This window comes from Thamnophis sirtalis, unplaced genomic scaffold, assembly GCF_051295495.1.
Source record: "Thamnophis sirtalis isolate CommonGarterSnake01/CBP01778 unplaced genomic scaffold, rThaSir2_p1.2 scaffold_1, whole genome shotgun sequence".
Lineage (NCBI taxonomy): Eukaryota > Metazoa > Chordata > Lepidosauria > Squamata > Natricidae > Thamnophis > Thamnophis sirtalis.
The window spans coordinates 65,101,580-65,173,668 of NW_028261381.1; the positions used below are offsets into that span (position 1 = coordinate 65,101,580).

Genomic DNA, 72,089 nt, shown 5'->3' on the forward strand with positions numbered 1-72,089 from the left:
AAGAACTAAGAGCACAAGGCAACCGCTAAATAGACAACTACTACTTGGAGATATATTGACATAAATACAGGCCAGATCATGGGAAGCCATGATCTAACTTGAATGGACCCCACTGAGAATATTTTGTGGCTTTACAGTCTAAAAAGGCCTTCAACAGCTGGAGCAAGTTCAGATAGCAAGAGAACTGATAACCAACTTCTGGTAGGAGTAAATAAGAGAGTTGGGTATGTTTAGCCTGCATAAGAGACCACTGAGGGGGAGAAATGAGAATAACCCAACCTTCAGACTTTGATTAGATTGTTTTATAGAAAAGGGAGTGAACTTGTTCCCGGTCATGCAGTGAGTTGAAACTGTGGGTAACTAGAGTAGCTATCAGGAGGAATGTACTGAAGGTCTTCCACCCAGTAGAATATATCTATCTACACCAACATTTTTTTGTTGCTCATACATGCAACTCTACATTTGCTCATTAAATGGTATGTTCTTCTTTAATGGAGATCTTCAGCGGCTTGATAACCATGTGTTGAAAATGTAGTGAATCTATACTAAACTGAGTAATTTCCACATTTTTGCTATGAGGCTGAAGTTACAAATCCCAATTTCTTATTGATATGAATGTGTGAATTGCTCAGTTAGTAAAGAGAAAGAGAGAGATTTGAATATACTTCAATAAAAATATTGGCCTAAATATATCATGAATAATATAGACACTGCCCACTTCAAGATCCAATAATGGTATCAACCATTTTTTTTCATAATTAACTTGAATTATTACAGTTTTAACTGAAAAAAATGCAGGGAGTAGGAAAATTAACCATAAATCAACATTTGTCACATAAAACATACAATCTCACTAGAATATCCTTTGCTAGAAAATCCAAAATTGTAAGTAGTCTAATAGTTCATTTTGCTCAATATATAGCTGCAAGAATGGCCAGTCTATGCATGCTGTTTCCATTCTGATTTTAGTTCCCTGTTATTATCTTAAATTTTCAGGAAAGAAAGTTTTATCAATGTAAACTATGGTATATTGTCACCTGGAGCATCTTCATCTTAAATTCGATATTACCCACCTTTTACTAATATGTAGTGATCACGTGGCCATTACTTTTGAGTAAATATGTTTTTTCTTGTCTTGCTGCCTTCCAGATGCAGTAGACTGTGAACCTCTTGAGGATTGTAGAAATTGAAATCCAGGACAATTGAAGTTCATCAGGTAGAGGAAGAGTGTGATAGACAGCTGTGATTCAGCCCAGTCTCCTGCAGACTGTGGATTTTTCAACTGTATGGGTCCATTATTGTGTCCATTACTTTACTTGAACTGAGATATGAAACGGAGTCAACAGATCCAATGTATTGTATTACTTGTATCACTCTATATTGTGCATGTATGTATACACAAACCTGGAAAAGTGCTTCACTATCATATTTTAAGGTTGAAGATTCAGCTTTCCTAAGAAAGTCTAACTTTAGTATCCCTTGTTTTCTCTAGTGAAAGTGGAATTAATGTCGTGCAGCACATTTTCCCAGGAAACCCTTAAGCCCTCACCCTTATCAATTCAGTTTTACAACATTTATTTTATTTATCTTGCAACCATGATAGCTCTGGAAAGAAATTTGCCTTGATCTTGCAATTCAGGGTTTGAAACATTTGTGTTACATTTAGGAGACACTACTACAACACGGTTGAGCTGCTTTGATCTTTTTTGCCAATTGCACTGTTTACAAAACTCCAAGAAGAAATTAACATTTTGCAACATGTGATGTGAAAACTAAACAGAACAAAGGTAGAGAGATTGAATTTCAGAGTAGTGGGGAAGTAAATCAGCTATCAGGGTTGGGGGGGGGGTGTTAGTTTGTAATCTTATCAAACTGAAGAGTCAGCTCTTCTTGTGCATCTCAGAAAAGCTTGGCTGCAATTTGTACCTATTAAGATTTTTGAAGACAACAAAGATATACCACCTATTTCAGTGCAACTAGAGGCGGTGTACCTAAGACCAAATTGTTTTTGTATTTATGAACCTGGGGAAGTACAGCTGAACCAGTGGTGGGTTGCAGACGGTACGCCCTGGTATCGGCATGCCGAAGCCTGCCCGGAGCACCGGATACCATTCCGGTATGGTGCTCCGGAGGATCCACCCGCTTCTGTGCACGTGCACGGCGTATACAGCAGTTGGAGGCATTAAGATGCATGCATGTACCGGTTGGAACAGGATCAGGAAACCACCACTGAGCTGAACCATTAATCTAAGTAACACCAAATGTAATTAAACTCAATAAAACCTGTGACTTATTCTCATCCCAACACTGACTTTAAACCTCAGACTGTAGCACCTGATCTAATTTTGGGACTCTTTTTTTTTACCACCTGCTTTTTATATCATCTTCCCAATATAGTGTTTGTGCTACTTGATTTGCCTTAATAAAACGCCATTGTCTTGTTACAGATGTTGAATTCTTTGTCATGTTCTCATACTATCTTTTAAGGTTATCCAAAAGGGATTCCATTGTATGTATAAAGTAAAGATAAAGGTTCCCCTCACACATATGTGCTAATCGTTCCTGACTCTAGGGGGTGGTGCTCATCTCCGTTTCAAAGCCGAAGAGCCAGCTCTGTCTCCATGATCATATGGCCAGCATGACTCAATGCCAAAGGTGCATGGAACACTGTTACCTTCCTATCCCTATTTTTCTACTTGCATTTTACATGCTTTCAAACTGCTAGGTTGGCAGAAGCTGGGACAGGTAACAGGAGCTCATTCCGTTATGCTGTGTTAGGGATTCGAACTGCTGAACTGCCAACCTTTCTGATCAACAAGCTCAGCGTCTTAGCCACTGAGCCACCGCGTCCCTCACTGTATGTATACCAATGGATAATATTTCTCCAGTACCCTTGGCAACGTTTAGCTTTTGTAAGCTTTGGTAAATAAGGATTTCCTCAAATCTCTCTTCAGCCAATATTTATGTATTCCAAACAACGGATAGGTTGCCTTCTGGGTCTTATTCAAATGTCCATCTTAGCATAGTTAAAACTAAATTGATTAGGAAATACACATTACAAGAACATATGAGACATGGCAATACATATTTAAAATAAGGAACACATCCAGGGAAAAGCTACTGGAGTGCCTCAAGATCTATTAGCCACAACAAATTCTGTCTTTCTACTTCCTTAAAAAATGTGCAACAGCCATCAAATTGTTGCCTGGTCCTCTTTAGATTGTCAGCATAACTCTTGTGACCTGAAGGAATTGTTTGTTATTTTCATTTATTCAATATCATGGTCAGATTACGATCAAGTTGAAAGAAGCCAGTGAAAGCTATCAGATCAATATCAGATTTCAGATATCTCAGAGATTCTTACAGATAGATCCTACTGAAGGAAATAGCTTCTGATAGGACTTTTCCCAAGGAAGAAACTAACCCCGCCACCACAAAAAAAAATACTTCAGAGGGTTGATTTTGAGGTTGGGAAGCTTCTTTGATGTGATTTTCACTGATCCTATCCCATGAAAGAAAGGAATAAACTTGCAAAGGAGATGAAATTAGTTTTCTTTTCTCAGCTCTACCTCCAGATTTCCCACAACCACAGTTGGCTTAACACAATCCCACCACTTAAATGAACCAGGAGGTTGGCACCTGGTTCACCATTTGTCCCTCTTAATTTTCAAAATTGTCACAGTGGGGAGACTAGAGAGAAAAGCTCATTAGGAACCTCCCAGAAAATAAAGGGACAAGACATGGTACATTTGGGTGAAACATTTATTTACTAAAAACAAAGCCTTTGGAAATCTAATAATGCAGGAATATATTTAAAGGCCAAAATCACTTAATGATTCATACCAGTGGTGAATTGCCAATTTTTTTAATACCAGTTCAGGCACTCTCCCCCGCATGCTCACACATTCAGGTGGGTGGGTGGAACCTTCCATTGCGTCTACTACTGGTTTGCCCAATCCGGGCTGAACTGAGAGCAGCCCACCTCTGATTGAGACTATCTAAGCCTAACTTGATCCCACATTTTCTGGCAACTACCATACCTGCATAGCAGTGGTGTGATTAAAAATGTTTACTACCAGTTCTGTGGGCATGGCTTGGTGGAGGTGGCTTGCCTTGGTGAGGGTGGCATGGCGGCCATGGCGTGGTGGGCATGGCAGGGGAAAGATACTATAAAATCTCCATTCCCTCCTGATCAGCTGAGACTCGGGAGGCAGAGAATAGATGGGGGCAGGGCCAGTCAGAGGTGGTATTTACTGATTCTCCTAACTACTCAAAATTTCTGCTACCGGTTCTCCAGAACTAGTCAGAATCTGCTGAATAGCACCTCTGCTGCATAGGTAGATTTTCCTGAGTTGCTCCTTTCCTGGTCTTATAACTCTGAGTTAACTTCCAAGAAGGTCTTTACTTTCACACAAGTCCCACCCTCAATCATCTTAAAGATACCTCCTGGCCTCTGAATTTACTTTTCCTCCATGCTTCCGCAGTTATGACCAATCTCAACCCATTTCATTGCCTCCACAATACTAACCCCACCATAATCCAATGCTGCCATAAATTTGGGGTCAAACCCAACCAGATTATTTTGAAAATGAGATTAATGCGTTTGAGAAGCAAAAAAAAATCTTGAGAGTATGCTTCTATATTGCCCAGCTACAACCTTCAATGTACATGCTTTAATTGCAGCAAGAAAAGCAACCTTAAGAAAAATAAAGAGAAATGATTGGAAACAAAATAAGCTTTCATAACCTCTAGACTTTATTCCTACTCAGTGTTGCGATGTGTTATCAAACCCTGTGGCCTGAATCTTTCCCAGTCTGGCTACATCTGCCTCCCTTACTGTAAATCTGGCTAAGCAGGCAGGAGACCATGCAGAGTTAGATGAATTTGTTTGTGAAAACACTAACAGAGTAGAGCAGGAATAGCTAACTTTGGACCTTTTACAATCTGTGGACTTCAACTCCCAGAATTCCTGACCCAGTATGGCTACTTCAGGTATTCTGGGAGTTGAAGTTCACAGGTCGTGAAGGGGCCATAATTGCCCACCTCTGGAGTAGAGGTTGTTTGCAGTCAACTTCACACACCTTTCTATGTGTAATGGATGAATTGCAGGACACACAGTGATAACCCTCCCCTTAGAAAAATGATAAACCTGCCCCATTGCCAAACCAAAAAAAATCAACAATATTACACCAGTGTGCTTATTCTTATGGTTGTAAGCATTAGTGTCTCTTTGGGGGAAAAATTCAAATCCATTTCTTCAAGAAAGAAAGAAATCTTCTGGAGTATTACAAAAAGGAGTTTGCATTATGACATAGAACAATATTTGTCATTTCATCTTTGACATTATAAAATTTCCTCTGCGCTTAATGATTCTTTTGGCTTCCCCATTTTCTAATCCATTCAGCCCATATGTATATATCTCTTCCAGGTATTTTCCTTATCTCATTATCCTTGATAAGATGCATAATTCAAATTTTCAGTATTAGCATATTTTCAGGATAGTTCACCTATAAAAAATACCACTAAACATATTTTGTGCATTCACTGTATACAATTCCAATCAATCACAGAGGTTTCTTTTTTCACCTACCAAGGAATATTTATTTCAGCTAAGGACAAACATGGTTCTAACAGCTGGATTTTATATTTTTCAAATGGGGGAAGATAAACATCATTGTTTATTAGCTTCTTCTCAGCCACCCATGGAAGAATTTCAGGTACAATCTGAAAGCTGAACAGCAATGTATCTAATTTGAACATCTGCAATGTATCTCCCCTGTTTTAGCTCAGAAATAATCATATGTACCTCTGCCTTGAACCTTAACTACATTTTTCTTCTTCATCCTCTTTATTTCCCTTTTTTCATTTTGACAAAACATTTTGGGAAATTCCAAAGCTTGCATGTTGGTTTCTAACTTTGGGGCACTAATGTGGAATCAGAATGGTTCCCTGAGTTATGTTCATGACAGGTCAATGGGCATCATAAATAGACCGGGCCTTATGAACCTGGGACATTTCTGGTATTATAACCAGTATTGCAGAAGTGCTGACAACCCCCTCCATCTCCTTCTTCCCCTCCCAAGACTATTTTATATATGCATAATAATGTATGTCAGTTTTTCTTCTGCCTCACAGAATAGACAGGGAAGGAAGGAAAACATTCAAACCATAATCTTTTCAATAAAAACTCTTGAGGTACACGTTCATTGAGGTTTTATTTAATTCTCCAGTTAAACGCTCCATATTTCTTTTGTCCATCTTCAGATGTTAGGTGAGAGATTGTAGCTCAGTAGCAGAAGATACGTTTTGCATACAAGAGGTCCCAGTTTGAGCCTACAACATCTCCAACTAGGGCTGAAAAGAGTCACAGCTGTAATCTTTCACGGTTGCCACCACTCAATACAGTGCAATATTGTCCTAGATGGATCCACATTCTGAATCAGTATCAGTCAATTTCCTGGGATTCACCCCAGCTGTTCTGCTCCCATCACAATTGAAAATGAAGCCCATGTATATTAATCAAAAGAATAAAAACACTACCCAGCTTTTTGTTTTGCATCATCCATATTCATACCTGTACATAAAAGAGGAGTTCAAAGACAATTATCTGACAACTCACCTCCTTCAGTGAGGACACTATACTCTCTGTTCCTACTCTGGTACTTTTAGGCCCTGTCAATAGCCATTCAGCATACTGTATAAGGAATCTCAAAATCTATCATTTTATATTATGCTGAAAGCTAAAAAAATATGGTAAGATAACCCGCCCAAGGTCATTCTATATATTCAACAGAATCAAGAAGGGGTTTGGGGTTTTTTTTGGTTGGGCTATATCACTTCTGGTTGTAGTTGCTTGCATTTAAAATCTACTATATGCCTACAAAGCTGACATGACAGGGAAAATATTTTTCTGAAATGTGATTTTCTAAATTTGGACAGGCAGTGTTTACTCTCAAGGGTATATTTAAAATTTAAACTTTCTATTTTTACCCTAAAATGGAACAGTCCAGGGCAAACTTATCTCTTCATTCTTTTACATGTATGTGTCACAGTGATGAGTAATAACATGCCCAGCCATGTTTTACTAAGTGATAAGAATGTTTTGTTTTATCCTGTATAAAGAAAACTGGTAAATACATTATAAACATTTTAAATGTATAATTCTATCCCAGCAATTCAGATTCAGAATAAACTGTAGAATCTTTAAAAAAAAACTATATATGGAATAATAATAGGATAATATGAACACTTGAATATCTTAATTGCTTATTTTTTAATTCAGAAAGAATATTTTAATGTTCAAAACCACTTTTCAGTTTGAAGCACTTCCTTGCAAATTTAATTGCAACAAAACATTTTACAGTAAAAAAGATTTGATTTTTTTAAAAAATCATTGTTTATATAAATGTACAACTTCTTGTCCAGTTTTACATTGCCCCTTAGTTATTAATAATAAAGGATGCACCTTTAAAAGCTTTATATAAAAATTCTTAATCAACAGATCAATTCAATGAAATCTTTAAGAGTCTCAAAGCATTTTTCTGCATGACCTAAAACTTTATTCAGTACTTTTATGGCATAGAATTCAAAACTTAGAAAGAAAATGTTTTTATCAATGCAAGCATGATACTATTTCCCAACCTCTGTTAAGATTGTGTATTAAGCAGCAAGAATTTTACATTTTATTCTGGGAGAAGGAAGGGAGGGAGGGAGGGAGGGAGGGAGGGAGGGAGGGAGGGAGGAAAGAAAGAAAGAAAGAAAGAAAGAAAGAAAGAAAGAAAGAAAGAAAGAAAGAGGAAAGAAAGAAAGAAAGAAAGAAGGAAGGAAAGAAAGAAAAAGAGAGAAAGAAAGAAAGAAAGAAAGAAAGAAAGAAAGAAAGAAAGAAAGAAAGAAAGAAAGAAAGAAAGAAAGAAAGAAAGAAAGAAAGAAAATGGAGGGAAATTTTGCTGATGAACCATTCATGTATTTAAAAAAAATAGTTTTCAATTGAGAGCCTTTACTTGACAGGACAGGCATGGAGCAAAGAACAAACTACAATTGCTATCTGTTTGAAGAAGCTGCCTTCATACATAGAAAGAAATAGGTTTGCAGACTGAAGTTTTCTGTCCATGGTGCCAGTTCTCTGTTGTGGTGAATATTAAAACTCGAAATTTCAGGGGCTGCAATAATTTCTTCCAATAGAAGAAGGGAAATCAAGGAATTAGAAGTTGCCAAGAAACCATGCTTCAAAGTGGCATGATAAGGAAAAGTAAGAAAATCTGGGGTGTAGGGTCGAAGCATAACAGGAGCTGGCTTGAAACATCAAAGCATGACTATAGACAGACTGGATATGCAGCAACCTCCCAAGTGCATTCCCTTAAAAATGAACCCCCTGATTTCATGCAACTTGTGCACAGTTCTATTGTTTCATTGAACATTTCAAAAACCTATTGCGAGTTTTCAGAACATTTCAAAGCTCAGGTCTGCAGATAACCAGCCCAAGCCTCTATGAGTCCATTTAAAAGTCCATGTAAATTTCATTAAAAGAACCACCAGCTGTGTATGCAGGATTGTGTTTTAGAATAGAAGGAAATGCCTTTTTTCCCCTTTCCTAGCATCATCCCTGTATAACATAGAAATTGCTACAGCAGATAACCAAGCAGAACACAGAAGGAAGGGATGAATATTATGTCAGTTAAAACAGACTTACCAATTTAAAAAAATTAAAAATGCAACTTTAAGAATAGAAACAGAATCCCATGGTAGAATGATGCAAGGGAAAAGAATTGAAAGGAGAAGGGGTGAGGAGAGACTCATTGTATGCAAAGTTTCTCAGGGCTTCTGGGTATTATTCCATTTTTACTCATGAAGCAAAGTCTCTTGGCTGTCAGGACAGTGTTTCTCCTGCCCTGTTTCCATGTTCTTCCCTAGATGGTTCTGGCTATGACCAGACGAATAGCTGGCTGACTTGTCTCCAGCAGCTCCAGGCAAATGCCCTGACGTGCAGCAGAGGACAGCCGTACAAGCTTGTCGGAAACGGGGATCAAAGAAGGCATAGAGAAAAGGATTGAGGCAGCTGTTGACATAGGCCAAGCAGCTGCAGTACGGGTGGAGATTGCTCAGAAAGGCATGGAAGCTGCAGGACAAGGGCATCACCTCCCAGTCCATTAGCATGTAGATGGTTTTCACCAAGTGGAAGGGGAGCCAGCAGATTGCAAAAGTGGTCACAAGGACAATGATAATGGTTAGCAGGCGCTTCCGTTTCCTCAACCCTTCACTGCGCTCCTTTCGGAAGTGACCTGCAATCGTACGGGCAATGAAGAAGTAGCAAATCAGCATGATGGCGAAGGGGATTACAAATCCCATCAGGGTAGAGGACAAGCCAAGCCCTGCTTCCCAGGCTGCCTCAGTCTTGTTGGTTGCCACACTTGAATAATCCATGAAACATGTCACTTTGTCACTCCCAAGGAATACTCCAGTCCTCCGGAAAATCATGGCTGGCAAGGCCAAGAGAGCCGCCATAGTCCAGAGCACAATGGTCATTAGAAGTCCACTAGCTTTGGACCTCAGCTTGGCATTGGCTATGGGGCGAACGATAGCCAAGTAGCGGTCAAAGCTGAGCCCTGTGAGGCAGAAGACACTGGCGTACATATTGACAAAGACCAGGTAGCTGCTGAGCTTGCAGGCAAAAGAGCCAAAAGACCAATGGTAGTCCAGGACCACATAGGTGGCCCATAGGGGCAAAGTGACCACAAAAGTCAGGTCAGCTATTGCCAGGTTTGCAATGAATGTATCTGCTGAGCGTCGCTTTTCTTGTCCTCCTCGGAAAATGGTCCACAGCACCAAACCGTTGCCAGTGGTGCCCAGGAAAAAAACAAGCAAATAGATTGAAGGAATTAGGATTTTGGAAGACCTCCAGTCATCGTAGTCACATTCGTAGCTGCTGGAGTTATTGTCAGTATCGTTGCCAAATTCCATTTCTGCTGGAAGAAGAAGTTCTCCCTCTTTTTTTATTTTTTGCTCTTTGGTTTCCAGATCACTCAGCAGGATAAATCTTGGCAGAGTTCTTGTGTAGAAGGAAGACCAAAAAAAAAAAAATGTTGCAGGGTCTCTCAGCTCATGTGTGTTCTTTCTGTTGCCTCCTTCCTTTCAAAGCTTTAGACAGATCTGGCCAGTGCCTCTCACAGTCTGGGTCATCTCTCTCACACACCCACTCATTCCTACTGTAGTAGTAGCTTCCTTTTGAGTTGTCTTAAAACCTTTGTATCCCAGCCCCCTTCCCCCCCCCCAGTCCTCCCCTTGCTTTCACTCAACATCCTTATGTGAATTGGATGAATTGACCCCTGTGGTGCTGGGCAGCTCCATCTGCCATTTGGATCCTCCCCTTCACAAACACTCTCTACATGTGCTCTCACCCTAAGCTTCTCAGAGCAAGGAAAGGAATGTGGCTTAAGACAACCAGAGATGCTGGGTGGGTGGCATGGAGCGATAATCCAAATAGCAGGGTTCCCAGATGCCCTGCTAACCCGATCAACCCTTTGCCTAAAGACTCGGTTTCCCAATTATCAGTTCTTCTCAGTTTCAGCTGCAAAGTGATCTAAGTGTTTTTTTTCCCCCCTTCAAAACTAAGCATCCTTGACTTTAGGACATTGTGTGATCACATTAGGATAGCACATTAAGAAAAGTCTGTCAATGCAAAGGAATGGTGTGTTCATACATATATGTAAATAAGCTTTTACTAAGGAAGTTGAAAATTATTCTGCTTGGCTCCCTGAAAGGCTTTGAAAACTAAGGTGGTGGGGGCAGAGCTGGGAAGAATGAGAGACTCCCAGCAAACATCTCAGAGAGAAGCATATGAGTGGGGGAAAAGTGTGTGTATAGGGAGGTACTTAAGTCATGCTTTGGTCTGCAGAGATCATTGGTGGTGAATTGTTCAAACTTTAGACACATGGGGCATTTCTAGAAGATCCACGTATTTGAAAAATATTTCTTGAGTTTTAAATATTTGATAATTTATAATGATAATGATACAATGTATGTATACTAAAACACAGGTAGTCCTCGACTTACAACCAGAAATTATGTCATTAAGTGAAAAATTTGTTATGTGAGTTATGTCCCCTTTTATGACTTTTCTCCCCTTATTTGTTAGGTGAATCACTGCAGTTGTTAAATTAGTAACACGGTTGTTAAGTGGATCTAGCAATAGGTCCTATCTGGCTTCCCCATTGACTCTGCTTATCAGAAGATTGCAAAAGTTGTTACATTTCAACCGTCATAAATATGAACCAGTTGTTAAGCATCCAAATGTAAATCACATGACCCATGGGGATACTGCAATGGTCATAAAAGGGGAAAATGGTCATAAATCACTTTTTTCAGTACCATTGTAACTCTGAATGATCACTAAATGAACTGTTGTAAGTTGAGGACTACTTGTAGATATTTTTTTCTAAAAGGAGCAAACCTGAATTAAAGTCTATCAACTTAAAAAAAAGAGAGAGAGAGAGATTATTAGCAATTCATTGTAACTGATCTAAACCTCTGCATTGCATCTAAAATGCTCAAATTTCAGTTTTCAGTTTATTCCCAGTCCCAAAAGAAATGTCTTTGGGCAGTTCCCACAGAAAACACACAGTCTTTATATGAAGCACATAATAATAAGAGTAAAGTAGTTTACAAATTAAATAAGAAAAGCTTTTCAGCTGTACAACGTGTAATAAGACTGCATATTCACTAATGAAAAATTGAGACTGTCTTTATATGTTAATTTACTACTTGCGGTTTTAGGATACGACGTTTAGACAATTAAATCTGACATGGCCAAAACATCAGACACAGAAACAGTATGAAAGAACAACTTGGAACCAGGCAACATCTGATATTCTAGTCTCTCCTGGACAGGACCAGAGCATATTTGCTATCTGTCCGTAGAAGATATCTCCAGCTCCTTTGAAGTACCTGTAGCGATGGAACTGCTAGCCATCTATCTTGCCTTTTGATGGGTTTTATCTGCCTTCCCAGGAAATATCTGGCCTGCTGGATTAGAAAATGGCTTCGTGTTGACCATAGCACCACTCTTACAAGCCATTTAGGGCTTTGGTGTTCAATCTTCCCTTTGTGCTTTACTGATCAGCCTGATAATTTCCATCAGCTGTCCTGGTCATCCTCCATGTGCCTTTGTTTATAACACAAGGAGTTCTGTGTTGCACTATCATCAGAATAACAAAGCAACTAGCAAGTAATTCAGGCCTGTCCCAACTCTTTGAAATGTCAGAATTCTCCCTTGGTTAAAACTAGGAAAAACAAAACATTCCAGAACAACTTCAAAATCCCTGTGACTTGCATCCTTCAGAGGCCCCAAAAATGACCTTTATAACTCCCTCATTTAATATATGCAACTTCCCCGTAAGGCCGATTAGGCTAAAATTAAATGACAGGCAGTCACCCAGTGAATGAAGGGGGATTTGAACCCAGACCTTTCAAATCCAGTTAAACCCCACTCTTCTCACTGGAATTAGTTTACAAATTAGAGTAAGTATGTCTGGTTTAAACCAGGTCACAATTTGCTCAAATCATACAAATATCTATTGTTAAGTAGTAAATAGCAGTTTAAATCCTTGGAGAACATATGTTCAATCAAAATTCTCAGTGGGACCAACCAAAATGTCAAGTTAATCAGCAAGCTTTTTAATTTTCTAAGAGTCCTTGTCAGAATAAACAGAATGCAAAATGCTGGCCTGGAAAAAACTGGAATAGTGTAGAAGCCATAAAAACCTACTTTGGTCACCATCTTCAGATGGAGTCCAGGAAAAGGTGACAAGTTCATTGAGTTATGCTTTCCTGCCAGATGCTGTGTGGGTTTCAGGTTACCAGCAGTGATGCTTGAACAAAGATACACAGTAGGTGATTTGATCACCCGTGTTTGGAAAAAAAATCTAAAACTTACCTAGATCTGTCTCAGATCTTAAATGAAACATATAAACTGGATTTAGACTGTTGTACAAGGTCTGGATTTCTTAACCGTAGCTTGAACCAGTCAGATTGGCTGGCTTGTTCACACATTGCACTAAACCATAAACGATGTTACAAATGGTGACTGGATTTGCCCAACCCTCTAAGGCTAAAACCAAACAGCCTAAATTGGCTTTAGAACAATATGTGAACCCGGTCAAGCTTTAAGTAACAGCCTTTTTTATTCAGCGTCACTGAACAGAAGCTGGAAAAAGCTTCTGCTGCTGCATTAATGAAGTATAGAGAGATTATATGCTTGTCTTTTGAGGTTCAAAGCACATCATCCAAATACTTTTTCAAGAGTGCCTAGCTGTACTGTCACATTTTGGATGGATGATCTCAAATAACTATAATTTAACATTTTGGTGCTGCTTTAAATATTCAGAATATTCCACCCTTTATTTCAGTAGTCCATAACAACCATATAATGTAAATCAGTGAGCAAAATATTGAATACACAAATAGTTTTTTTATAAAGCAGCCTAGCTGTCAAGAATAGGACAACAGAGGCAATGACAAATCTTCATGTTTTGGTATGCCCTGCCCCAAAGCATTTGGTATATCGCCCCGGTAGACACAGCTAAATAAATGGAATCCAGCTTTCATTTCCTCCACCGAAGAAAAACTCCCCCATATAATTCAATTTGTAATATAGCCCCCAACAGGTGAAAATGAGATCATATCTTTATTGCTGCACAAAGGGTTAGTAGGTTGATATAGTCAACTACTGCGGGGACAACTCAGTGGCTAAGCTTACCTATCAGAAAGTTCGGCAGTTTAAATCCCTAGTGCCACATAACAGAATGAGCTCCCGTTATTTGTCCCAGCTTCTGCCAACCTAGCAGTTCAAAAACAGGTAAAAATGCAAGTAGAAAAATAGGAACCACCGTTGGTGGGAAGGTAACAGTGTTCCATGCACCTTCAGCATTTAGTCATGAGACGTCTTCGGACAGTGGTGGCTCTTCGGCTTTAAAACGGAGATGAGCACTGCCCCCTAGAGTCAGGAATGACTAGCACATATGTGCAAGGGGAATCTTTACCTTTACCTTATAGTCAACTACTAGATGATTTCTAATTTGTTGCTAGATTCAGAATAGCAAAGAATATTTTCCTTGATTGAGCAAACAATAGTTCATCTTCATCTCATCTTTCTTTTATCCCTACCAAATAAGGGGACTGTTCACAAAGAAAAGAAAGCAAACACCAGCAAAGAAGATTTGCCTATCAATATACAAGTAGAAGGCCTGGATGGTATCACGCGCTCCCATCTTCCCTTCCCTTCCCGTAATGAAATAAGAATATGTGCTGATACTGAAGAACTTACTCAAAGAAATCATCAGGGTCTACTTTAACTAGCCAAGCTATATTGATTTGATTTGCAGTTTTGTATTGATATTCCACCAAGAATCTTTGTCACATCTAAAGATTTAACTTATTTTAACAAAGGAATTTCTTATTAAAATCTTCTCGATCTTCAAGGGACCATGATTATTATGTAATTACTCTTTAACACAAGGCTGGTTAAATTCTGTAATTTTAGACTTTGGGAAGAATTAAAGCACTTTTCTTTCCTAATTTTCTTAGAGGTATGCTGAAGTTCTTGGTAGACCTTAGCCAGGTTAGAATATGTTAGCCTGACAAGGTCAGCCCATTATATTTATTTCTGGGCAATCCTTGAAAAAAAGGAGGTCCATCTCATAAATTCCATATTCTCTATTAGCAGCACCCACTAATTGTTGTTAAGCTATAGATCCCAAGATCCTTCAAACAATGGTCATATGGTCCAAGGTTTGAGTCTGTATTATGGAAAAAGCCTGAGAATAGACTATGTTCATATGATTAAGCGTATAAACCAGAAAACTTGATTAATACAGTAAGCATGCTTAACATCATTTTAAGACATGCATGTGACTTTTAAACTAAGCCTAGTAGCTTTGGGAACCAAAGATTTATTGATTCTAGAATAAGCATATTACTTCTCAGTCAACCTTGGTGAGTGTGAGTCCTAGTTCTGATGTATAAACTGCAAGAAAGAAAGGCCGAAGTATTAAATGTGTGAAGTAATTTTATATCTTGCATAAAAATTGCATCAAGATTGCATAAATTGCAACTCCTACTAGATGAAAAGGATACAGGGGAGGACACCTGAAAGCTTCATCAAGCCTTAATAGTCAGAATAGACTTGTTTTTAGCAAGAATTGGTACCCCAGCTGCTGTTTGTGTTGCTACAACTCCTTCAGTAGTGGAAAGTTATATCAATCCTTTAAAACTCATAAATGAGAATAGCCGTTCATTATTTTTCATATGGGGTATTTTTGTTTTTAAGATTAAAAAGGTATAGAAAAGGCAAGGAAAAGAAACATTGCTGATTTGAGCCAAGTAGTTTAATGGGATAAACTACTTGATGCCTTTACTGAAGAAAAGCAGTGCTGCAAATTAAGAAGACCCCAGAGATTTTTACTTATTTATTTGTTAGTTTGTTTAGGCCAAAGTTATTCTTCCCTGTTCATGGAACAGCATAAAGAAGGGAAAGGCTTCTATATGAAAAGATTTGCTAGTCAGCTGAAAGTTGGTCAACATTTTTTTCACTCGGTCCATCACCTTTCTATTTCTGTCACTTTAAACTCTGTGCTGCAAATGTGCGATGTAAGAAAAAAAAAATTAACAAGAGATGGGAGTGGGGAAAGGAAATAGGATGGAGACAGGAAGGCAAGCCAGGAAAAGAAAAAAATGGGTCTTGAGCCCAGGACATAGCAAGCAAAATATTTATAGTCTGTCTCACTGTAACAATAAAGGGATATGAATAGCAGAGAATCCCACTCTGGATGAGGATTGGCTTAGGACAGTTTTTAAAGTTTTTTAAATGCCTGTGTCTTCATTTAAGATCTCAGTCAATTGTGATAGTTAAGACATTTCATGACAAACAAGCCATAATCCAGCCATATTATTGTTTGCAGGAAGAAAAGGAAAAATATGTCTCTTAGCCATCTTGCAGTGTTCATAATAAGAACCCTTGCCATTGCCATGGTGGTAGAGATAACAGGAATTTAATTAAGAGCCTTTCCTCCTATTTTGTGTCAGCAATCATGGGACTCAAGATGGGCTTGATTCTGTCTCTTCACTATCCCAGTTGAACACCTTAATTACAGGTAATCCTCGATTTACAACCACAATTGAGCCCAAAATTTATGTTGTTGAGACATTTGTTAAGTGAGTTTTGCCCCATTCTTACCACATTTCTTAAGTGAATCACTACAGTTGTTAAATTAGTAACACGGTTGTTAAGTGAACCTGGCTTCCCCATTGACTCTGCTTGTCAGGTGGTTGCAAAAGATGATCACATGACCCCAAGACACTGCAACCGTCATAAATATGAACCAGCTGTCAAGCATCCAAATGTAAATCATGCGCTCATTGGAATGCTGCAAGAGTCATAAATGTGAAAGACGGTCGTTAAGTCATTTTTTTCAGTGCCATTGTAACTTTGAACGGTCACACAATGAACTGTTATAAGTTGAGGTCTACCTGTATTACATGACACACTAAATAGCAGGTCAACTTCATGTTAACCTATTTTACTGGGAGAACCCAGCCAATACAGTCTGTAAAACCATGACTGCCTAAGTAACTATAAGATCACCAGGCATTGGCTTTTTCCAAATGATATGGATGGCATCAACTTAAAGCTAACAGATGAATGTTCAGTATCTACCTTTGATGATGGCAGAACACTGGATGTTTTGCATTGCATATCAGAAGTGAAAAATGGATTAAACTTTTGAAATCGGCAACGGGGCACTTAACCCAACTTCATCTTCTTTCTGAGCAGCCTCTAAACCAGTGTTTCTCAACCTTGGTGACTTTACGTTCTGTGGACTTCAACTCCCAGAATTCCCCAGCCAGTGCTGGCTGGGGGATTCTGAGAGTTGAAGTCCACAGGACTTAAAGTCGCCAAGGTTAAGAAACACTGCTCTAAATAATGGCCTTTTTCAGCTTTTAATATTATGTGGCATATACCAAGACCAGCAGTTTTTATGTCAACAGCAAACCTGCATGTAATAATCCTTAATGGTTTATGAGAGTGATACTGCTACAATTCTTCACAATTATTACAGAATAAAGGAACAAGCTATTTGAGCAACATGGAAATGGATTGCTGGTGTAAATTTAATTAAATTGACCCGAGAGTCACTTTCTGGCAAGCAGATCAAAAATACTGTATGTTTTAATAGTTGATGGTTTTGCATACAGTGCACACAGGCAATTTTTTCAGTGAAATTCTGCTAGTACAAAAGAATTATTCCAAAATTCATGGACAGTTAACGTATTATTAGTACTGTCAAAAACCTGCACCAGCTTATGGAAAGAGCTCAATAATCATTATCAACAGGAAAGGAGCTTGGCAACTTTCTCAAAATGATGCCTTCATATCCTTTTGAACACTACATAATATATGCAGTGTGTAAACCATTCCGGTGGAGCAGTGGTGGGATTCAAAAAAATTTACTACCAGTTCTGTGGCCATGGTTTGATGGGCGTGGCGTGGCGTGGTTTGGTAGGAGAGGCTTGGTGGGCATGGCAGGGGAAGGATACGGTAAAATCCACATTCCCTCCTGATCAGCTGGGACTCGGGAAGAGAGAATATATGGTGGCAGGGCCACTCAGAGGTAGTATTTACCAGTTCTCTGAACTACTCAAAATTTCCACTATCGGTTCTCCAGATCTGGTCAGAACCTGCTGAATACCACCTCTGCAGTGGAGTTTCTGGAGCTTTTTCATTTATTTATGATAGCATTCTTAGTATAAATTGAGTAAGGTTATGTGAATGTGTGCATAAATGGTATTATTTCACATGAAACTGCTTTAATACTAATTTGCATGTAAAAGTTATGTAGAAAAGATGCCCCTAGATGGACTAGTGTTTTCCTCTGATGAGAACAGAAATTCACTGACCCTGATGCCTAACAATATTATGCCTCCATATGGTCATATCTGTCATACATCTGTGATGCCGTTTCTCATATTTCATCTGGAAATCCCTGCAGATTCCAGCATGAACCCTGCAGGAAATTCTGTAGAGCAAAGGCACAAGTCTGAAGGCAAAAACCGTTAACTAGAACGCCAAAGTCTATACAGCATTTTTCAGAAAATGCCCCCTGGAAGGAAGAAAATAATACTGGTAGGACTTCAATGGCATTCAAAAAGCTAGTGCAACAATTATAACTCTTGTGAGATTTATTAAATTATGAGTTGAAGTGTTCAAATGGAGAAAATATTCTTTAGATAGGGAAATTGAGGCTTTGTGGGTAAATACAACTGGTAACTATTAATATTGGTTATTGTGATAGGTGGAAATACAAGCTCAGATCATTATTGCAAATTTAAATTTGGCATAATTGCTTGGGATTTCCATGAGCTTTACATTGAAAAATAAAGATGTAGATTCTGAAATGATTCCATATAAGAGACTACCATTCCCATCTGCCTGGACCACTCTTATTTGGTAGGTACTGCAATTCATCACCTGGAAGCTACAGGTTCCCTGCTAACGTGTTAACAACACTTCAACTTAATTCCATTTTTAATAAGGTTGTTTTGGTGTCTGGCACAAGATGTTAAGAGAATACGTTAGCAAGTATTTTCTATTTAAACCCAGAAATTTGGGCTGTTGCCTTAGCCTTTTTTCTTTTCGAGTGGACCTCCTTTTGCTCTCACCACTAATTCGTCTGTTTGCATTCCCTAAATGCAGAGCAAGACTTATTTGCTATTAGTTTAGCAAGTACAGCAGTGGCCTCTGCTGGTTGACATAACAGTTGCAGGTAAAACCCACCACTTAGAAATAGCATACCGAAGCAAGCAATAAGATGGATGCTGCAATATGGAACTCCACCCCACCTTCATTTAAAAATAAGGGCAAAATAGAAACAAAAGTTATCTCTCAACTATATTTCTTTTTCCTAAGTTGAACAGATGAAAAACGTTGATATACAGGAACCAAAGTTCAGTATTCTTCATTGCAGTCATCAAGCTGGTCAATTCCGAGTCAGATGTACAGATATCATTTTAAAAACCATACATAAGAACTCAATTGGCATCCTTGCATAAGGTAGGTAGGATCAACAGAGCATGCCCTATTTCCAACAGTACTAATATTCCCAAGTTTAGGAGCTCACAAACACTAAATGTAAATGTTCCCCTCGCACATATGTGCTAGTCGTTCCCGACTCTAGGGGGCAGTGTCAATCTCCGTTTCAAAGCCGAAGAGCCAGTGCTGTCCGAAGACATCTCCAGGGTCATGTGGCCAGCATGACTAAATGCCGAAGGTGCACGGAACACTGTTACCTTCCCACCAAAGGTGGTTCCTATTTTTCTACTTGCATTTTACCTGCTTTTAAACTGCTAGGTTGGCAGAAGCTGGGGCAAGTAATGGGAGCTCACTCCGTTACACAGCATTAGGAATTTGAACTGCCAAACTGCCAACCTTTCTGATCAACAAACTCAGTGTCTTAGCCACTGAGCCACTGCGTTCCACCACACAAACACTATTTAGGGGGAAAAACAAAATTTCATAAAATGTACAAATACATTTCAAAGTCGCCTAGCATGCTTACACCAAGGATCTGGTCTCTTGTGTAATGTAATATATCGAGTCCCTGTTTATATCATGATTATAGATTTATAAAAATCCAGGAAGCACACAGGAAAGTCAGTGTTAAAAGACAGTGTTCACAAATGCACATTTTAAAAAATGTGTCTATTACATGTACTTACCAGCAATTCCTTGGCTGATTCAGCCACATGAGTTGTTCCTCACACCAGGCTACTCTTGAATCAACCACATATTGTTTATTTGTGCATCTATCCATGCATCCATCATCAGTGCTGGTTGTTTATTTAAAGCATCAAACACCTGTTCATTAAGTACTTTATTGAATAAATATTATGAATCAACGATCAGGTGCTCCATCCAAATAAAACTCAGCAAAGCTCTTCTTCGAAAAGTGGAATCCACAAGGCCAAGCTCTTTTGCAAACCTCAGCGCTGAGAAGAGTTACGCAAAGATAATGGAATTTGCAAAAAAGAAAACAACTTGCAATGTGACGTACTCCAGGGTCAGGTCATAACCAACCAGTCAGCCACACCTCCTTCCAGTATGCTCAAATCTATCTAGCCGAGTTCCTTCGATGTTAGGCTTTTTAATTTACTAAACTTTTTAGACTTCTGTAAACCCCTGGGTTTTGGGAAGACTGCTTAAATGTCCCTCCAGTGAAAGATCTTTTGGCTACCCAAGATTCTTGGAGAACGAGTTTGTTTAGCAATGAAGTGCCCCCCTTCAGTGCATCTGCATCCACTAGGCTTCCAGCCAGCACCCAAATTATTCCTCCAATCTTATTTGCAGCAAACTAGAACACACAAAGATCTTGTAGCAAACATAGATCTGAGTTTTATTCGAGGTGCCTTTGACCTATCAAATTTTTTTTTCTTCCCTAGCTGTATGAGTGGCTTTTAAATCGTAGGTGTGCATAAATGAGGATGTTGCCTGAGATAGTGTACACCATTACTGTGGTGACTGTACCTTTGGGTCGAAATGTGCATATATGGGAGAGGGATTGGGTATGTGGATGTGTACGCACACTGACATCAGCTGACAGTGCAGGTGTTGGTGCCCCCAGGCTTCAAGAAGTGTCTTTTCCCAAGAACAGGGAACAAGTATGCAATTTGATTGAGAGTGTAACAGTTCTTTTGATGTACTTCTACATCAGTGGTGGATTTCAAAATATTTTAGAACCTCTTCTGTAGGTGTGGCCTGCTTTGTGGGAGTGGCTTGCCAGCCATGTGACTGGGTGGGAGTAGCTTGCCGGCCATGTGACTGGGTGGGAGCGGCCAACTTAGCAACCAAAATGTTGGCTCAGAAACTCTGGCACTCGAAGCACGCAAGTCTTAAAGCTGTTAAGTTACAAGACCCTTGCACCCCAACCCTTTAGAAAAAAACCCCAGGGGTGTTCAAACTTGACAGCTTTAAGACTTGTGAACTTCAATTCCCAGAATTCCTCCTCTCGCTCTTCATCTTGATGACGTACGGATGGGTGGGGAGGGAGCTGGAACTGGTTCTAAATGGCACTGTAGATTTGTGGAACCTCTTCTATAGAAGAGGTTAGAACTGGCAGGAACCCACCCCTGTTCTACATCCTTCAAATACCTGCAAGAGGTATGTCAATCTCCTCCCAGATCAAATATTCACTATAGTGAAAACTCTTTCAGTAACTCAAAAGACATTTCTCCTAAGCTCCCAACAACCAAAACAGCCTGCCCTGTGTTTTAAGATTTATTTATTTATTCTTATTCTATCTACGCATGCGCGCGCACACACACACACAGCATACCATTTCATCCACAAAAGGAAAACACCCTCCACCAGCATTTTGCTATAGCCTGCCCAGCTCTAGACTATGTTGCCAAGTAACAAGGTTGGCTCTGGAGACAGATCAGAGGATTACATTTAAGCAAATACGACAGCAGGACCTTCATAGCCATAAAACCTTTATTTGTTTCAAGTGACTGAAGGGGAAACAATCCTTTCCTCTTTGTCTGAAATGCAATATATGGCAGCAGAGAGAGCGAAAGCCTCACTTTCTTGTCTTGCCTCCCTATCTTAGTGTGAAAGAAAAGAGGCTAGTGCCAAGCATTTTGATTAAAAAAAAAATGATTTCATAAAATTATATGGAACATGAGAAAGGGGGAAAGAAAAAAAAAGGGAAATATAATGGCAAAGAGAATTGACTGCCATATGCATGAGTGAGTGAATGAGATACAAAGTGCATAAATGTGCTTCATCCTCCCTCTTCCCACAAATCCCTTCCCTCCCCCAAATCCCTCCAAGATGTTAGATGGGAACTCCGTCTCTAACCCATAAAATGCTGACCAGAACATCTGCTGTTAAGGCCCCAGAAGTAGGACAGCACATCTGCAACAATAAAAAATGACAAGGATTACAAAAATTGGCAGGGTTGTCTGCTGAAGCACTCCATCCCACCCACACAAATTATGACAAATCATTGACTCCAGCTCATGGACAAATCATTCCTATCACCCATTTCCTCCCACTTATGATTGCAGGACTCTAACTTTGTTGCTTGTATCCTTACAATTTATATTGATATTGTTTCCTGATTGCTTATTTGTACCCTATGTCTATCATTAAGTGCTGTACCTTCTGATTCTTGACGAATGTATCTTGTCTCTTTATATACACTGAGAGCAAAGGTACCAAAGACAAATTCCTTGTGTGCCCAATAACACTTAGCCAATAAGGAATTAATTATTTTATTTATTTATTTCTCTCCCCCCCTCTCTACCTACCTACCTACCTACCTACCTACCTACCTACCTACCTACCTGTATGTTTAGCCTCCCATGTAAACCAGCACACTCTCTGGAACAACTTAATTGTAGCATGGTGACTTTTTAAAACTCTTTTCAGTTGTGCATCATGTCAGATCCCATGGAGTACATTTGGGACTACACAAAAAAGATTCTGCAACAAAGTCATTTAAATCAAGGGCTATTGACTTTTTCAGACTGTTACCCAAAAAACCACCTCAAAATATTTTAGCACAAGACCGTGCTAACTGAAATTACTGCCATCTTGTGAGCTCCTGGCATTCTCATTCAAGATTCAGATAGAATTTGGCAATATTTTATTCCTATTATTGCTACTGTTACTACTAGTACTATTAAATGGGTGCTTTGGCAGGAACTGACTTAACTGGAAAACCCACTAGCATGACAATTCAGTCAAAAGTGAGTCAATCAAAGAAGGGCAAGTAAAATACAGGATGATTTATCAGGCCACTCTGCACTGGAAGACATTATTTATGCATTTCCATGGTAGAGAATGATAATGTAATAATTGCATAAACAGCAGAATGCTGATTCTTGCAGAACTATTTTTCCAAGCACGTCTCCTTTGGGTCACATCATATGATGAGCGCCAGGATTGTTTTTTACCCAGCCTATTCACAAAGAAAAATCGCAAAGAGGATCTGCAAATGTCACCATGGCTCAATTCTGCCAAGATATGGAAACCGATATCTGGCTGCTGGTAAAAGAAAAGCGGAGGCCTGACTGCCGAGATCCCAACAAGCAAGAACAAAAATATAATGAAACCCAAGGCTAATATACCTATTTAGGATGCAGGAGTCCCATCCTAGGCACAGCTGCAATGCATATGTAAAATAATTTACTAGTGCAGTCTTCTCCCATTCAAGCAATTCTAAGAAAAGAATTTGTCCTCTAGTAATTCTGAACTTCCATCAGAACAAAATGTTGAAATATATGAGAAGCCCAATCTCACAGCACTGTTTTATTAAAAGCCAAAGGAGAATACAGACAGTGCAAATTTTTGCCCAGAAAGTTATCTCTGATGAGCCCAGGGGCAGCAAAAGAAAGAAAGAAATAACCCAATTCACATTGCTACGTTACGTCAGAAGATGCAAATATTCCCCCAGCATCAATTCATTAAAAAAGCAAACTGCAATCTCAATTATGGAATGTTAATAACACCTTCTTGATGCTGCAAATGTATCTCAAGTCAGAATGTGATGAAGCGCATGGAAGAGATAATTGAGGATTTATGATTAATGGCAATTCAGAAATCTAACAGATACTCTTACGGTTCATCCAAACATGTCAGCCATGAAGAATGTTGGAGTTTAAGTGCCTGATCTTCCTTAGGGACAGGAATTCCAGGTCTTAGAGCAGCCATAAGCATTTTGCTGTGGGAACTCTGGACAAGCTGCCAAATTCCACAAACGTTATTTGCAGCTGCAGAACCAAAATGCCCAAGTGTGCAGTATGATTCCACTGCAAAGCTGCAGGATCGAATGCCTTCTTGGGAAGACAGATTCATATCTCCTTCCGAGATACTTGCCTGAAGGTTGGTTGGATTTCAACTTTTCTTCTTTTTCAGCTTCAGAACCTGCAGCCAGTTGGGTGAGGAAGTTTCAGATCTGAAAATCAGAAAATGTTTAAAAAATAAGAACGGAAAAAAAATAAGGGCCACCATGTGAATGTAATGTTGAATTATATTATAAAAATGTAGAACCCATCCAAGAATGAAGAACTTGATTTACAATTCATGGGCAGCAACTAAAAAGATTTTTAACTTTGGTGGAAAGATTCTAGGCCCATGGTAGCGAAACTATGGCATGTCTGCTGGAAACGGCACGCAGAGCCATTCCGCATGGGATGCGCAGCCTCGCTGGCTCCTCTTCCACGTTCCTGTGCACACAGGTGCGCCGGCCAGCTGGCCTTTATGTGCATGGAAGTGCTGAAATCCAGAAGAGCAGCATCTGTTGCATGCGTACACAATGGCCAGCTGTTTGTTGGGTGCCTGCTCGCACCGGAAATTTGGGTGCTGGCACATGCATGCACGATGGAACGCTGCTTTTTTGGGTTTCAGCACTCCCACGTGTGAAGCTGCATGTTCCTCGCCTCACAGGATGGGTTTGCATGCCATTTCCGGCACTCGGTAATGAAAAAGGTTAGCCATCACTGTTCTAGGCCATCCTGGATAGAGGATGCAATCTAATTAAAAGTTTTCTTAGGCTTTGTGCCTAAGGTGGGACTAGAAGTCACCATCTCCACGTTTCTGGCCTAATGGCTTAACCCCTACATCAAACTGGCTCTCCCATTTGCTTTAGTTATATGTTATCTTAAATTATAATTTTTGGTATATTCCAGTTTATTTCATTTTGCTCTCTCCACTGTTCTTTGTTTTTTATTCTTCTTACTTGGTTATTATATTTTTCTCTTCTGTTATTGATGGAAAATAAAAAAATTAACAGAAAACTAATAAGTGTGGTTCTGTGGTATACAATATGAAAAATGATCTTATGGTTTGGAAGCAAGCTTGAGCATGTGTAGATTTTTCTTTTCACGCAACACAAATGCACAAATGGACCCTTCACTCCACCCTATCTCTCCTCTCTTCAGAAAATAGTTTTCAAATATTGATCTAGTAACTAAGAAGTACCTCTAGAAAGAACATTCAGTACGTCAACTATGCAGACATTCCAGTGCAGGCCGAACAAAAATATGGTAACATTTATATATATTTCTTTTCCACCCTTGTTTACTAAATCATACTGAAGGGACTTATAATAAAGCCCAGTATAATAATACAAACCATAAACAGAAATCAATAAAATAAATCAAAGCAACAACTTAATGAAAAACTTGACTTGTGAACGCTCTCTAAAGCAATCTACTTTCTGAAAGGCAGACAATGAAGAAACCAAACACGGCCTCTGAGGCCTAATGTCCTCTGCACATTTATTTTTTGTGCCTTCAATCAGTGTTGACTCCTGGCAACTGCCTGGACAAATCCTTGAAGTTTTCTTGGCAAGAGTTTTCGGAAGTGGTTTGCCATTGCCTCCCTCCTAGAGCTGAAGAGAATGACTGACCAAGGTCACAGAGCTGGCTCTGTGCCCAAGACAGGCCTAGAACTTACCATCTCCTGGTTTCTAAACTAGTATCTTAACCACTACACCAAACTGGCTCTGCACATTAGCAGCCCACCAACCATTTCTCAAGAACAGGAACAAACCAAATCAACCTCAATCCAGCCCCAGGTCTCCATAAAGGCAAACACTGCTTGTCTTGTCTTTCTCTGCATCAAAAGGATGTGGAATGTAGAACAGCTCTCTTCTCACCTGCCTCTCTTGCCCCGTGCATGAGCAGGGCAAGGGAAAGAGAAGGAGGCAGAGAAGAATGGATCCTCTGCTCTCCGTGTTGTGATCACAGTATGGGATTACTCTGTGAGGTTGGAGAACTGTCAGTGAAAGCACAAGCCTCTTCTGCTAATAACCCAGATAAAAGGAAATGTTCCTCCCTATTTCCCTCTGGGCTTTCTTTTTTTGTTGCCGAGGCAGCAAAGGAATTGGCAGTGCTCTTTAAGCTGGCAGCTTTCTGCCAGCACCCATACTGGATAGCGGCAGTTAGTGAGAAATGCTCCTAGGCAGGAAGACACAGTCTATCTTCTCTGTGCTCCCCGACAACCAAAGAATACTGAGAGGACCTCTGTGGTAAAAGAGAAAGTCTGAGAAAGTTCAGGTGGAGAATGTTGTTCTAAAAGTGCATCTAATGTTCCATTCAGTTTCAGCACTTTCATCACAAACTATCACGGAATTTTTTGTCCAAGAACAAGCAATTGCAGAATTTATGCAGATTTAAAAAGAAGAAACCTACATGAAGCTATTGGATATAACTACCCATCTATGCCACACACTCTAATATGGAAGGGCAACCTTTTTTCCCTCCTCATGTGAAGGTCATGTTCCCTTAAGAAAAAGCCCTATAATGGGCAGGACTAAAATCTAAATCAGCACACACAAGCATACACAAAATAAACTTATTCAATTAAACATTAATAAACTTGAACATGCTCAAATGGGACTATCTGAGCTTCAGACAGCTTTTGAACACTTGAAACTAAGCAATAATAGGTACACAGTGCATTTGGATTGGACAATTGTTTCAAACGAGGAATACTCTAACTCAGCATTCCAGGGATTTCATTACAGTTCAAGCAGCTCAATCACCCCTTTTCCCACCTGACATTTGGAAAGGTTGAGGCTAGCTGTCCTAGAATACTGAAGGCAAATTTATTTCTGTAGCCTCCAGGATTCCTTTACCTGCAATTCTCCAGCCCCCTCCTCCTGTACAACCATACGTACCCTGAGGATTTATCTGGCTTAGGTGGCAGCACCAGAGGCTTCCCACTAGTGCTGCCAATCTTGCATGATTTAGAACGCTGTACAGGAGCCTCCTTTACTTCACCTTGTGGTTCCCCTTCCTCAGTGGAGCGGTTTCTCCCTCGCAATTTAGCCTATGATCAAGAGCAAAAGAGTTACAAGCAGGCCCAAGAAAGCTCCTAAACTTTGTTAACAAGCTTTCCCATACTTCTTCTCCCAGTTCTTCATTATTATCCTCTTACTTTCATTACACCATAACAGATTTAGGAGATCAGATGCTTCAGTCCCTTTTATACCTTAATCTCCTAATCCCGCAAGCAAAATTGATATCAATTTGGAATGATCTTAAAAATCCAGTTTCCAGAAATCTATCTGACAATGTATTCTAATTTCTTCTGTTTTGTCTCACTTCCCTTTACACCTTACCTTCAAAGCTGAAGGACTGAGGCCTGGGAAGAGGGCTACCTTTACCCCCTTGGACAATGGAGAGCTTCGTGACTTCTTGCTCTTTGACTCCTCATGGACTTCTTCATCAGAGACTGTAGAAACTAACTGGGGCTCTGGGGAAGGGTGAAGAGAGAAATATCCATAAAAATTAATGCACAATGAAGCATACTCCCTAAAACCAAAACAATGCCAGACAACTTGGTAAAATTTTGGAGCCTATAATAAAGGTTCAAAGCACATCTGAAACCATGATTACTTAAAAAATGTATCCCTTTGCCTCCAATTCTCCTCTATTTTTAGATTGCTTTTATTTTATTTTATTTTTAGACTCTTCTAGATCATTAGAGAAGAGACATGTCTGCATGGACTCCTTCAAATATCAAGTACAAAGATGGCATTAGAAAAGAACAGATTTCAGAACTTCAGTAAATTATTAATAATGAACTATGATTGATAAGTTGTAACAGGACAAAGCGTAGGTAGTGCCTTCCTTTGGAAACAGATAAATCCATAACTAACAGTTAACTACCATATTTTTCGGAGTATAAGACGCATCAAGATTTTGTAGAGACAAATTTTAAAAAAAAGGTTTTGCAAACTGCAGACCTCCCAAAAACGGGCCTGTTTTGTGTCCCAAAAAAAAAAAAAAAGGACATGCATAGCCTTTAGGAGGCTTGTAGTGTGCTCCTGGGGGCTGGGGGGGGGGAATGGACAAAAAACAGCCAATTTTTTGCTCATTTGTTCCCTCCCCAGCCCCCAGGAGCACTCTGGAAGCCTCCTAAAGGCTATACATGGCCATTTTTGCAAAGGGGGCGGGGTTTGGGGAGGCCAAAAATGCTGTATTCAGTGTATAAGATTTTGACCCACCTTTTTGAGGGGAAAAAGTGTGTCTTATGCTCAGAAAAAAGTGCATCTTATACTCTGAAAAATACGGTAATAGTTAACTAATGGTATGTGAGAACATTCTTGGGAGACAGGAGGAAGAGCTGCACACTTGGCAAAGGTCATATAACAAGTAGTCAAGTCCACAGAAGGAATGGGGTTGTGGGAAACACCTCAGAAAGGATCTCTCTAGTTTCTTAAACTGTAAAAGCAAGGGGGAGGGGGGCAAAGAGATGTACTTTCAGACTTGCATGATTATGTTAATGAAACCTTTAAATAAAGATAGGGCCAGTATTCCTTGATGTGTTTCTTTTCTGGATTATCTCACAAGACTGACATTAACATACGCAACAGCTTCAAAAGAACACGTTGCACACAAATGACAGAATGAAGCAAAACATATAGACACAACACAAAACACTGATAACAAAAATCAGTAATTCATCCCCTAATGGAATGTTACCTGTAGAATCTTTGAACATCCAGCTGTTCCTGTCATTCTCTAACGCAGTACCTCCTGCTCGAGTGATTGGGGCTCGATGACCCCGCTTACGACCCAAATTTGCACGGTCTCGATGTGCACTATTATCAAGAATCTCCGTATCCTGAAAGCATACAGAAGTCAAAACATGATGTATTCATAAGATGGTGTTATTTGGAATTTAATTACTAAATTACTGGTACTACCATAACTCCCACATTGCTCCACCAATGTTATCATAGAGCAGTGTTGGTGGACCTTTTCGGCACCAAATGCTGAAACAGGACCGCAGGTGTGCAGGGGAGCACTGGAAACCAGAAGAGCTGAGATTCTGGTTTCCTGCATGCGCAAGTGTGCCAGTCACCTGGTCTTGTTTTCTGGTGCGCATACGTGCATAAAAATCAGCTGGCCAGCACACATCGGAAACCAGAAGCTCAGCTTCCCGACACATGCATGTGTGCCAGGGAGCTGCTCTTCGGTTTCCAGCGCTCCCGTGCACACAAAGACTAGCTCCCACACACGCGAAGAGCAATGGGCGATGGCTGGCGTGACCGGAGAGATGGCTCTGTATGCCACTTCCAGCACATGTGCCATAGGTTCACCATCACAACCATAGAGCCTTTTTATTTTATAAGTAGCCACCTCTGGTAATACTTGCCTCCAAGAAAGTGAATTTTTTTCTTGTTACTGCTTCAGCTCCTTCCGAAGCACAATCATCCTGGGAAATAGATTGTGTGGCTTGACTTTCACTTTGCCTTTCTGGTGGCTGGCTCCCATTTCCACTATCCAGCTGGCTGATGTCACCATCCGTGTCAGATAAAACCTCTCCTACATCCTCCAATGGGAATGGAGATGGCCTGATCTTTTCAGCTGCTGACACCATCTCACTGGGCAAGTTATTCAGCTTCCTCTCTTCTTCCGAATGGCAGCTATGGAAGGAGGCAGGCCTCTTCTGCTGAACCTCTGGTCTGTTGGCACACCTGGACACCATTCCTTCCAGCAGGCAGCTGGGACTGGACAGGCGCTGACTATGGCATTTTCTGCTTCAGTTTGAGATGACGAGACAAAATAGAATGCTTAACAAGGTTTCATTTTAATAGTTTGCTCTACTTGCTTCTCTGCCATCAATGTGCCCCAAGTTCAATTGCTCCCTTTTAAAAAAAAATGTTTTCTGACTGTAAGAGAGTAATGAAAATGTATTTATGACGAAACTGCATAGTCAAAGGGAGAAGAAGGACTTTCCAGATATAATAAAGAGATATATTGAAGTGGACAAGAGAGGATTCAAACATATATTTATCAATAAAAAAGCAGTATAACGATATTGAATACGAATCATTACCAAAATTGTGAATCTTTTATGAGGCTGTACCACTTCAAAAATACAGGTAAGATTCAAAAAAATCCAAGACTACACAGAAAGCAGAAGAAAAGAAAAATGTATACTTGGAGGGGAGGAGCTGACGTCGCAATGACACGACGTCCGATCTTGGAGCTCAAAGATTGCAGTCGATACTTTTGCCGCTGGATGGTCCTTTTGGACCTAAACCATCCCGAAGAGACGGTGACAGGGAAGAGTACGTCCTGCTGATCTCAGGGACACCGCAAAGTCCCTGATTGATCCAGGAAAATCTTTTTTTGCCGGTGACAGAAGTGCAGTCATTGAAGCTGCTGAAGTTGGGACAGCTCCGGAACAGGAGGAAAACGGAAAGAGAAAGTGTGTCCATCTGGTGAGGAAATCTTATTATTATAAGAGACTACCCCCCCCAAAAAAAAATTAAAGCTAAATTAAATTTGAAAACAGAAGAGAATAAGCAGAGAAATTAACCTACATTAGACAGTGTGTTATTCTTTTTAAAAAAAATTATTTTACAGATGGAACTTTTGCAAATGTTTCCTATTCCTTAAATTGAACGGATTAGTTTTTCTTCTACTACTTTTTACATTCTTTTTTTAATACCTATGGATTAAAATATTTTCCTTATTTTTATAATGCTGGATTGGATGGGGGTTTTTTTTTTTGCTCCATTTAAGAATTTTGTTTTCTTTAAGCCTGGAATATAAAGGATATAAAAGGAATACAAAGAGGGCTGTAATAACAAAGGGAAAGGAAGTAACACTGCCACTTGGAGGCTGGAGGCTTGGAAAGCTTGGAAATATTGTCTATTTTTTTCTCTTTGATCATTTGACTTTGCATTTCAAGGTTCCTCAGCTTGTTTACAGAGAGTGATAGTGAGAAGAGCATGGGTTGTTTATACAGGTGCTTTTCAGGAGCTTTTTTGGCAGCTAGAGTGGAGTGAAAAAAAAGCCTTGTCTTGAAAGATTGTAAATGAACTTGCTTTAAACTTAATAAAAAGTTTTGAATGCCAGAGTGGCAGTGTTTATAAGTTGGAAGAATGGCACAACATGAAAAAGAAACCTTAATATTGCAAAAGATTATGTTTTAAATTCAAAAATTATTAGAAATAACAGAGTAAATTGAGAAGAGATTGGAGAACATAGATCATAGAACAGTAAAATTTGATGAAAAAATTGAGGATGTTCATCAAATAAAGAAAGTGGATGTCAGAGTTCTAAAAACTGAAGGAAAAAATAAACAAAGAGACAAGAAAATTGTTGATACTGACAGTGAACTGAGCGTGGTTGGAAATGGAAAGAGTGGGATATGGAAAGGGTAGATAGATGGACTGGAGCTTTACCCCAGATTTCAAAGTATAGAAGAAGAAAAGGGAGAAGAATTGATGGAACTAAGGAGAGAAATTTTGTCAGAAGCACTAGTGATAACCAAAGATAAGCTGATCGAAGAAGCAGATGGAGGGTTTCGAGCTTATACAAGATATGCAATAAGTTGCTAAGAGAAGTCCATACAAAACTTACTAAGGAAATAACCAGAATACTAATGCCACAAATGGCAAGAGACATAAAACTGCACTATTACTGGAAAGACACAGGTTGATGTAATGAAAGCTTATGATAAAAAATTAAGACAAATTTAGTTAAATTTAGAGCATTATGTATAAAATGAAGTGATAATGGATAGTTAAATAATTGATAATGATAATAACACATATATATATGTGTGTGTATATATATGTGTATATGTGTATGTGTGTGTGTGTGTGTATGTGTGTGTGTGTGTGTGTATGTATGTAACATATATATATGTTCATAGATTTTCATGGGTACAGTTATGCAGGTTTTGGCGTATTCAGGTCTTTTCCCGTGTAAGATTGAAGGTATGTTGGCGCCGTTTCGACGAGGTCCCACTCATCATCTTCAGGTTGGTCATCGGACAGGCACGAAGCCGAAGGCAACATATTGGTTTGATAAGAGGAAATTTGATACAAATTGCAAATGGTGACTACAAAAGGTTTAGAAACTCTGTTATTAAATATAACCAACTTTTATTTAGAACATGTTATAAAGATGTAATGTTACTGGATGATATTGGGAAGAGCTAATGGAATGCCATTATATGGTTTTGCTTTAAATCTGGAATATTTTATATAAAAGGACATAAAAACAATTAGTCAAATGAAGGTTGAGGTATGATGATAGTAATATATATAAATATACTTGATTTAAAATATATGATTTGATATGAATTGTAGGTGATGACTGTGGAAGGGATGCACAGACATTTTTGTAACCAATCGACACACTTTCTACAATTTGTAATGGAAGATGGTTTTGTTGTGGGGGTGTTGTATGTTTTGTCTTTTTGTGTTTATTCAAAAATAGAAAAAAATATTTAAAAAGAAAGAAAGTGATGGATAAGGTACAAATATGGTGTATGGAGAGCAGAGGAACCAATAATTGTTTAATTGTTTTTAGGAGTTGATGGTAAGATGAATTGATGTAAACATTTAATAATACAATATGATGTTGGCTATATAATAGTATACCTGTGGTTATATGTTATGAAAATGAAAAAATAAAAATAAAAACTTTATAATTAAAAAAAGAAAAGAAAAATGTATACTTCATCTTACCCTCAAGTGAAATATAATAGTGACTTTATAAGTGTGATTTCCATAGTGAACTATAACTACTACATCAACCGCCTTTCTGTGTACTTTGTAACTCATAAGCTTGCAAGATCCTGGTTTAAAACCTTCTTCACCTGTTTTCCCAGAACAGCCAAACAATAGATACCAATACTGTGTATCAAGCATAGAATTGTTAAATCCCCATTCTATTCAATGGGGCTGCAATCCTAAAGTCTTCAACTTTACTGGACTCCCAAATGGCCACTTCTTATAAGAACCATTGGTCTAATGGTGATAGCATACAATATTCAGGCCCATTCTAGGTTAGGAGCAAGTGAAAATAACAATGATTAGGGAACGCTGTATTGAAACAAAAGGCAGAAATCAGTAAAGCCTTAATTAAAGACTTAGAATAAAGTTTGAAATGCAGATATATTCCTACACTTTATGTTGTCTATAAAGTTTAGAATTTTTTTTAGTCAGATGCTTTCATATGGAAAATGGAAGACAGAGTGCACAAATCTTAAAGATGAAGAAAAATGAAAAACAAGGACTTTTTTCCCCAGAGAATTTTTTTATGTTGAATAAATTACTATCACCTTTAATCATGAAAAGTTTCTGAAGACTCTGAGGGTTTAAAAGGTTCAAATACCAAGAAAGAAATTTTCAACACTTACAACAATGTATACCACTGTCCACCTACCAGTTTGAAAGCATGCAAATGCGAGTAGATAAATAGGTACCATTTTGGTGGGAAGGTAACAGCGTTCCATGCACCTTTGGCCTAGAGTCACAGGACCACGGAAATTGTCTTCTGACAATGCTGGGTCAAAGCTGGACATGACTGACAGGGAAACCTTTACCTTTTACCTTTAACTAACACTACAATTCTGTATCAGAAGTTGTATTCTCTACTTATGAAAGATTTTTTTGTGTGTGTCTTGTGCTTGTAAGACATTTTATGAAAAGAATCTTACAATATAAGAGGCAGGAACCCACATGTTTTGTCAGCCGCTCAGAGTTATTTAAGATGGGCAGCCATCTTTTAAATAAATTAAATAAAAATAAAAATAAATGCATCCATTGTCTGATGGCTAATTGATTCCATTTTTTATATAGCATTTTCCATAACACTCCTCTAACCACAGGTCTAATAACTGAAAGCCCATCTTATTTCACATATGCAACACTAAATTTGGCATAACGTGTAAAGTAGCAGTTGAGGATTATCTTTCTAAAGGTTATTATGCTTTTAATCTGATTACATGAAGTTGGACATCACTCTCCTACGAAGTCTCAGGGATAGGGAAAACTCTTTGGGGGGGGGGCAAATTAGAATTAAATCTTTTTCTTCCCCCTTACTCACTCCATTATTTTATTCTGAAAATAATTTCCTCCCGAGCAGCTTTCCTTTAACTGTTACGATTGTATTATGTATATGCAACACTATACACAACCTGTTAATATGACAGGAAAAACTAGTTATGATTTCTCGGAATTACAATCGGTAGGGTGATTAAGAGGGGAGGACTGACATAATCAATGCAGAGTGAACCTTGACAATTGTTTACATTAAGCTGCCAAAATATACCTCTCAATATAAGGTTATTGCACAATTTGAAAACATCCTACAAATCCAGATTTTGAGTTGGAAAGAGAAGCAGGATGACCTGAACATTATTTAGAAGACTTCCTCTTCCCTATCTATTCAAACCAACTCAGCCAGTACTTCTGCTGAATAAGAGCTGTTATTCAACTTTAAAACTGTATGTATATATGTCCATGATCGTCATGTTTTGTATCTCCTTGACCCTTTACAGAAGCCAAGTGGATATCTTTAAGCATCTTTTAGCATCATAACCCTCATGAACTACATGATGGCAATTTTGAATTATTTAAAATTGATTAAGCTCCTCATATAAATAGCTGTCAGGCGCCTCCTGAGTTGTTCTGTTATTAGTGTTGTCTAGTTAATAAAACATCCTGTTAAAAACCATGCTGTCATTTCTTCATTGGCTTGTTAGAACGAAGCACTTTTCCTCTTCAATATCTAGAGATAGATACATGGAGAACATAATTTGATGACATCAAGAATGTGCTGCATTTTTACTGCTAAGTAGGACCTATAGATTTCTTTATAAAATTATGTAGAAGCAGTTTCTCATATGCTGTTCCATTCATAATAATGTCAAGCAGCAAGGGCATTATGGAAGAATGAGCCAACAATCTATATGCCTTGTTCCATGCAGTGAGATGGATTTCTCTAGCAGTAGGATACAGGGAAAAATTGATTATAAGCCACAGAAAATGAGGTATAAACCTGATTGGTGCATACATTATGCAAGCTGAAAATGGGCCCAATGTCAGTGCAAGACTGAGAAAAAGAGAATGACAGAGTAAGAATAGCGGACTATAATTCTGCATTCCTGTCACGTTAACTTGTTTTCAAAAATGTTATTTTTTTAGTGAAAGCAATAGTCATAGTTCCAGAATTGAGAATCTCCATGGGGTAGTTCTGTTCCACTACTTTGGCAAGGGAGAAAATTGTTCCATATTTTTTACCACCCAGATTATTTTTCCCTTTGGATGTGTTACCTCATAGCAATCTACTAAATATAAAATAAACACCACCTCCTCAGGATAGGTGGGGAATTCCTGCTGCAACATTACTCCACACAGCTGCTCTAAATCTTCAGCCACACATAACCTCCATCAAGGGCCAGGGGTTCAACAGGAAAGATATATTAAGGTCATGTCAGGATACAGTTCAGTGAGCATTTACATTAGCTAGGAGACCTTGCAATGCACTGCTTGTTGACATCAGTCTTGCAACATTACATTACACTTTTTTTTAACTGGAAGCTGTGTCATATTTCATGCAGAGTAGTATAAGTTGCAGTAGATCAAACTGGAATGTGAGGAAGGGTGCTAATGAAACTTATAATTGAGAAGCTGTCATATAAGAAGATCCATGATCAGGAAAATAGGAAAGTCAATGATAGTCAAAATATATATATTAAAAATAAATAATCTCATTATCTACTTAAGAAAATGGATTCTAAAGGTCCATGGTGTTACTAATACTTTATATATTTTGAGAATTTATGCACTTGCTAGTAGAATGCAGAAGAAATTTGACACTATTAGCCAGACATTACTGACTAATATTGCTTTTTAACTATCATCTATCAAGCTTTCAGAACCAAAATTCAAGCATTGTAGAAAATCTCAGCAAGGCCAAGATGAGATGTGGGTCTTATTGTAGGTAAAATATGCTGAGAGATAAAAACAAACAAGAATACATTATAGGAAAAAGAATAATGGATATTATCTTGCATTTACCTCAGAGAATACAATAACGAGACAGGAAAGATTACCTTAGAGAGAAAGAGTTGACGGATATTGTGCAAAAAAAAAACCCTAGAATCTGCAGATATAGACAGCTGAATGGAATTTAGGAAAGATAAGTCCCCCTACCATCCCTTCTGCAGAACATGGCATCTACCCAATACAAAACAGTACACTGGATGAACTATTGATCATACAACAGCAAATGGAAAAGACTAACTTTACACATTTGATCATTTGGAACAAGTCAAACTGACATCTGTGTATTCATTTTGCAGCAATGTTGGTATCTTGCTACATTTTCCCAAGTAAAAAATCAGAGCAGTGTTAACTGTAACTACTAAGGTCTACAATTGGAGCTTTTGGCCAGATTAAATAAGAGTGCCAGAAAGCACAGCTTCAATACTCATTAGATAACATTATTTCTTTATGCCTGCCTCTCTCAGCAGTAACAAAGAGCATATATATTTGCTTTCCACTTGTGGCTATCCAGTCACTATTACATCCTCCCTGTCTTACTATTTAATGGACAATTTATGGATATATATGTTTTTAAGCATCAGTTCCCAATGCTAGCAATTGTACTTTAGCAACAAGTGAAAAGTACAAGTTATTTCCCATTTGGCTTAAAACAGCATTCCTCAGCCTACGAATTAATCAGAGATGTGACATTCAATTTCTAGAATTTCAATTCATCATAGCCTTACTGAGAATTCTGGAAATTAAAATCACACATCTTTGTGTCCAGTTGGGATAGGCTGTTTTAAACAAGAATAAAATTGACATAGAACCATCTTAATTGTGAACTGAATTGTATTTCCACAGAACTGCAATATGAGCATTGCAGATTTGGGCTCTTCCAATGCTGTCTGACTTTCAGAGGAAGTTGCAACTTATTTCATCAAGTCTATATTACAAAGAACTATATAGCACTGTGTACACTAATAACTGGTTACTGCGGTAATGAAAGGAATCACACCCAAGTACATAAGATATCAACAATTGCTCATTCACCATAGTTGATTAATAAACCAATGCAAGAACAAAATTAATTGCTACTTTTAATTCCTTGTGTTAGTCTATTCCTTCCTTCCTTGCATCTCAACTATCAAATAATTTTAACAGCTTTTACCTCTCTCCACATACTGGTGTTGCTCCTTGATGCTGCATCACATCATCTTCCAAAACAATACCCCCCAAATGACGGCTCTCATCCCTATATGCCACTTCAGCCCCATCCAAAGCCTTGGGTCTCAAATCAGATACATCTGTCTTTGCGCTGTCAGATACTTCCATATTGTTAATTAAATCTGCTTGTCCAACATCAGATTCTCTGCCTTCTTCTGCATTCACCGATCTTGTATTTGATGAGGCAGATGAAGTGTCCATGCCAAAAGGAAGATGCTTCTCTGCAGGTTTTTTATCAGCTTCTAAGCTCTCAACATTTAAGTCACCGGAGATAGCCAATTCTCCAGTGTTAAGATGTAGAGTCCATTCAGATTCACCTTCTGCGATTCCTCGGGATTCGTCCATGGCCAAATTTGTTAAATTCCCAGCCTGATGCATTAGGTTGTCTGTTGATTCCTCTAAATTGACTGTGAATTTTTGATCAGACAAATCTAATGAGCCAAATCCAGCTATTAGATCCCGTCCTGTAGTATCATGATGTTCACTTTCTGAAAATTCAGAGTCTTTGATCCAATCTCCTCTACCAGTAGTATCCTCTCGTGGTTCAAATTTACCCAAGCAGTATTCATCAGACCAGATTGGTCTTAGGGCATAAAATTCTTGATTATCCACCTCCATTTGAGAGTTATTGCTTTTGATGCCACCATCTATTTCAATTCTACAACCTATTTCACCATCGTATTCTTCGGCTCCATCAGATTTACCAGCAATGAACTCATCATCTTGGCTTTGGGCAATCTCTGTATCACACTTACTAGGCGAGTCAGACTGTTTGACATTCAGTTTAGACTCTGGATAACTGTCATCATCAAAGCCAGATGTATCTAGTCCCGAGTCCTGCTGAAAACTAAGCTGAACTTCTGGACAGTTCTGAGGTTCACTAGATAGTTCCACCTGATGGGCAGTGAACTCTCTTTGTAATTGACTAGTACCGCTGCCAGAACCAGATTCACTAGGCCAGCCTAAATGGCTGGCACTGAACACAGAAACTGGGGTGCTGTCATCTGAATGTTTAACACTGAACTTTGTTTCTAGTTGACTCTCAATAGTGTACTCACTAGGCACCTTTGCCAATTCGGGGCTGACATCTGATTCTGGACAACTGACATTTTCCATATGATATTTGGACCAGTCAGTTGTTTCAGCAGCAGCATCTTGATATTGGCTGCTCCAATCTGTTTTCTCAACTGCAACAAACTCACTGCTCTGTTGATCACTGCCAGCTTGGCAGAGACTAGGCCAGCCAGGCTTCCTCACATAGGGTTCTGCGTGCTGATCCTCAGCAGTACTGATGTTGTATGTGCTGCTCCAATTGGATTCCTCAGTTGGATGATCAGCACCATGGCTACCATAAGAAGCAAGCCACTCTTCTTGCACTGGACTGGAACTTCCCAGTAACGGCGATCCTCTAGCCCATTCTTGCTGGCCAGTACCAAATTCCATATCCTGACTTTTGGGATTACCAACAGTGTATGAGTTTGGCCAGTCCTGTGAGCCAGTGCCAAACTCACGATCCTGTTCTGTTTCTCCCAGCCATTTAACTTTGGACACATCGGCAGTCCAATCCAAGCGAAAGGTATCAGAATGATCAGCACCTACGATGCCAAACTCGCTATGAAGGTCCTTCCGTGACCATCCCAGAAGATCCTAAAAAATAAGAAGAAAAGGAAAAAAACAAGGCAAAGGGGAAAATTGTATGAGATTCTTACGTGCAAAGGATTGGGATAATAAATTAGAGGGATGTCAATCACAAAATGTGCAAATTATATAAAGCAAAGAAAAATAATCTAGCAATCTTGTCAGGTCTCAAAAGGGGATCAAATGATCCCACAACACTGCAACCATCATAAATAAGAACCAGTTGCCAAGCGTCTGAATATTGATGTGACCATTGGGATGCTGCAACGGTCATGTGAAAACTGGTCAAATCACTTTGTTCAGTGCTGTTGTAAACTGTGAATGGTCACTAAACGACCAGTTGAGAACTACTTGGAGTTGGGAAAGGCATTTGACAGCAATTTTTAAATCATTTAAATACTAAGAGGTAAAAATGCATGGGTCTCCAAATATTGCTGAACTATAATTTGCAGCAATTTCATAATAGGCAATGTTACTGGAGCTGTTAGAAGTTACAGTTCAGTATAGTGAGAACTACAAATTCCCCACCTTGTGTATGGAACACCACCTTTCAACTGATGAGTCAGGATCAACAACTAGGACAGTCTATCATATAAATGTTTGGTGAAACCTTCAACATTTGATCCAAAAGTCAAGATTAATTAATTAAGATTAAAAATAAAAATTAGCCCCAGTTGTGAAAAGTCTAAAGTACTTGATGAGACAATACTGAACTAGATGGACAGAAGGGATCTGACTTTTCACAGTAGCTTTCTACATTCCCAAGCTACACGAGCTGTTTGTTAATGGAAGCCACTTCCCCCAGTAAGACACTACTATCTCTACCTGTAATTCATGTATTACGATCCAATTTATAGTTACACATGTATCAATAGGTTTTAAAGCTACATCCAATCATACATAATTGCAGAAGATTACAAATACCAAAGACACAAATAATTCACATGTTCTGAGGTAGAAAAGCAGCACAAGCTGTAAAGATGAAATATGCCAATAAAAATAAGCAATCATTTTTAAGGAATAATTAAGATATTTTGGCAAGAAAGACGGGGAAAGTATAGAGAAGTTTATATGGCCCAATTGGAACAGAGTAGTGAGTTTGTTGCAGTTGTGAAGAGAGATTGGAGCAGCTAATATCATGAATTTCCAGTCAAATTTCAAAATTAATTTCCAATGGAAATTAATCATCCTAAACCTATCAGCCCACTTGATTTTTTTAAGCTTTCAGGACTACATCAATGGAATAAAATGTATATAACTTAAGTCCTTCTTAACTAAAAACAACTACGTTCACTTTTGGACAAGACTGTAATGGATCCAAATTATAACTTCTTAATAACCAAGAAGTTCAAGAAATCAAGCGTATCTTCAATGCACAAAGAGAACTGGATCTGGGAAGAGGAAAATTAACTTCTCCCAGATGACTAGAGGATTATCTCATATGGCAGCACCTTTTGACTCAGCCTCTGCTCTTGTACATTCTGCAGCCACCCAACCAGTTTAACTACTTTGTAGCTAACTCAAAAAAGGCAGCCTACTGTTCTTAAAGACAAGCCCTGGCTCAGTCATCTAACTGGGCAGGAATGTTTACTCATCTAAACATGCTTGTGTCCATTAAACACTTTCTATGCCACGTCCTTACGCGCTGAGGAGTTTGATGCCAGTAAGATCTTTTAGTCACAATTCTTTTTAAATAGAAGACTGCCTTCCATAAAATTATTACCGAGTACAATGTTTTTACCTGTGGTCCTGTGGGGTCTTCTACCTTGGATGTACTTCTTTTCTTTGCATCATCAGTGCTAGGTGGAGGAGATGCCAGAAGCTCATCTAGCCAATGTGAACTAGGACCAGGCTCAACTCCACCCAGTAGGTCAGAGTTCCCCATCTTGGCTTCCTGTGCCATTCCCAGGGCATCACATTCTTCCTGACAGGTATCGGCTGTCTGCACCTGGGCACTTTCTGAGAACAAGATGCAAGGCTCTGCAGGAGGAGCAGTTTCCTCTACACTTGGTAATGGCTCCATTGCTCGTAGAGCCTCTTCCTCAAAGTTTGGGGAAAATTGGAGGAAATCATCATGATCCTCTTGAAAAGTAACCTCTTCAGCCACCACTGGGCCCTTTAGATTAGGGCCACCAATCTTTCTCTGAACAGAGGGACCACCAGGTGCTGACAACTCAAGAGTAGACTGGACTTCTAGCTGCCCCTCAATCTTCTTCCAGTTACTTTCAGATTCCTTACTGGCACTGTGCTCACTAGCCTCAGTCTCCTCCTGTTTCCCGATTTGTCTCTCTGAACCTGCCTCTTGATATGATCCTTGAATGGGAGGGATCTCTCCATCCAAGTCTGCTTCCGAAAGGTTGTCATCATCGTGTTCCTGAATGGGAGAGTTGGGAGGAGATACTAGTCTCTTCCCACACAACTCCAGTCCCTGATTAGAGAATGACCATTCAAATGACTGTGACAGACTCCAACTAGACTCTCCTCCTAAATTCTGCTCTACAGGTGGGTCCTTCTCTCTTGGCAGTGCAGCTAAAGAACCTCCTAGTTCTTCCCTGACCATTTTTTTACCCTGTGGTTGCACCACTCCCTCTGAAGCACGACGCTGATTTAGCAGGGGAGCCTTCTCCTCAAGAGGACGAATTTGATTTTTGAGATAATCTTTTCCCCTGTTGAGTAGGGTGTCTGGTATGCATGAAGGGGACCCTGGAGGCTGATCGGAACGAACATGGCACTTTGAAAGAATGCTAGGGGAGCCAGGGGATTCTGAGACTCCTGTAAGACATTGGTGAGACTGCAGATTATATTCAATGGGCGGATGGCTCAAACTGGCAGTATGCTCAGGGAGAAGAGGGACTTCAGGGTATCTTGCAGAAACATCTGCCACGTCTGAAAGCAAGGACTGTCCTAGAGAAGTCTTAATAGGGGATCCTGGAGGCCAGGGATCTGCAATTGTTACAGGGGGATCTGCAAACTGAATGTGACTGACAGAGTCTACCAGAGGACTTCTGGAGGATTTAGCAGTTCCGTCAGGGGAACCTGGTGGAAGCAAAGCTTCACTACGTGGGACATCTGTTGGAAGGTACGGAGCACCAGGGGGTTGGGTTGTTTCAGAAGGGGCATCAGGAGATCCGGGTGTGACTCTGGAAGAGAACTTGGTCTGGGGGAAAGAGACACACAGGAAGAACAAATTAAATTACTTTCTTTCCCTGAAAACTTCCAAAACGATCTAGCAAAATCTTAGAACTTGATCATCTTGCATCCTACAGACCAAGAATTATTATTTAGAATATACTGCAATACTATCTGGCTCAGTTATATCCCTTTTCCTTGAATCACTAAATGTGCAGCATCTTCCTGCTTTTACACATCAAAAACTACCTTGAAAGCCTCTCTCCAAAGTATCACCCCTATATTGTTAAAGCCAGAAGATAATGAAATGCAAAGAGTGGAGCACGAAAGGGAAAAAAGAAGCTGAAAAAATCAGTCAACATTGTGCAGTAACAAACAAAAATACATGCCCCACCCACCTCAGCCTTTGCCTTCTCTTTGATTAGATTTATAAAGAGAGAGAGAGAGAGAGCAACACAAAGCAGAGCTAAATAAAACACACCCAATGAGCTTATGGCTCTCTTTCCTGAAGTAAAGCAAATGGAGTTAATCATTACCTTCATTACCAATTCAGAGCAACCAGCAAGAGGCTGCTGTGCCTTCTCTACTAGTGAATTTGGCTACAGGCCGAGCAGTGGGAACTGTTTCATACATACCTGGCAGGTCGTTGAACTACATACTCTGAGTCACAACTGCTCCCTTCCCTCTGGCCATGGCCCCATAACGTTGTATTAGCTTTGGTTCTCTCTGTGTAGTTAGCTTGGGCTTTTTTTTTAAGATCTGAAGAAACACTGCTCTATTCTTCTTTGCTTGGACATGAAGTGGTTAGTTTAAAAAAAACAACTATCTAGATTCTCATAATCTACTAACCAGCATAGCTAAGATTTTTGCACTCCGGGGAAGGCCATTCAGGATGGGAAAATATAAATTACAGGTGATAACATCTAACACAGCTAGCAGAGCTGAATATTTCACTTTGAAACATCAAGCACCTGGACATATCGGCAGGTTTGTTTCTTTGTTTACAATGCCATAACCTATGCCCCAAAGAGCAACAAGTTTGGGCTAAGATAACCAATATTGATGCATGAAAATTTCCCTGCTAGTGTTACTTCTTCTTGAAGAGAAGCATTAGTAGAGAAAGGAGACACGCACCCTACAGGGAGGGAGCCTGGAAGGAGAGAGGTGGCAGATACCCCTGAGACAGAAGAGAGCCTGGAAGGACAGAGACCAATGGAAGAATTGCCGAGTTGCAGATAACTCACACCAGGAGAAGACAGTGGACTGCTGGATTCAAGCTGGTCTCCTTCACAGCCCGTGCTAGGCTGGCTGGAGCTGCTAACAGAAAGATGTATTATCATTACAGAACAGAATCACCTTCTATGATTCTATTAGTACAAAGGCAGGATGAATGCCAAGTAAATCAACAACCACAAAAACCAGAAATAAGGATCCTGAACCTCAAGCATATATAGCCAATCTGGAGCCCTCAAAGGTCTTTCAGAGGACCACTGCTTACCTTAAACTCTTTGGATTGTGAGTTTCTACCATAGCCATTATACTAAAGAAATGGGCATGTGAAGATGACACTCCTAAGTTGTTGCACAAGCTTCCAAAAACTGAGAAGAATCATCCTTCTTCCTCACCATCTTCATAGATAGAGTGGAGTGACTTAAAGTTCCTCCAATTTAAACTATCATGAGTATCACATTTTTTTCCATTTCTAGTACTAGTGGGAAACAGCCACTTCATTTACATTTTCTTGGTGCTCCAGGCACAAGATGTCCAAAGGCTAGTTCTCAAAGCCCATAAAAATGGGACTATCCCTATTTTAAGGGCATTGTGCCTATCACAGGTATAATCTACTTAACAATGGAAAAGCTATTTGTGGCTTAATCTAAATAAATGGATTATACTGTTAAATGCAAAAATTAAAGGCATGATGCCAAACACACGTGCAATCTACATAAGAATGAGGAAGCTCCATGATTGATCTAAATGAACTGATTATAGTGTTAAAAGCAAAAATTATGGAAATTTTAAGTCTTGCTGAATATTCCAAGCATCTTCCATTTCACCAGTTGTCATCTCCTCTACCTTATCAACAAATCACTTAGATCGGAGAGCTGCCATCTCTTGCAACCCTAGAATTCTTTATATCTGCGATTTGGCAAAAATGGAGCTATGAGAAATATGCTCAATTCCAGACATGATTAGTCAGAGAAAAGTCACATCAAACTGACTGAGACTGAGACTGATCCGTGTGTGTGTGTGTGTGTGTATAAGAGGGCTGGAATCTTAAAAATGTAGCAACCTATTCTTTTATTCTTAGATTAAAGAAAGCATTTGCCCCCGCTAATGCCAAATGTAAAAGTACAAAAAAAGAAACTGTCGGATACATTTGGTGCATTAATTTCATTTTTTTTGGAACATTAGCACTAGAACACCTACTAATCTATAATCAATCTCTGCTCTCAGAATGCACTTGATGACTCACCCAGCAAAGCTGAACTTTCAAGGTTACTTCGAATGGTCCACTGTGATTATATGATCCTTACCTGTCTGTAGGAAGGAAAATCTCATTTCTTTCGACCTCTGCCTCTGGCTGTTGAGATTCAGACACATGCTGCTCATTTAAGCTCCTGTTTTCTTCCTTTAATTCCTTGGTCCTTGATAAACTCCTCTCCTTAATTTCACAGGAGACTCGGTAAGCAGACCCTTCTGGATCAGTTCCTACTCCTTCTCCACTGGAACTTCTCTGAAAGGCAACATAACCCTTAGGCCCTAGGTGAATAGTTGAACTACCATCTTGGCTGAAGAAAGAGCGTACTAGCCGAGGCAAGTCAGAGCTGGGTGAACTGGGTTTTTCCATTTTGGCCAAGATTTCCTCCACTGTGGTCCCAGGAAAACGTTCTGGCTTAGTTGCTACTGGCACCGGTTTCACTTTGAAGGGGAGTGTGCATTTGGCTACACTAGACGATTCTCTACATTCCTCCTCAGAAGCGCTTTCAATAGCACTGGATTTTTTGGTGGGCTCAGCCTCTTCTTTATCTTCAGATGACTTGCCTCCAATGGAGAAAGGAGATGGAACCTCTTTCCCATTGGTAACTTCTCTTGGAGAGCACTTCAAGTTAAAGGAAAGGCGCTTTACAGCACTGCCAGCTCCACTGCTATATGGCTTAGGCCCAGCCAACAAATTGATCTTTTCTGCAGAAGGCACCTCAGAAAGAGTCTGGCGCAGTCCAGGAATAGGCTTCACTGGCACAGCTGGCTTAGGAAGAACACAAGGCTTAGGTTTCACAGGTGGCTTTGGACGGGTATCCCCTGAGAGAAGGATTTAATAAGAAATGGTTAACATGTAGCCATTAAATTATAAGGCTCCAATACAAGAATTCGTAACGTAAATTACTGTTACTAAAGCCTTTATGCTTAATTTCCCAATTTTCAGGGAATATTATTGAATCTATGCTCTAGACCAGAGATAGCGAACCTTTTCAGCACTGAGTGCCGAAAATGGAGCATGCACATGCGTGCTCATCTGGGTTAGAGGAGCTGCCCAGGGTGTATGCACGTGCCCAAAAGTAAACTTACGGTTTCAGGCGCACGCATGTACACTGGCCAGCTAGTCTTCCAGTTACTGGCATGCATGCACGTGCGATGATTAGCTGGCCGGCGCACATGCTCACGCAGGAAAACAAAGATCAGCTGTTCCAGTTTCCAGCACTGCCGCATGCACAAAGGTCAGCTGATCGTCGTGTGCGCATGTGCACCACAAACCCGGAAGCAGAATGGGCAATGCTGCACATGTCATGCAACATGGCTCCATGTGCCACTTTGGGTATGCGTGTCATGGGTTCGCCGTGACGGTTCTAGGCTGAGGAAAGGTTTAATGGTCCACTGTCTTCCTGGCAAGCCTAGAGTAGCTTCCTTCTGAAAAGATTTAAGTCATCTCATCCTTTTAGCCGTGGAAGCTTGTTCAAAGATTACAAGAATCTATGATTAAACAAGTGCAATAACATGCATGTATTTCAAATGTCATTGTTTTTCTCTAATAAAAAGCTGTATGCAATGTTGAGCTGAGAATGGAGTGATAGTAATGGGAAGAGGGGAATAAAATGGGCATAATTTTTTTAACATTTTCCATGAAGACTGTATGTAACCGGGGATCCAGGTCATACTGAACAGCTTACCAAGCTTGCAAATCCCAGGTAACAAAGAAAAATACAGCATAGCCCGTGAAAGACCCTATGGACTGCATTTTAAGGTGAAAGAGTCTCAGGCTAAAAAGTAAGATCAATCCTTGATAGGACCACCAAATTCACATGGTTAAAGCTCATGACGGTTTCTATCATTTTAGACCAGCAATTCCCTTTTTTCCCTTCATTATCCAAAACCATTTATCTGAAAGTGCTGTTTACATAATGTAGGCAAAACATTTTAAGCCAATTTAAATGTTTTTATTGTGATTGGATAACAACACATCTTACCCAAAGAAAAATAAATTTTTATCCATTTTAATATTGTGTTTACTCAGATTTAGTTTAGACTATAGGAGGAGTGAACTGTTAAGAATCCTAGTTTGTGTCCTGAAAGAAGTAACAACAAAAATCCTCCTGAACCTACAACATGGAATTAAAATGTCCTTTAATTTAGGGTTTAATATTTCAGAGGTGGAAAGGAGAATTATGCATAAGAATACATCAGAAAATATCTTCACATATGTGCAATTTGCAATAGCACAGAAAGAGCTATTCATATCACATTCAGCACTTAATTCTTAGGAGAACCACTCCCTTATTATCAATAGAAAACCTGGCCGGTTGCCATGTGGTAAGGAACCTATTTTTGCTTTCTTTTGGATATACCTATATCAGAGCTGCTTGACGGTGGTTTAGAGTCTTTACGGCCATTGGCAGCGGTAATGGAAAATGAAGAACACAGCGGCTGAGGCTTAGAATCCATCACATCAGGCAGCGACTCCGAAGTCAGCATAAAGGCCAGCCCCTAGGACATACACACAGGCACAAAAAGGTTAGGCAATTTGCAAAATCCTCTCAAGAGATAACCAAGGCTTCTTATCAGATGGCACAGCTCAGATATTAAATCATCAAAATGAAATTTCCCCAATACTTTGCTTACTATTTTTAGCTAGGTTTTAGCTTTAAAAGAGGTACCATTCCTCGTCTTTCTCTGAGAGGGAGGGAGGGAGGGAGAGGGAGAGAAAGAGGGAGGGAGAGAGAGAGAGAATGAGAATATATCATCTTAGGCTACTCCCAGGGCAGGCTGGAACAAGGATGAAGGGAGCACAAGCAACCAGCCCATGACTCACACTGAAAGTAGAAAACCTCAAATGCATCAGGGTTTAGGTTGCCTAACCTATGCTACTGCCCTGTTCAGCACAATACTTGCACCACCTTCGTCGCACCCTCTCCTCCTCTGCCAATTTGCTATTCTCTCCATTTAATGCTGAATTTTCCTCTTCCATCCCTCTGCTGATCTTTCTTTCTTTCTGCTGTCAGCTCTTGTCATTTCGCCACAGCACTCCCATTTGGCTGCTTTTCTAATCTGAGCCATTCTCCTCCTTCCAAGTTCCTTTCAGCTCCCCACCCCCACCCTACTAATGGGAGAAATTCAGCTCAGCGCCATCCCAGCTGTACATATTCCCAACCAGACTGTGCAGGGCAAGGAGTAAACATCTGGAGTGCTGCCCCTTTCCTGATTTCTCAATCACTTGGCAGAGCCACTGGAATTCAATGAGGTAAAGCTGGGGCCTGCTCCCATCACTACAGCAACGACCTCCCACTAGATTTCAACAATGGGCCAAACTCTCTCTAAGAAGGGAAACAGCATTACGAAGAGTGTGTGTAGCAGAAACTGTTCCAATTGGCTGTATTCGAAACAGAATTGGACCCAGAATGAGGCCACAGAAAGGCTCATGAAGAGCTCCCCTTTAGTCAGATGTGGGGGGGGGGGAACTGTCACAGTGGACAACGGGAGGAGAACAAGGTATCCTTGAAAGACCGTACAGATGCCCCCATTCTCAGTCTGCCTCTTGGGGACCAGCAAGCAACTTCTTCCATGCTTGAATGAAGTAGACAGAAGAACAGACTAACAACACCCTGCTTGCTGCTTAGCCCCTCATCTTATCCCTTAGTATCTACAAGCCAACCACTTCTGCGGATAACATGAACTGAAGTTGAATCTTTGTATTGCCCACATACAGGTAGTCCTTGTTTAGCAACCAGAATTGGGACCAGAAACTCGATCATTAAACAAAGCAGTTGCTACGTGAAACCTCACAGTACTTATGTTCTTACTTCAGCTTTCCTTGGCCTTACAAGACGTGCAAAGATTGTATATGCGAGGACTGGTTATAAAGTTACTTTTTTTTATCACCACTGTGACTACATATAGTCATTAAACAAGGAAGTAGCTAGACGAGAACTTATCTGTACTGCTGCTTTCTAGCCTTTTCTCTCTTAATATTAATTCCAATTATGCAAAATCTTAGATCTTAAAGTACCATCCTTTACATACTATTCAATCTGTTTTGATCTATAAAGACACACAATAGTTATGATGGTTGGAATTTCTGGGTTGCAGTCCCAACCTATCTACAGAATCAGATTGCAGAAAACATTCATCAACCAGGATAAAATTGGCAAACATTTCAGTGTGCAAAATGTAAGCTAATGTAGCGGCATTTTATCAAGCAGGCCAGCCAGCACACACATAAATAAGGTTAATCGACATAAATGTTACTTGTCTCTGAAAAGTGACGTATTTGGAGAAAGAGAGAAATGTATTCATGTTATTATATTATTTATTTTCTCCCTGCACAGAAAAGAATGTTATCCATATAAAATAAGTATGAAGTAACTTTCAAAGAGGAAGTACATATTTTAGGAAAATATGCACAATGAGTAAACAAAGAACCAGGAAAAAAACTCTGTTTGGCTGAGAATATCACATGCTGAAAAGAATTTATTGAGTTTGTGAATAGGGAGAAATTATTACAGCAAAATTCTTTTCCTCAGAGTTTTTCATGTTGCAAGAACAGTGGAGGTGGGAGTTGAGGGATGAAAGGAGGCTTTTTTCATACCTCTTCTACATTTTGGCTTGAAAGCCTTTAAAATCTAACCTTAACCCCAACTTTTCTATGCAGGTAGTCCTCAATGTACAACCTTTTGCATAATGAGCATTCAAAATTACAACAGCACTGAAAAAAGTGACTTATGACCAGTTCTCACAGTTATGACAATTGCAGCATCCCTACAGTCACATGATCAAACTTAGGTGCTGGGCAACCAGCATGTATTTACAATGTATGTAGCATCCTGGGGTCCTGGAATTGTCATCTGCAACCTTCTTAGGGAACATGTGACAAACAAAGTCAATAAGAGAAGCCAGATTTACTTAGAGCCATGGTGGCGCAGTGGTTAGAGTACAGTAGTGCAGGCTACTTCTGCTGACTGACTGCAATTTGGCAGTTCAAATCTCACCAGGCTCTAGGTTGACTCAGCCTTCCAACCTTCCGAGGTGAATAAAATGAGGACCCAGATTGTTGGAGGCAAGAGGTTGACTTTGTAAACCACTTAGAGAGGGCTGTAAAAACACTCTAAAGTGGTATATAAGTCTATGTGCTATTGCTATTACTAATGACCCCTTGATTCACTCAACAACTTTAGCAATTCGCTTAACAATCATAGCAAAAAAGGATTATAAAATGAGACATGACTCACTTAGCAACTGTATTGCTTAGCAATGGAAATTTGGGGTTCAATTGTGTTCTTAAGTTGAGGACTACCTGTAAATACTTTCCCACAGAAAAAATGTTGGGGAGGGGTTTAAAAGTATTTGTAACACATCTTCAAATAAAGTTTTTGGGCAAGGAAATACATTGTATTATCCAAATGAGCCTTGGGGCTACAGTGATGAACAGTTGATATGCAGAAAATAAATGTGTAGAATTATAGTAAGCTACAAGGACCTAAGAAAGATAGGAAGATTCAGCGTGCAAAGAAAAAAAAAGTTGCTTCTAAAGCAGAGTAATTATTGCATTCTCTATAGAAATGTTCCTTATACTTCCTTAGAATTTGGTGATGTAAGACAAAATTAGTTCCCTCTGTTTAGGAAACTAAAAGAAAGCGACAGTGATTTAGCCAAGGCAGATAAATTAAGTAATAGCTAAGCACAAATTTCAACTGATGCATCTAAATCCGTCAGAGAAAGAAGAGTTTCCTAGAACTTGAATCAGAATCAACTGCAACTTGAGACACTGCAACTTTAAATTACACAAGAACCCTTCCCCCCTCCCATTGGGATTATAATAAGGATCTGGTTGAGGAAATCCTGGGGAACAAGCAAAGAGCAGAGAAAATATGGAATGAAGAAACTTGAGACACAGAGACAACAAAAGGTATAGTAAGAAGGCAGCAAGTGCCAAAACTGAACTAAGAAATTGAAATGACAAAATCCCCAAAGGGCACTGTTAAATATCTACATAAACTCCTGTTGTAAAACATTCATACCTTCAAGATACTCAATAAAACATCTCCTACAGAAAAATCCAGAGAAGACGTAGTTTGTAAGCCTTCTCTAGACTACTGGTGGATTAAGCAGCTGTACGAGGGTGGCGGCGACGGCGGCGCGCGGCGGTGAGAGCGGCGGCGGGCGTTCGGAGCCTGTTTGGAGCCTCCCCTTACCATCTCTGGTCTTCCTGGTAGCCCTTGGTGCTGCTGGTGAGCCCCCTGGCCAATTACCTGCTGGCCCCTGGTCCTAGCATCCATCCCAGAGCAGCGGAACAGCAGCTGCTGAGGTTGGAAGAGAAACGTGGAGGAAAGCATGGAGGAAATGGCGGCGCCAATCAGCTGACTCACAGTATTACATTTTACATCCTCTTCTCCGGCCAGCTTGCTGACTATGCTGGAGCTGAGTAGTCGTGACTGAGATTGTGAGTCTTGGTGACTAGTGAACTGAGAGGGGTGAATTTTTAATTTATTTTACTTTAAAGAAGGGGGCTGTCGGAAGTTGTTGGAGGCTGCACTGAATTTACAGATTGAATGGACGTGCTTGTTATCGCCCTAGACGCCCCCCCCCCCTCGGATCTATCTCTGCTCACTGTACTATCTGTCGCCATTTTATTATTTATGATTTATCATCTGCTGCTTTGCTGTCTATCGTCGTTGTAGCCCCCTCCGGACTTTGCTCCCTGCTCATTAAACTAGTAGGAGGAGTAGGACTGTGGCCAACTGGCGGGGAGAAATAGAGGATGGCGACTACAGGGATAAGGACTGAGCCCCGAGAATACCAGCATTTCTCCTTCCATCTCCAAGAGCGGTGCAAGTTAGCCTCGAACTCTGGTCCCCTACATTGGGGCCCTTATATATCCTTGGGAAAGAGACTCTCGAATATACAGCCCGCTAACTTCCACCAGTGGGACAAGACTATACGGATGTCGTTTATGAACTTTGGAGTCTTATATTTAATCTCGCTTGCCTACAGCCACCTGATATACTACGTACTTTTGATTTGGTGGCTTAGGACATTTCCTCAGGTCATAAGAAGGGAGAGGAGCAAACCATCGCTTCCTCCATTGTTCCCATATTATTATTATTATTATTATTATTATTATTACATACTATAACTGCGCAATTTTAAATAGAATGCTGAGTGTATGGGAGCTGGCTGGAATTGAATGAATGGCCCACTTTTAGTAATTGTTACCCTTGTATTTTATATGTTTTAAATTTTTACGTGGGAATTGTTAGAGTGGATAAATGAGTATGTTTGACTCGGAGGACCTGCTGGGGAAGGCGGGAGGAACCGGGGTGGTTGGGGGGACCATGGACATGGGAGTGGGTCGGAGCATAGCGGTCGTGACAGGGAGAGGCAGATACGGCGGGGACCTTAGGGCTGGCCATTACCGGGGAAGGAGGGTTCGCTACATTGCAGAGATCCCTCCTTCCGGCCCTAGGAGTCCCACTCCAAGACCAGATGGCGCGAGTAGTCAGGACCCTGGTCTCAGGCTGTTGTCGCTAAATGCCAGGTCTGTTGTTCACAAAGCTCCCCTCGTCCGGGACTTAATTGTTGACGAGAGGGCAGACCTGGCATGTATTACTGAAACCTGGCTGGGCACAGAAGGAGGAGTCCCCCTTGTAGAGATGTGCCCAGAGGGATTTCAGGTGCTTCATCAGCCGAGAGCCCAGGGAAGGGGTGGCGGTGTGGCTATTGTAATCCGGGAGTCTCTGTTACCTCGTAGGGTCCCTGCTCCGGAGCTTGTCGGGTGTGAGTCTCTGCTGATAAAGTTGGACCTCAAGGGTCAAGTGGGTTTGCTGCTAACGTACCTGCCTCCCAACTGCGTTGCAGCATCCCTCCCCTCGCTCCTCGAGTCAGTAGCCGAGCTGGCAGTTGAGTTCCCCAGGCTTATAGTTCTGGGGGATTTCAACTTGCCATCGCTCGGTGAACGCTCTGATGGGGCGCAGGAGTTCATGGCCTCCATGACGGCCATGGGCTTGACCCAAGTAATTCGGGGCCCAACCCATGCAGCGGGTCACATGCTCGACCTCGTATTCCTCTCGGAGCAGTGGATGTGTGATCTTGGTCTGAGGGGTAATGAGATCATACCCCTGTCGTGGTCAGACCATTGCCTACTGAGGCTTGACTTCCGGAGGCCAAACCCCCACCGTAGGGAGGAGGAACCGACCAGGTGGTTCCGCCCCAGGCGACTTATGGACCCTTTGAGGTTCCAGACGGAGCTTGGGGTTATTCCTGATACCCTCGCCCACAGTTCGGCGGAGACTCTGGCTGCCGCCTGGTACTCGGCGGCGTCGGAGTCTCTCGACCGGATTGCGCCACTACGGCCCCTCCGGGTCAGTGGATCCCGGAGAGCTCCCTGGTTTACCGAGGAACTCCGGGAGAAGAAACGCCGGAGGAGATGCCTAGAGCACCAGTGGAGGTCCGATAGGTCCGAGGTAAACCGAGCACTCTTAACTACCTGCACCAAGGACTATGTCCGAGCATTAAGAACTGCAAAAAGATCATATATTTCTTCCTTGGTTGCGTCCGCCGAGTCACGCCCAGCCGCCCTGTTCAGGATAACCCGCTCCCTCCTTAATAGGAGGGATGCGGGAGACCCCTTGCAGGGTAGGGCTGAGGATTATGCTCAATTCTTGGCGGACAAAGTAGCTCGGTTGCGATCGGACTTGGACTCCACCGCAGTAGATCCAGCTGAGACACAGGAGGATCATTTGCCACATCAGTTCTGGGTTGAGTTCCAGGAAGTTGCCTCTGGGGATGTGGACAAGGCCATCCGAGCTGTAAGTGCCTCCACTTGTATTCTGGACCCGTGTCCCTCCTGGCTGGTGGCTAACAGCAGGGAGGTGACACATGGCTGGATCCAGGCGGTTGTCACCGCCTCTCTTCGGGAGGGGCACTTCCCCGCCGTACTCAAAACGGCGGTGGTGAGACCCCTCCTAAAGAAACCATCGTTAGATCCAGCCATCTTAAACAACTTTCGTCCTGTCTCCAACCTTCCCTTTATCGGGAAGGTTGTTGAGAAAGTGGTGGCCTTTCAGCTTCGACGGGCCTTGGAGGAAGCTAGCTATCTTGACCCCTTCCAGTCCGGCTTCAGACCTGGTTACAGCACAGAAACCGCTTTGGTCGCATTGACCGATGATCTCTGGAGGGCCAGAGATGGAGGCTATGCGTCCATCCTGGTTCTCCTTGACCTCTCAGCGGCTTTCGATACCATCGACCATGGTATCCTTCTGCGACGACTGCGGGAGGTGGGAGTGGGAGGCACTGTTTTGCGGTGGTTCTCCTCTTACCTCTCGGACAGGTCGCAGTCGGTGTTAGTGGGGGGGCAGAGATCGTCCCTGAGGCCCCTAACATGTGGAGTACCTCAGGGTTCGGTCCTATCCCCCCTACTATTTAACATATACATGAAACCGCTGGGCGAGATCATTCGGAGGCACGGGATAAAATACCATCAATATGCGGACGATACACAATTGTATCTGTCCGCCCCGTGCCAACTCAATGAAGCGGTGGACGTGATGAACCGGGGTCTGGAGGCCGTTAAGGACTGGATGAGTGCTAACAAACTGGTGCTCAACCCGGATAAGACCGAGTGGCTGTTGTGTTTCCCCCCCAATAATTTGGCTAATACACCAACGCTTAGGCTGGGGGGTCAAATTTTATACCCCTCAGATAGGGTCCGCAACTTAGGAGTCCTCCTGGATCCACAGCTGACTTTTGACCACCAGCTGTCAGCTGTGACCAGGGGGGCATTTGCCCAGGTTCGCCTGGTCCGCCAGTTGCGGCCCTACCTAGATCGGGGGGCCCTCACAACAGTCACTCGAGCCCTTGTGATCTCTAGACTGGAATACTGCAATGGGCTCTACATGGGGTTGCCCCTGAAGTGCATCCGGCGACTACAGCTAGTCCAAAATGCAGCCGCGCGAGTGATAGTGGGCGCACCTCGGTTCGCCCACGTTACACCTGTCCTCCGCGAGCTGCACTGGCTGCCTGTTGGTCTCCGGGTGCGCTTCAGGATAATGATGACCATCTTTAAAGCACTCCATGGTAGTGGATCTAGGTACTTGAGAGACCGCCTTCTGCCGATTACCTCCCTAAATCGACCAATCAGATCGCACAGACTGGGCCTCCTCCGAATTCCATCTGCCAGTCAATGTCGACTGGCGACCACACGGAGGAGAGCCTTTTCTGTTGCTGCCCCGACCCTATGGAACGAGCTCCCCATGGAGATCCGCACCCTCACCACGACCCAGACCTTCCGCGCAGCCCTCAAGATCTGGCTCTCCCAGCAGGCCTGGGGATAGGCTTCCAATTACCCGCCCGAGTGTTTGATTGCTGAATGAAAGCTGTGTTTTATTATTTTTCTTTTGTTCACAAAGTGTTTGTTTTGACCTTGCACTTCCCCTCCCCTGTGGTTGTAAGCCGCCCTGAGTCCCCTCAGGGAAAAGGGCGGCATATAAATCCCAATAAACCTAAACCTAAACCTAACCATGACCATCATCATGATATTTAACCTGTGATCAGCTGGTTCCAAACCATTTTTTCTTGAGCAATGATGGGGACATTTGGCCTACAGATAGTTTAGATGTCAACTCTCAATGTCCTAAATCAGCAGAGGCAATGAGCATGATAAAATGTGATAATGCAGCAATATTTACAAGGCTAAATTTTCTTCCTTCTTAACTAAGAGGGCCACTGACACAGACGCTTCTTATACTAGTTGCCTTCTCCAACACACCAAGTCTTGTTGTTTACTTGCTCCCAGAAATTTAAACAAATTTCCCTGAATTATTGCATTCTAATTTTTTTCTAACTATTTAAAAATGCTGATCAACAATAATTGATATATCTATTATAATATAGAAATAAAGCTTCTATTGCAATATGTTTCTTACATATACTGCAATAGAAGCTTTATTCCTATATTATAATAGATATATCATTATTTCTTACAAGCTTGTACTGAACGAACCTATTCGTTCCATTTGCTTGAAAATGTGACTCATAATGTTTAAACTCTACTTCTTACGTACCACTCTAAGGAGTGTCCCTGCACTCTGTTCTAAATGCAATCTAGCCAGAATTTGAAGCTATAACAAAGACAAAAAAAATGGGTGAAATTAACAAGCACCTATTCATTTCAGGTATATTTACCTCCAAAACCACAACTGAGATTTTTCCACTGTACTTTAAAAAAATCAGAACTCTTATTGTTTATTTATATAAGCATTCTTCAAGATGGACATAGAAAGGTAAGCTTACTAAACATTTTCCCCAATTTCAGCAATTCTATGCCAAAAGGAAAAAATAGATAAAAGCAGAAACTCTTGCCAAAAACAAAGCTAAAATTGAATTCTTCTTCCCTAGAATGTTAGCAGCCACATGGGAAGCCTCATAGGGAAAGGGCTGAGTGGCTTGGAGCTCCCTCCACAGTAGCGATAGGTACTCCAGATTTGGAGAATAAGTGATATTTTCTCACAACTTTCTCTTCTGAAAGTGTTTCATTATGTGGGAACTCATCTTGTGCAATTGGTACTCAACCAGGCTACCAGTTGTATAGCTCATCATCTGAAAGTATTCCTCCTTTGGTCACATTTCTCATAAAGGAATGAGACAATGAGGTTACTTCTTCATTGAAAGAAAGTAATGACAATGGTCCCCTCTCATAAAGAGGTACATCTGGTGGGACCCAGAAGAAAGGTCTTCCTCATGGTGGCTCCCTCCCTTTGGAATATCATCTCCACAGAAATTAGACTGCCTTCCACTTTGATACTCTTTTACAAGGTCCTGAAGATCTGGTTTTGTCAATGGGGAACCAAGAGTGAGAGGGAATCCACCAAGTAGTTTGATTAATTGCTGTCATGGGGAGGGGTGTGTGTGTAATATTTTTACTGTTTGTAAATTGGGTTTTTACTTTTTATAAGCTGCCCAGAGACACTGAGAGTGAATGAGTGGCTATATAAATTATCTAAGTCAATCAATAAATAAAAAGAATAAAAAGAGAAAGAAAAGTTATTACCATGTCTTTCAACAGCCCCCCCCCCATATGCAATACAGTCTGAACTGTATTTTACATTCAAGTAAATCCCTTGCCATTTATGGATTTTTGTTTTACATATTATCCTATTTATAAAACATTGGCAGATAGGGCATTGATCTCTATTATATGGGTGAAAAGTTTACAGGTAAAAGCAACCTTCCCGAACTAGGGAAATTTCCAGATGTGTGTACATCAACTCTCAGACTTTTCCACTCAGAATGGCCACTGATAAAAAAATCTAACGGGAATTGAAGCCCATACACCTGGATGAAGCCCATGGTGAGAGAAGACTGCAAAAGTATCTTAGCACGACCACAGCGCACACGCAATTGTTAGAAGAACAAGGATTAAAAGCTCTTGTGGGATGGTTAACCAAGAGGGGCCTCCTTAGGGAAAGGACAGCGGCAGAAAAGTAGAGAAAAATAAGTAGGTGCAGATGGACTTTTTTTAAAATGGCAAGAATAGAGATTTTCGATGAAACCAGACTGGCTTAATAAAAACCCAAGCATAAATTTTATGATAAAAGACAGGCTTATTTTAACATCACTTTTCATAAAACTCTCTTCCAAAGCCATTTACATTCGCCAAAAGAGAAAGGCCCTGCCCACGAGTTCACAATCCAAAAAGACACACACAAGAGACAGGGAGTGGAAAGGAAGAGCAATATGTTGGCACAGATGTCTAATTTAAACTGGGCTGATCTTGGCTTCCAGAAGTTCTCCCTTGCAAAGCAATATGTGCCTCTTGTCCCTTCAGCTGAAAGGAACACCAAAGTGTTACCCTTCCAGCCTCCAGATAACTGTCCTTAGAATCCGATGTTCCTTCTGGTTGGTGGAGAAGCCAGTCTCTTGAGCCACTCCCCCCTTGTTGTGGTTTTTTTTTTCCTCCCCCTCCTGGGAAGGAACAGTTTGTGGCTCTTTTAGTTCAAAAAGATTTCTGAGATCCAAATAAAAGCAGGGCAGATGTAGGTTATCCTAAGATTTTGGAAGCAAAGTGAAAAAAGCAGCCTAAAGATCAAAGGATGCAATTCTGTTAAGCAGATAAGAAGATGGTTTTAAAAGCTGGAAGGGGTGGAGGATTCTCTAGTTTGCCTACTCAAGAAGACAAAGAGAATAGATTATTCCTATCAGAGAAGGAACTGCATTGTAAACAACAGGTCCCACACAAAAGGCCAAAATAATGATGCCAAAGGGCCATTTGAAGAATTATCCTTGGCTGACTTCAAACCACTCTTCTCCCAAGAAAGGCAGGGACTGGGGAAGAACGTGTTTCAAGAACAGGTCAAAGGGTGTATTTTAGGGTCACACAGCCTGTCTGCATTCATTGCTATTCAGTAAGTTTTAAAAGGAGGTGTGTATAACCTGGAACCTCAGCCAAGAGAGGGAGTGGTTGGAGAGAGGTAGCGCTGCAAAGTACTCCAGGCAATAAGAGGAGAGGGAGAACCCAGCTACAGGAAAACGAGGGTCCAAATCTCGGTGAAAAATCAGGGCAAGAAATAGGCGCCCGGAGTCCAGGCGACACACAAAGTAGCGCAGCCCCGCACCATATGGCACCAACCTCACTGGCCTTCCCGCTGCAGCCTGTCCGCCATCCTTGCTCTGAGCCGGTCAGGTCTCCAGACCAGGCCTTTTACAAACCCTTGCAGCAACTGCGTACTAGGATCTCCAAAACAGAATGCCGCCGTGGTGGCTCGACTCTCCTCCCTCCTAACCCTCCCGGTCCTGTTTTAAAGACCCCAACACTTAACATTTGGGATGGTAGTCTCGCCCCCCCTTCCCCCCACATGCGTTCACTGTACCTTCGGGCTCTTTCCCCCTTTCTTGCACCCCTTATCCCCTCGCCGGCCTCCACCCCTTCCCCCCCCCCCCTACCTCTCCCGCTCAGAGCCTCCGGCACCCCGCCACTTTCTGCAAGGCGAAATTTCCCCGAGCGGGATGAGTGAAGAGCCACGCGGCTCCCCACCTTCTCAGTGGGGGGGGGGGGGGGCGTTCGCGAACTGCTCCTTACCAAGCTTCGCGATCCGGGGCCCAACGGAGGCTCCGGCGATCCTCGCACTCTTTGCATATTCATGACGTTCCCTATCAAGGCCCAGGCTGGCTCCGCCCGTTCTAATTCATATTCATGGCCGCGGTGACACCCAGCCTCACGTGTCACAGCCAGGAGGCCAGAGTGGTGAAAGGAAAGGCCGGTCTAGCGAAGGGAGGTTCAACTTACGTTGGACGAGAACCCGTTGCCTACCGCCTTATTAAGGAAAAAACTGGTCTCCGAGAACGGTTGAAGGGTGGGGCTGTGCGGATGCGCCTCCCTTTTGTAACCTGAAGCATTTGTGCAACGAGCTCCCCGCCCGCTAAAAGCATGGATGCTAACGAGCCTGTGATTTGCATTATTGCATATGCGCAATAAATACGCGATGCTCCTCCTGGCTGGTTGCGCTCTCCTGTAGTTATGACTAATGAGCAAAACTTTGAAAGCAAGTCCCTGCCCGCGCAAGTCTCCAACCCACGCATATTTTCCTATTCGATAAGTGTGTGTGTGTGTGTGCGCGCGCGCGCACTTATATACTGGTATGTGTCGAATAAGAAAAGCCATGTCATTTGGAGGCTACACACACACATACACATATCAACTGCGTTATTAATTGCCACACTCCGCTACAAGAGGGGCGGGCGACATCTAACAGGCACCACACCCACCCCAAAAGGAAGGCGGTCCCTTGTTCCTTAAAGCCCCGCCCAGATACCGATGGTCGCAACTCTATGGGGTGAGGCTGCTGCTGTGGGATCTCAGACGGGAAGGTTTCGCACTGAAGAATGTAATTAGTAATAGTCTGCCCAGCCAAATATTTTGGGACAGAGACTGGCTGGGACGTCACGCTTTTATATTTTTTTCTCTTTTAGGCTATAGTCTGTAAAATGAGTTAGTAATAGCAACGGTGCTTTACAGCCCTCTCTAAATGGTTTCCAGAGTCAGCATATCACGCTCCCCCCCCCCCCCAACAATCTGGAACCTCAGTTTACCGACCTCGGAAGGATGAATCAACCTTGAGCCCATGGGACTCAAATTGCCTGCAGTCAGCAGAAATAGCCTGCAATACTGCGTTCTAACCACTGTGCCAACACAGCTCTTACTTTTGTGTTGCTTTTGAGAAAGCCCATATGCAGTACATGTGAGCTGTTAACTTACTCCCTTATTATTAGCAGGAACTGCTGAACCACATTAACCCCCGTTGCGTTTTAGCACTGTGTTGCATAAACGCAGCCTCTGTTAGTTAATCTTGGCAGTAGCCAGTTTGTTGTGTGCCATCAGTTGCAATTTATGGCTGTGAAAGTTGGACCATAAGAAAGGCTGAGCACCAAATAATTGAGGCCTTTGAACTATGGTGCTGGAAAAGACTCCTGTGAGTCCCTTGGACTGCAAGGCAATCAAACTGGTCAGTTCTAGAGGAGATAAACCCTGACTGCTTTTTAGAAGGCCAGATCCTGAAGAGGAAACTCAAATATTTTGGCCACTAATGAGAAGGAAGGACTCACTGGAGAAGAGCCTCATGCTGGGAAAGATTGAGGGCAAAAAAGAAGGGCCGACAGAGAATGAGATGGCTGGATGGAATCACTGAAGCACTAGGCGTGAGCTTAAATGGACTCCAGACGATGGCAGAGGACAGGAAGGCCTGGAGGAATGTTGTCCATGGGGACATGATGGGTCGGACACGACTTCACAACTAACAACAACAACAACCAGTAGCCAGATTATCTCTGATTATATCTGTCCCCAACCTGGCCCTACAGGTTTATCAATGATAGATCCATCAGTCTTGTACAGTAACTCAGTGTATCCATCTGCTGGTGGTATCCAGGTTTATAGTTAGATCTTTATATAATGTGTCCAAAATGGGATAACTTGAGTCTGATCATTTATGCCTTGAGAGTTTTGAATTGATTTGTTCTATGAGCCATTTGTTTATTTTCATAATTTTCCATGGCGTTCTCATGAGTTTTCTGCAACACCGAAGTTCAAAAACATTTAATATTCTTTCTGTCCCATTTGTTCAAAAGCCAACATGGGATACCATTGAATCTGAATAGTTTCCTCAAGGCCTTCATTGCTACTCTTAGTCTGTGGCATATCTCTGGACTGCTAGTTCCTTTACTGTTATTAGTCCAAGAAAATTACAAAATGTTTGTTTCCTTCATTTGTCTCAATGTTTAGACAACCAAAGTCAATCTAGATTTCCTTACCCACTAAATGCTGTGGGGAGCACATTGTCTATGTTTTCCTTGTTTTCAGTAATTTTTATATTTGATTCTTTCAGACATAAAATCTGTATATCTGCTGACAGGTACATTTGCAGTTTGTGGATTTGCAATTTACGGCCAGTTCTTCCCTTTGTATTCACCTGAATTGCTCAAAATGCTGATGTCCCAATTATCTGTATCAAAATTCAAGGCAATGCCTCCTTCTTCATTGCTTTGCTTTGCTAGCTTTCCAACTCCAACTGATTTTCTTCTACCAGAGAATTTATAATCCTTTGGAGAATCCACTCTGAAAAGGCCAAAATCCCTTTCTTACTTGTTCTTGAGCAACTTCTATCAGCAAATTCAACCTGAAGGTCCTTCTGGACCACATAACTCATGCCTAGTAAAATGGAGTCCAGATTTAGGGAGTTCAGTGCATACTCCACACCAGTGGCGAAATTCAATTTTTTTTACTACCAGTTCTGTGGGCGTGGCTTGGTGGGCATGGCAGGGGAAGGATACTGCAAAATCTCCATTCCCACCCCATTCCTGGGGGAAGGATATTGCAAAATCCTGAGAGAGAGGGGGGGGAAGAGATGGAATTCTGATTGGTTGTCAGCAGTGACGTGCGGTGAGGGATACCGTTGGTGAGGCAAGAGCGCAGCAGCGGCGAGAAGCAACGTCCCCGCCGCTGTGTCCGACAGGCGTCTCTCGTTTATGATGGACATAAACGCGAGATGCCTGTCGGACACAGCGGCGGGGGTGTTGCTTCTCGCCGCTGCCGCGCTCTGCCACCTCGCCCCCCCGCCTCCTCCGTCCCCGCTGACATTCTTGGGAGCAGGTCGGGTGGCTGGCTGGCTGGGAGGAGAGCGGTGAGTCCCTCCCCAGCCAGCCACAAGGGCTCACCGCTCTTCTCCTCGTCCTCCCTGCTCAGTGCTGGGCTGGCTGCAGAAGAAATGGCAGCTGGTGAAAGAAAAACCTCTCCAGAATCACCCTTGCACTTGCGCAGTCGCTCAAGTGCAAGACATGATTCGCTGCTCCCAGATCAGGAGGCGGGAGAATCAGTGCCTCTTTTGCATATTAAATCTTTTGCTTTTTAACTCCGCCTTAACTTTTAAAAGGCGAAAAATTCCTTAAGCAAAAGAGGCCCCGAGTTCTCTGGCCTCCTCCTAGTTAACACTGAGAGCAGACACCAAGCCACTGTGACTTGAAATCTGGTAGCAACTATCCTGGCTTTAATTCATTAAAAAAAATATTTAAAACTCTTTCCTTTCTCTCAGGAGTCTGGGGAGGCTCCGCCTCCCTTGCCTCTAGTGACTGCACGTCCCTGGTTGTCAGACTCCCATGGGGATATGCAGGGGCAACTCTGTAGGCTGTCCTGAGTCCCAAGCTTGGTTGACTCTTGCTGGGTGAAGATGTAATGAAAGGGCTTTTGGCAATTCTTAATGGCCCATTGACAAAGGTATGGGGCAGAGTTGGTATTCAGCAGGTTCTGACCAGTTCTGGAGAACGGTAGCGTAAGTGGGGTGGGAATGAGATTTTACAGCAGCCTTCCCCTGGAGTGGGGAGGGAATGGAGATTTAACAATGTCCATCACCTGCCATGCCCTCCAAGCCACACCCACAGAACTGGTAGTAAAAAAGTTTTAATCCCACCCCTGGTGTGCGGGCTGAGTTTCTGCCTCCCTTTTAGGGGAAATATTCTGCCCTTTTAACATTTCCTAACATATCTCACTTTCAAAGGAGAGGGGAGGGTGCTAACTTCCTACAAAATCTTTATTTTTAAACATTGGAACAGTTGCTCCACTATCCTGCTTGTTTACCTAGATAGAATTCAGTTGGCTACCCTCTTTGGAGGCTCTAGCAGTAAAACATCTGAGGAAGGGCATCCCCTACTTCATGCCAGCAGGCGTCATTTCCTGTCTTTTAGGGCGTTGGCCCTGTATTCTCCATCTTGTCTATTTTTCCTTCCTTTAAGAGGATAAGCCCCCCCTCTTGACTAATTCTCCCTCATTTGCATCTCTGAAGGACTGGTGGGGACCTTTGCTTGCTTGGGTTCAAAATTCTTTCAAATGTGATCTCTGTTTGCAGACCAGGCAGAATTTTTCTCTAGCCTAGAAATTAGAGGCTTCGGAGAATATCTTTGTTTCTGCTAGGTATTCCTGCTCGTGTATTTTGGATATTATAATCTTGATTATTGCTTGTTTCAGTACATTAAAACACAGAGGCAGACACATCTGAACAAAAGTATCTAAACTTCATCACCATTTTTAAAATAATGTTGATTGCAGATTTTAATTACAACAGCAAAAGCAACTGCAAGCTAAACTCGGAGAGAAAGAAAAATAGAATAAAAAGTGCAAAGAATGAAAAAGGAAAAGAAGATAAAAAAGAAAGAAAAGAAAGAAAGAAATGACTTCCCACCCACATCACAAGAAGTATAAACAAATTGCATGTGGTGGACTATAGTCTGGATTCCCAGGAGGGAGGGATTGCACTCCAGAGGGCCAAAAGACAGTCAAGGGCAGATAGTTTGATTGAGTGTTAAAAGGCTCCTCCCTAGCAATTCTCAAAGTATATCTTTAACTATGCAAGTAGTTGCTTTATCTTGGCAAGATTTCTGTGTATAGATGAAGAATAGTAAAGCAAATTGCTCAGAAGTAATTATACATATCTTTCTTGGTTCTTGAGGACTGATATTTGATACCTTTTCACTACCTATAAGGCTACAAACAAATCTCTTCTCTTCCCATAATCCATCACTTACAGGGGTGAATTCTAGCGTGAATTCTGGTGTTACTACTGGTTCACCTGTGTGAACTCGGCGCTGGATACTTGCATGCTATATGTGCGCTGCATGTGCATGTACAGTTCAATGGAAATTGTTCTGTGCATGCGCAAAACTAAAAAAAAAGATGCCAGTGATAGCGGCGACCAGGAACCAGTTCGTGGATGTGGCCAGCCTGGGTTGCTGACGGTTCTGCGACCCAGGCTGGCATACCGGTAGGAACCCACCTCTGATCACTTACCTATATGCAAATCCATAAATCATTAGCTTTTCAGTCCTGGTGTCAGAAAAAGTCCATACGTTTTATTAGACATAGAAATACGTCTTATATTAACCCTGGTCAAACAAGCCAAATATATATTCCTTCCTTGTACTTCTAACCATCTTTAATTCATTCAGATATTGTCAATGGATTTGGTTTCTCTTTTTTTTTCTCCATCTTTGAGACTTTAATAAATCTTTTGTGCAAATCCAATGAAAAATCATTGTCTAAATCATTCTCTTGGTTTACAGCCTGCTCAGTTCAGAGATTTGGCTCTTGATCTGAGGAGATGCTTGCATTCTTAAACAGCTCATCCTTTCAGTCGGATACACAGTGGAACCGATAGTCTTTGTATGGTAAGCTTTCTTGAATCTGACTTAAACCACTCTCATATTTCTCCATACTCTCACATTGCTACTTAGATATCCAGAGTTATGCAGATAGGCTTTCCCATTTTTGCTTCATCAGGCTTGTTGCTTCTTACCTGCAGAAATGCTTTGCATTTCCAGGACTTGCCATAATCCAAGAATTTTCAAAAATATCACATAATAAACCTACTCTGCCCAAATCTAACCTATGAAGATAAAAAGGATCTGGGATGTGTTGTCTTTTTGAACCTGTTTCTTTGCCCCTTGCAAAATAGGATAGGGCAGGGTAGGGTAGGGTACGGTAGGGCAGGGCAATCCATTAAACTAAAACAATCTTAGCTGCCTGTCTTTCTACTCCATGCTTACTCTGCCTAACCAGGGATACTTACACTCTTTTCTGTAATTCTTTACTCTGGATTATTTTGCAAGTTGCAGCTTGGAAGCTATTATGGGCCTGTAACAATGTGAGAGATTTTGAATTCATTGGAAGCCATTGTTAGAGAAGCTCCTGAACCCAAGCAGAGTACTAAAAGAATACTGGAGTAATTAAGCAGCAGAACTTCCATAAAAAGAATTAAGTTCATAGTATGGTTGTCTTGGATTTTATCCTATCATTGGATGCTAATAAATGTTCATTATCTTTGCAATAAAATGATAGAAAAGCCATACTTCGATCTCAGCTATACTTTGAAGAGGAAGAAGCGTGAATCCTTTGTTTCTTAAACCCAAGAGATTCATTTCACTAGCAATAGGTGAGAAAGAAGCACAGGGACAAAAATGATAATAAAAATTGCAGTGGTTGACATGGGCTGATAATAATAGATAAGAGTTTCAAATCCTTATCTATTATTATCAGCCCATATCAAACCACTGCAAGATCATAGTTATTTCACTGAAATTATGAACTATAATTGGCCACGCCAGTTCAATGCACGTTGGTAGGTACCGTATTTTCACCCATATAACCCGCGGGTTATATGCGGTTTTTACATGCACAGCGCCCCCCTGCGGGTTATATGCGTGGGCGGGGTATACGGAAGATATTTTACACGATCGGAGGCTTGCACAGGCTTCTTTCTCCGTTTCTTCCCCCACCCCGATCTCAGCTGTTTCCTTCTCCTCCGTTCCTTTCCTCTTCCCCAGCTTGCGCAGGCTTGTTTCTCCGTTTCTTCCCCCACCCCGATCTCAGCTGTTTCCTTCTCCTCCGTTCCTTTCCTCTTCCCCAGCTTGCGCAGGCTTGTTTCTCCGTTTCTTCCCCCCCATCTCAGCTGTTTCCCTTCTCTCTTACTCGTCGCGGGTTATATGCGTGGGCGGGGTATACGGAAGATATTTTACACGATCCGGAAAACCCGCGGGTTATATGCGTGGGCGGGTTATTTGCGTGGGCGGGTTATATGGGTGAAAATACGGTAGATGTTTTTGAATCTATGGCAGTGACTGGCCCAAAGACACCCAGTTAATTTCTATGCCTCAGGAAATTCTGGCATCTGGGTCTTCATCACCCAAGGGTCTTCATCACCTGGGTCTTTCATCACTATGCCACAGTTGCTCTCTCCTCTTATCTATGTCTTGCTGTTTGCTTCAGTTGACAAAATGGCTCACCGATGCAAAAGATAAAACAATCCCCAACACCTTCTCTATGGTGTTATATTTTTCTAGGGTTAAAACATTAGTTATTCATATTTTCAGGACAGTGCTGTAGAAACAGGTGGGGAAATGTCTCATTTAGTTTACTTGTGTGCTTATTTCTAGCTATGTTTGTATACAATCATAGCCTTAATTATTGTATTGGGAAAGTAATACATTCCATCATTCTCCCACACTGCACATGCTGGCAGGTGCTACTCTTGGTAGAACAACAGCTGCTAGAGCAAATTACCTTCACTGAAACAATTTTTTAAAATGTCATTATTTTCTTGTATTTCTGTTTTGTTGTTGTGTAAATTAGTTACAAAAGATACTGAAAGAGACCTAAGAAGCAGAAATCTACTGCTCTTTCATTCACATTTCTGAAACCAATCATTGCTTGGCCTTCAGTCTTATTCTGCCTGTAAAATATGGTTTATCTGTTGTTGTTGAGAATAACTTTTTCCCTTTCTTTTCCTTGTCATGTATACTTATCAGCGTATTGTTCCCTCTGGAAGAGTACAAAAAATTAGGACTGAGCAACACTTCAAATTCAGGGGGAGAAATAGATTGGAGTTCCCACGATTGCACATATAGTATCTGTCTGCAGCTGTTTAAACCAAGTACATTTTTCCTGGTATTGTATTGTAGCTGCAGAAAGCAGTCTTTGCAACCAGGAAAAGGTTACAGCTTCTTTAAGGAGCTATTGACAAGTGACACCCTGCTATATCACAGCATCTCTGATGTAGACAGCCCCAAATGTGACTCTAAGTCACATTTATGGCCATATTTCAGTATTCTTATTGAGGTTACTATAATGCACATTTAGGATTCCATGGGCTTTACCTACATTATTTCAGAAATACTCATTAACTCATGAAGCAAACAATCATTGACAGCTGGACCTTGGATTTGGATGTTGGAGAGAGTTGGACATCCCTCCAAACTGTGAGGGACTATATGTAGGAAACTACTAGTATACAGTTTGGAAATTAAATCAAGTATAATAAAAATATCTGGAGAATTTACCTATTAGATGTTTGCAAAGATTATGATTTTAGACATTTATTATTTAATCACCATATTTTTTGGACTATAAGATGCACCGGAGTATAAAACGCACCAAGATTTTGAAGAGGCAAATTTTTTAAAAAAGTGTTTGCACTCTGCAGGCCTCCCAAACCCTCTGCCCGCCTCACTTTTGTGAAAAACGGCATGAAGAGAGTTTGAGAGGCCTGCAAAGTGTTCCTTGGGGCTGGAGGAGGCAAAAATGAGCAAAAAACAAAACAAAAACAAAACCAGGGCATCCATAGGCTTTGAGAGGCTTGTAGAGTGCTCCTGGGGGCGCAAAAAAGAGAAAAAAAATGACCCGTTTTTCGCTCATTTTTACCCTCCCCAGCCCCCAGGAGCACTTTGCAGGCCTCCCAAACCCTCTGCATGTGTATTTTTGTGCAGGGGGTGGGGTTTCAGGAGGCCAAAAATGCTGTATTCAGTGCATAAGACACACCCAGATTTTCACCCCTTTTGGGGGGGGAGGTGTGTCTTATACTCTGAAAAATAGGGTATTTTATTTATTTAATTTGTCAACCATGTACAAGATAACAGGTATAAGTATAAACATGGACATGAACAAAGGAAATGAGTACAAATAAATGGGGACAGTAGACAAGAATGGTAGGCATGTTAGTGCGCTTATGCACGCCCCCTTTATGGACCTCTTAGGAATGGAATAAGGTCCATGGTAGACAGTAAACATGCACTACAGTTGTGAACTGTTATTACATAGGGCAGAAACTGGCAGCCATATTTTCAAAATATGCTGTAAATAGCAGGAAAAAACACATGGCTAATTGTCTTCTCCTTTTTATATGCAATACGAAGATACTGTATATTCAAGAAGCCATAAATACTATATAAATGTGGCCACCAGATGGAGACTTAGCATCTGAAAATGGGTTTTTAAACTTTTTCAGACCACAGATGCTATTAGTTGGGGGGAGGTTGGAATTCCTGGAAACCCTAGTCAAGAGGCCAAGTTCTAGTGATGGAAAATTGGCTGGGTCTGCGTAAATTATTATTATTATTTTCTCTGAGTCTCTCTCTCTCTCTCAAAGAATCCCGTTAAGTTCTCTCAGAACCCATTTGGAGGAACCCTTCCTTAAAGGAGTGCTTCCATCAGGCTCTGTATTCTTGGTGATTTCGTGGACAGATGTGTCTGTGACATTTTCTTGACATGGCCTTGGTTTCCTTATTAAAGTCAGCTGGAAATGACTATCTAACAGGAATCCCTCTGTTATAAGATTTTGGTAATTACACTCCTTATCATCAGCACAGCCATTTGTTTAGTCTTGCTTTCTTCATCATCCCTGACAACTGTCCTCCCTTCTCTTTTCCCCATAAATACAAATGCTTTCACTGCTAACAAACACAAGATGAAGAAAACTATCAGCAAAAAGCAGGGTAAGCACTTCTGTCAAACAGAAGGGCATCTTTGTATTCTGTTGAATGTGAATTCTCTGGTGCCTGACAATGCCTCCCAGGTGGAACCTAAAAGTAATTCACAAAGGGAGGAGGGCGAGATTTATTTATTTGCAATATTTATAACCTATCCTCATTCTAAAGAATTGCGGGTCTTGTATAGTGAATATAATCACAAAGGGGAGGGGGGAATGACAGCAAATTCCTCTACTCAACAAACATATGATAATTACCCCCTGCCAGCCCTTTGAGATAAGCCAGGTCAGGAAACAGACACTACTAGGATTCATCTTATTGTTACAGGGTACAGTAACAATATCTTGAAATCCTGCCAGAGTTTCCCTCTGCCCTTTCTTATCCCAACAGAATCAAAGTCGGGTTATTTTGAGCTACTTTCTCATGCTCCCTCCTTTCCCAGGAGCTGAAAGGTTATTTACTGTCTCTTATTTAGCTAACAGCTCTTGCATACTTCAATTTCATTTCTGTTTTCCTCTACACTTGCAATCAAATCAGCTGGGGGCAAAAGTTTTATTGAAATAGCATTGCCTTTACTTATTTGTAGAAGCTAAGAAGGATCCAGGGATGGCTGCTGATAGTTTGCAGGGGTTAGGGAGAACCTCTAGCTAAGATTCTGTGCAGTTTGGAGAACCCCCAAATCCCACTCCTGGTTAGCCCTGCCCCACCCGTTCCGCCCCTCCCCTCCCCACGTAACCCATTTTGGATGCAGGTAAGTGCAGGGTGCGTGCAGAGGCTCGGGGAGAGCAACAAACAGGCCTACTGGAAGTTCGAGAAGGCCAGAAATGGGCCTGTTTCTGACCTCCAGATGGCCTCCGGAGCCTCGGGAGGCCATTTTCACCCTCCTGGAGGCTTGAACTGGAGGCGGCAGGAAGGCAGGGGTCAAGGCTACGCCCCTGTAACGATGAAAAAAAGAATATTCCGCCATCCCGGAATATTCCACAAGGTAAGGGAAACAGGTTCCCTCCCTCTTCAGAGAGCCCATGTGGGGAGAGAGGAGGCAGCCTGGTTTGAATGTGGGGGAGCAGGGGGTTTAGTGGCCAGTTCCTCCTCCGCTTGTTCGGGTGGGTGGAGAAAGAAAGGAGGTGCGCGATAGCCAAGGGTGAAGGAGCTCCCCTTGGTGGTGGTGGGGGCTTTATTGCGTGCCTCCTTTCTTTCTCCACCTGCCTAAACAAGCGAAAGTGGTGCCGGCTGCAAACTGCCCACTCGCCCGCGTTCAAACCAGGCCGAAGCACAATCCCAGAAGGGAGAGCCGGAATTGACTGTGTGGGATTATGTTTTGGCCACCGGTCCCTTTTATTGCGCACCTCCTTTCTCCACCTACCCGAACAAGTGAAGGAGGCAGGCAGAGAAAGAAAAGAGGTGCACCCGTCACCAAGGGTGATAAAGCACCCCTGCCACCAGGGGCAAAGGGGAGCGCCTTCGTTCTTGGTGGCGGGGATGCTTTATCGCGTGCCTCCTTTCTTTCTCCACCTGCCCGAACGAAGCGAAGGAGGCACCAGCCCCAAACTGCCCACTCACCCGTGTTCAAACCAGGGTGAAGCACAGAAGGGAGAGCCACAATTGACTGCCCGGGATTGTGCTTCGGCTGCCGCTCTCCTTTATTGCATGCCTCCTTTCTTTCTCTGCCTACCCAAACAAGTGAAGGAGGCACTCACTGGTCACTAAACTGCATGCTCGCCCACATTCAAACCAGCCCGCTTCCTCACTCCTGGCAAGGGCTTTCTGGAGGGGAAGGGAAGGTCCCTCCCAAGGCCTTGCTTGTCCTGGCGGCACCCCGGCCATAGCAGCTGAGCGAGGGAAGGTGGAATTCTGGGAGTTGAAGTCCACAAGTCTTAAAGCTGTCAAGTTTGAACACTCCCTGGGATTTTTTTGTAAAATGTTAGGGGTGTAAGGGTCTTGTAACTTGACAGCTTTAAGACTTGCATACTTCAAATGCCAGAGTTCCTCAGCCAACATGACTGGAGGAGGAATTCTGGGAGTTGAAGTCCACAAGTCTTAAAACTGTCAAGTTTGAACACCCCTGGAGGTTTTTTTTTCTAAAGGGTTAGGGGTGCAAGAGTCTTATAACTTGAGAGCTTTAAGACTTGCGTGCTTCAAATACCAGAGTTTCTGAACCAACATTTTGGTTGCTAAGCAAGAGTGTTGTTAAGTGAGTTTCACCACATTTTACAGTTGACCACGCCCGCCCAGTCACATGACTGCCAAGCCACTCCCACCCAATCACATGGCCATCAAGCCACTCCCACCCAGTCACATGACCACCAAACCACTCTTACCCGGTCACATGACCACCAAGCCACTCTCACAAAACAGGCTACACCTACAGAATAAGTTCTAAAAAAATTTGAAACCCACCACTGATCCAAAGTAACTTCTAGAGCCAGTGATATGAGGTGATCTACTGGTTTACTGATGCAATTTTGTCTTCTTAATGCAAACTTGTTTTAGTCCAATCAATCCCTGCAGCCTTCAACACAGGTTCAGGACTTTTATAGCATCTTCAGTTTTTCCTGCAGTGTCAAAGTATGTAGGAATGAAATAATGGCTAATCTTTCCCCAGGGGTTTGTATAGAAATTGAGCAGCATGGGTGGAGCCCAGAGCCCTATGGGATTCTATATTGGTATTCCCATTGGGTCAAGCTCTTTCCTTTTCATGACCCAAATTCATGACTGGAATTAACTATTTAACAAGAGCAGAACTGCAATAAAATGCAGATAGTCCTCAACTTTCAATCACAATTGAGCCCAAAATTTCGGTTGTTAAATGAGATATTTGTTAAGTGAGTTTTTCCCTATGTTACAACCTTCCTTGCCACAGTTGTTATGCGAATCACTGCAGTGGATACATTAGTAACACGGTTGTTAAGTGAATCTGGCTTCCCCATTGATTTTGCTTGTTGAAAGGTTGTGAAAGGGAATTAAATGACCTTGGGACACAGCAACGGTCATAAGTATGAACCAGTTGCCAAGCATCTGAATTTTGATCACGTCATCATGGGGATGCTACAAAGGTATCATAAGTGGAGGAAATGGTTGTAAGTCACTTTTTTCAGTACTGCTTTAACTTTGAATGGTCACTAAATGAATGGTTGTAAGCCGAGGACTACTTGTAGTACTCCTGACTCCCAAACCTTGTAGTCTATCCAGGATTCCACAACTGATGTGAAAAGAGCCAACACATCTGGGAAAAGAAACTCTTAACAATCTGGCCCAGAAGGCAGCATTGGCAAACTACTTTTATATTGTCATCAAGAAAAATACATGGGCATAAACTTGATTAATGCTGTGATTTATTACATTTGTTTTTGTAGTGTATATTTTTGATTACTCAATGAGTGTAACCCTGAGATGTGTTTGGATACCAGATGTTGAGACACCACCCACCACTACCCCAAGTAGGAAAGACACTCCTCCAGTATTTGGGAAGATCTGGAGATAATAATGTAGCCAGACTACAGACACAGAATAATCTGTTTACTGATGATACCAATAATGAAAAGAAGTTCTTCATTTTGCAAAGACTTCATTATATCTGTGAAGAAATCTAATAAGTACATCATGTTGCTATAGAAGCATTGAGAAAAATACTGAATTAAAGCAGATGTTTTACAGATGTTTAAATTTGTGATGTTCTGGGAAGAAATTATTGCACATTACAAAAATGCTATTTGCAGAGAAGTGGGTGTGTCATATAATTTCAAAAACCCAGTATACCATTCTGTAAATTTCTATGTGTTTCTCTCTCCACTTTGGAAGATAGATTTTAAAAACATGTGATCGTCAATGGATACTATTTTGAATAGTATTATATTCTGGAGACTTTGCATAGGATAATTCTCCTTCCCAGACACAAAAAAGATCTTTTGATAATTAGAATGTTTTGTATTTGAAATATATGATAGTATAATGAAT

The 72,089-nt window shown here is 41.3% G+C and overlaps 2 protein-coding genes across 5 annotated transcripts; both read right to left on the reverse strand.

Annotated features, from left to right (window-relative positions):
* Positions 1-7,904: 7,904 nt before the first annotated feature.
* APLNR (apelin receptor) lies at positions 7,905-10,043 on the reverse strand. The gene has a single exon (XM_014059849.2). The coding sequence runs from the start codon at positions 9,955-9,957 to the stop codon at positions 8,839-8,841; it is 1,119 nt and encodes a 372-aa protein (XP_013915324.2). The 5' UTR covers positions 9,958-10,043; the 3' UTR covers positions 7,905-8,838.
* Positions 10,044-21,517: 11,474 nt separating this feature from the next.
* On the reverse strand, positions 21,518-58,603 carry CNOT12 (CCR4-NOT transcription complex subunit 12). Of its 4 annotated transcripts, none has more exons than XM_087714047.1 (12): positions 58,414-58,603; positions 46,694-46,832; positions 44,387-45,152; positions 43,094-43,166; positions 40,462-41,877; positions 37,027-38,729; positions 29,216-29,597; positions 28,540-28,681; positions 27,174-27,307; positions 26,730-26,881; positions 23,924-24,002; positions 21,518-21,958 (listed from the first exon to the last, which is right to left on the reverse strand). In XM_087714047.1, exons 1-11 carry the CDS (start codon positions 58,474-58,476, stop codon positions 23,942-23,944), a joined length of 5,031 nt encoding a protein of 1,676 aa, XP_087570173.1. In that variant the 5' UTR covers positions 58,477-58,603; the 3' UTR covers positions 21,518-21,958; positions 23,924-23,941. The 4 variants fall into 4 exon arrangements, with proteins under 4 accessions (XP_087570173.1, XP_087570164.1, XP_087570168.1 ...); XM_087714038.1 differs by having other exon boundaries at positions 29,216-29,600; positions 58,414-58,602; XM_087714042.1 differs by having other exon boundaries at positions 29,216-29,600; positions 43,094-43,163; positions 58,414-58,601.
* Between the last annotated feature and the right edge of the window lie 13,486 nt (positions 58,604-72,089).

What these genes read in the sequence shown, in the direction of transcription:
- APLNR (XM_014059849.2), bottom strand. Translation starts at nt 9,957, where the DNA reads ATGGAATTTGGCAACGATACTGACAATAACTCCAGCAGCTACGAATGT.
- CNOT12 (XM_087714038.1), bottom strand. Translation starts at nt 58,476, where the DNA reads ATGAATATGCAAAGAGTGCGAGGATCGCCGGAGCCTCCGTTGGGCCCC. An exon ending in ACACCAGTATGTGGAGAGAG is followed by an intron (nt 29,601 to 37,026) that starts GTAAAAGCTGTT and finishes CTCAAACTGAAG; the next exon opens with CAGAAAATGCCATAGTCAGC. An exon ending in TCAGTCCTTCAGCTTTGAAG is followed by an intron (nt 26,882 to 27,173) that starts GTAAGGTGTAAA and finishes TCTTGATCATAG; the next exon opens with GCTAAATTGCGAGGGAGAAA.